At 35.8% G+C, this 72,089-nt stretch overlaps 2 protein-coding genes and 2 pseudogenes across 8 annotated transcripts; 1 reads left to right on the forward strand and 3 right to left on the reverse strand.

Annotated features, from left to right (window-relative positions):
- Window positions 1–12,741: 12,741 nt before the first annotated feature.
- LOC114270266 (putative flavin-containing monooxygenase 1) lies at window positions 12,742–30,755 on the reverse strand (annotated as a pseudogene).
- A 7,741-nt stretch (window positions 30,756–38,496) lies between these two features.
- Window positions 38,497–43,656, reverse strand: LOC114270260 (putative flavin-containing monooxygenase 1). Of its 6 annotated transcripts, none has more exons than XM_028211707.2 (6): window positions 42,239–43,656; window positions 41,162–41,399; window positions 40,619–40,794; window positions 40,162–40,520; window positions 39,028–39,407; window positions 38,497–38,789 (listed from the first exon to the last, which is right to left on the reverse strand). In XM_028211707.2, exons 1-5 carry the CDS (start codon window positions 42,671–42,673, stop codon window positions 39,056–39,058), a joined length of 1,560 nt encoding a protein of 519 aa, XP_028067508.2. In that variant the 5' UTR covers window positions 42,674–43,656; the 3' UTR covers window positions 38,497–38,789; window positions 39,028–39,055. The 6 variants fall into 6 exon arrangements, with proteins under 6 accessions (XP_028067508.2, XP_082723967.1, XP_082723965.1 ...); XM_082867841.1 differs by having other exon boundaries at window positions 41,300–41,399; window positions 42,239–42,673; XM_082867839.1 differs by lacking the exon at window positions 38,497–38,789 and having other exon boundaries at window positions 38,855–39,407; window positions 42,239–43,129; window positions 43,264–43,500.
- Window positions 42,512–50,887, reverse strand: LOC114270262 (putative flavin-containing monooxygenase 1; annotated as a pseudogene). Its single transcript, XR_014328577.1, has 5 exons — window positions 49,345–50,887; window positions 45,426–45,663; window positions 44,917–45,092; window positions 44,450–44,807; window positions 42,512–43,656 (listed from the first exon to the last, which is right to left on the reverse strand). The product of XR_014328577.1 is annotated as a putative flavin-containing monooxygenase 1 (transcript).
- A 3,419-nt stretch (window positions 50,888–54,306) lies between these two features.
- Window positions 54,307–61,526, forward strand: CRR6 (chlororespiratory reduction 6). The gene is made up of 4 exons (XM_028211705.2): window positions 54,307–54,650; window positions 56,524–56,655; window positions 57,358–57,566; window positions 61,043–61,526. Exons 1-4 carry the CDS (start codon window positions 54,404–54,406, stop codon window positions 61,238–61,240), a joined length of 786 nt encoding a protein of 261 aa, XP_028067506.2. The 5' UTR covers window positions 54,307–54,403; the 3' UTR covers window positions 61,241–61,526.
- Window positions 61,527–72,089: the final 10,563 nt, after the last annotated feature.

The following is a 72,089-nucleotide window of genomic DNA, read 5'->3' on the forward strand; positions in this document are numbered from 1 at the left end:
AAAACTGGTATTCTAAACCTACTCCTGTCGATCTCCAATTTGAAGACACTAATATTAGTAATCAATTTTCTGTTTCTGCTAAACGGTTATACGAATGGAATATTGATGGTCTTAGTGAAGATCAAATCCTTCAAAAATTAAATCATTTATCTATGGTCGCCAATAGTTATCTCAGTAATTATCCCCAATACACTCAACCTGAAATTGTTTCCTTACTTACCTCTGGCTTTACTGGTATGCTCAAATCTTGGTGGGAAAAATACCTCACTGAAACAGACCGTGACTCTGTTATTTATGCCAATCAAACTGATGAAAATGGACTCCCTCTGTTTGATGAATCTCTTGGATGTTGTCACCCTGATGGAATTAATCAATTAATTTATACAATAGTTCGCCATTTTATTGGTACCCCTACAAATATATATTCTCGAATCCATGATCAATTAAGTAATCTTAACTGTCCAACCTTAAGTGATTTTAGATGGTATAAAGATGTATTTACCTCTCGTGTCATGTTACGCGAAGACTGTACTAAATCATTTTGGAAAGAAAAATTTATTAATGGATTACCTAGCTTATTTGCCCATAAAATTAGAGATGTTCTTAGTCAACCCACTGGTGTTATTGAATATGATAATCTCACGTATGGTGATATAATTAGTACTATTCAAAAAGAAGGTTTAAAAATGTGTATTGACCTCAAACTTACTCAAAAAGCTAATAAAGATAAACACAAAGCTAAATATGAATTAGGAAATTTCTGTGAACAATATGGTTTACCTCCTGTTGCACCCTCTCGTAGAAAATCACACAAATACTCCAAACATAAATCATCCTATAAACATTCCAATAAACATAAATATCAGAAGAACTATACACCTTCCAAATCCAATGATAAATTTTATACTAAACCTCAAAAGAAATATTATAAATCTAAATCACATCCAAAATCTAAATCCACTAGAGATGTTACTTGTTATAACTGTGGTCAAAAAGGTCATTATTCTAATAAATGTAAAGAAAAACAAAAATTAAAAGATAGAGTCAATCAACTCCAAATTGATGATAACTCCAAAAATCAGTTATATGATATTTTCCAATTAAATCACTCTGTTAGTAATTCTTCCTCTTCTGCTCAACCTGATACGTCATCTGATTACCATTCACCTAGTGATAATTCCGATAATGATATTACAATAGGTTGCAATGACGTTTGTTGTAAACCAGTTAAACAAATTACTGTCCTTACCAAAACTACTCAAGAAGAATCCGCTCTAATCGATCTAATTAGTAAGTTAGATGATCCTAAGTTAAAACAAAAATATACAGATAAATTAAAATCCTTATTAATCCATTCAGATTCCAAACCTAAGTTTGATAAACCTATAATTAGTTTATCCAAAACTTTAGAAAGATTTAAAAATAAACAAAAAGAAGTCACATTACAAGATTTACAACAAGAAATTACGCAAATTAAACAAACAATCAAAGACTTACAACATAAAGATAAAAAATTAGAAGATGAAATTATTACTTTAAAACTTGATAAAAGTTTAGACAATTTCCAAACCAATGAACATGAATCCCCACATGAATCTGAACATGAATCTGATCCTACTAATCCTGATAATTTAATATTCGACAACCGATCACACCACTCTCAATCCAACAATCCTGAAGAAAAACGGTTAAGCCTAATCAACAAACTTTACATTCAAAAATGGTATTCTAAAATCAAAATAATTGTAAATGATTTTGAATTAGAATTAATTGCCTTAATTGATACTGGTGCTGATTTAAATTGTATCCAAGAAGGATTACTTCCTACTACATATTATGAAAAATGTCAAGAAAAATTAACTTCTGCCAATGGTACTAAAATGCATATCAAATATAAGTTACCAAAAGTACATGTTTGCCAAGATAATATATGTTTTAACACCTCTTTTGTTCTAGTCACTAATATGACAGATAAAATTATCTTGGGTTCCCCATTTATATATTTACTATATCCCTTTACTACATCTAGTACCGGAATTACTACACATGTTTTAGGCCAACCAGTTACATTTAAGTTTTTATCTCCTCCTGAATTATTATACTTAAATCAATTAAAAGATTGTTCTATTTCTCATCAAATTAACCGCCTTACTAGGCATTTAAAATTTCTAAAAGAAGAAATCAATCACAAAAGAATTGATCAACAATTAACTAATCCAGTTCTTGTCTCTCAAATCAAGGATTTTCAATTAAAACTCGAATCAACTGTTTGCTCCACTTTACCTACTGCATTTTGGCATAGGAAAAAACATGTAGTTACCTTACCCTATATTAAGAATTTTCATGAATCCCACATTCCTACTAAATCTCGACCTATCCAAATGAATCATGAATTACTTGAAATGTGTAAAAAAGAAATTAAGGAATTATTGAAAAATCATATAATTCGTCCAAGTAAATCACCTTGGTCCTGCCCTGCTTTTTATGTTAATAAAAATGCTGAATTAGAACGAGGTGTCCCTCGCCTTGTTATTAATTACAAACCAATTAAATTCTGTTTTAGAATGGATTCGGTATCCTATTCCTAATAAAAAAGATTTAATTAAACGACTTAGTCAAGCCGTTATTTTCAGCAAATTTGATTTAAAAAGTGGTTTTTGGCAAATTCAAATTCACCCTAAGGACAGGTATAAAACTGCATTCAATACACCCTTTGGTCAATATGAATGGAATGTCATGCCATTTGGTTTAAAAAATGCCCCTAGTGAATTTCAACATATAATGAATGACATATTTAACCCATTTAGTCATTTTTCCATTGTCTACATTGATGACATATTAATCTTCTCGAAATCAATTAGTGAACATTGGAAACATTTAACTGCATTCTTTTACACAATTAAAAGTCATGGTCTTGTTCTTTCTGCTCCTAAAATTAAATTATTCCAAACTAAAGTCAGATTTTTAGGATATGATATTCATCATAATACTATCCTACCTATTAGTCGATCCATTGAATTTGCTTCAAAATTCCCTGATGAAATCCTTGATAAAACTCAATTACAAAGGTTCTTAGGTTCCCTCAATTACATTGCTGAGTTTTACAAAGACCTTAGGAAAACTTGTCAACCTTTATTTGATAGGTTAAAAGATAATCCTCCTCCTTGGTCTTCTGTTCATACTTCTATTGTTAAACAAGTCAAACAATATGTTAAGTCTCTTCCTTGTCTTGGTATTCCCACTGAAAATTCATTCAAAATTATCCAAACTGATGCCTCCGATATTGGTTATGGTGGCATTCTTCTTCAGCAACTTACTCCTCAATCATCTGAACAAATTGTTCGCTATCATTCTGGTGTCTGGAATAAAGCACAATTTAATTATAGTACTATTAAAAAAGAAATTTTATCCACTGTTTTATGTATTCAAAAATTTCAAGATGATGTTTTAAATCAAAAATTCTTACTTCGTGTTGATTGCAAATCTGCTAAATTTATTTTAGAAAAAGATGTTGAAAACCTTGCTAGTAAACAGATTTTTGCCCGTTGGCAAGCTATTTTAAGTATTTTTGATTTTGATATTACCTATATCCCTGGTTGTCAAAATTCCCTCCCTGATTTTCTTACCCGGGAATTTTTACAGGGGGGTAAGAGATGACTGCACCATTTACTGCTTACCATAAATCCCGAATTACCTATTTCAAAACTCTCATTAAACAACTTACCCATCGCATTCACCGCCTCAAATCAGCCAGACCCACTACCAAAAGAGCCCAGTATATCAATTACCAACAGATTCAAGCTCGCCGCAATTTACTTGCTCACAACTACAATTGTTTACATCATCATCAAGATTATCTAGATCTTCTTTCTGGTTGCTAATCATTGTTTATTATTTCACAGATGTCTCGACCAAGGCCTCCTTCAAAGGCTTTGGCCTCCTCTTCCCATCAACCAAATCAACTCATTGTCCCTCCTCCTTTGGAGTCAGTTACCCCCTCTTATTCACTTGACCTCATTAATCGTTACCAAACCCTTGGTACTATTCAACGCCCTGATTATTCATCTGCATTGGCCTCTGATCCTTTTGTATCTAGCCAATCCGTTTCAGTTACTCCATTCCCAGTTAATCCTGTTAAATCATCTCGGTCTGAATATACCAATTCACATGTTACCAACCTGTTCTATAAAGAATCCAGTCACCCACGAAATCAAACCATCAATGACATTGCTAAATTCCATTTTGGCTCTGGATGCCATTTCACTCTTTCCCATCCAGAGAAAACCCTAGCCTATTACAAGGATATTTTAATCAACCATCATTCCATCCTAATCAAGCCAATTCAGGACCGCACCTATGCCTATAAGGTCCTATACCATTCACTTTATATTCACAACATTGTTTCCATGGCTGAATGGGGAAATCCTAATCAGCTTCGTGATCTACCTGGTCATTCTATTTCATACAATTATCATGATTACGTTGATGCTTGGTTCAAGATTTTCTTGTACCAAAATGAAACTTTTAGTCATTCCTGGTTCATCTCATTTGATCAAAAATTCAAATCTGAGTTACCAACTTGGTTTCTGAGATGGTGGTCTCACTATGGCGCCATTTCAGCTATCCTTCCTGATGATCTCAAAAATATAATTCATTATTTCAACTCTGTTTATCCATTTTCTGCTCACCAGAAGCAATTCCCCTTATTACTTATATTCATTGCCAAATACAAGATTCCATGGATATTCAAATGGCATTATGGGATTGATGATAATATTATCATCTGCCAACACACAGTTAAATGGTGGGATAAATTCAATGTTCCCAGAATTCTTGAAATTGTTCCAGCAGAATTTCCACCTGATCAATATGCTCCAACTCCTGCTCTTGCTCAAGCCCAGCAGAACCCAACTGCTGCAATCACTCAAAGAAGCCAGCCCAGTCTTCCTCCAGTCAACCTTGGCAGCCCCTCATCTAGTGGCTCTAAGCCCCAATCAACAAAATCAAAGTCCAAAGCTGTTGCTGCTCAACCAGTCCAATCCAAGCCCAAAGCACAGCCCAAAGTCAAGGCAAAGCCCATTCCACCTCCTGTTCAGCTCAAAGGGAAATCCAAAAGTAAAGCCCAATCATCCAAAGCCGACATGATCCAGTTAGCCCATCAACTGTTGAATCAAGCTAAAGCCCAATCCACCGATTCAGATAATTCAGATGATTCAGCTCAGGTCCATTCCTCTGAAGAATCAACCAATCAATATTCCGGACCAGAGTTTCAAGATGCTCAAGACCCATTTATCTGATCAACATTGGATCCCATATAGATACAAATTAGCTTCAATCAATACTCTTTTGAGAAAAGCTGCCAATTTGTATTTATATTGATTCATCAATCACATGTTCCACCGAAAGTAATGAATAGTAAAAACTACTGTTCACTTTTACTGTTCACCGTCACTATTCAACCAATCAACTTTTGCTAAAGGCTGCTCAGTTGTGTAATCACTCCACCGAAAGCATCCGACAGCATCTGCTTTTCACCTGCTCGGCCAGCTGCTTTCAGAATCCACATGCTCACTGTTTTGCTTTTTATTTCTTTATATTGTAATCAATTGTAAGCATTCAGGCATTCTTCAATTTTCTTCTCCATCTTTGTTGCAAGAAAACTAGAGTGTTTTGAGAGCCTTACAAGCTTCCCCGTTGTACCCAATTAAAGATCCTTACAGTTGCTACAATTGTAAGTTAATCAATGTTTCAATGTTTTAATGTTTTTGTTTTAATGACAATGTTTTAATTAAATATTTTAATGTGTTATTCCAATAGTTTCTGATGTTCTTTTGATTTCGTAATCCATCTCCTTCATATATATGCTTTAATATATATATATATATATATAATAGTTTAAATAAATAAGGTCCAACAGGTTTAACTTTGGTCCAACGGCTTCTTTTCAATTAATCTGGAAAGAATTTGATTCCACGTGCAACGGTCAAAAATCTGTTTAAAACATATTGCATCAGTTCATTTGGCTTTGGAACCTGTTCGGTCAAAATTTTGTGCCTATTTATACCCATCATTCCGGTTGTCTTGTAGGGATAGATTTTTTTTTATCTGAAAAATCAGTCTGATTATTGTCTTTGGCTGTCCTAAATTCTGCATTTTTGTATTATTCTTCATATTAGATTTAGTATAAATTAAAGAGAGTATAGATCACAGGTTTGGTTCGCCGAACAAATTGTTTGAAGTGCTACTACAATTTGTGAAGATCATTGTATCTTGGGAGATAGACGCCACTCAACTATAAGCACCGTAGCGGGGCGAATCTGTCGTAAGGACAGAGTGTCACACACTTGACTTGGTCTTTTAATTTTAATTCGGTTCGATAAATAAATTCGGTATGTTCTTTATATATTTTGTTCAAATTTTTCAAATTATTTTATTTACACAGAAGATTGTTCCAACAATCTTAAGACAGATTCGAATTATTCTGTTTACAGAATTTTTCGTTTGTTTCCCTTTTTCATTCTTCGTAAATAATTTCGGAAGAAAATTATTTTCTGTAGATTTACAAAATAATATTCTGGTTGGAAAAACAAATAGTGATTATATGCTATTTGACAGATAGTAGTAATATACTGTCTCTTTTCTTTGACAACAACTAATAGTACGATACTGGTGTCATTAACAATTCAGAATATATTTTTCTGAAATTTTTTCAGAAATTAATTTTGGGTTTTAGAAATTATTTTCTGAGTTTTCATTAATTAAAATTCGGTTTTCAGTATTTTAATTATTGAAGTGTTACTGAAATTAATTTTCTGTGTGAAATTAATTTGGTTAAATAAAATTTTATTTTATTTCCAAATTAATTGAAAAAGAAAAGTTATTTTCTTATTTCTTTTATTTTACAGAATTTAATTTCTTGTGTGGAATTATTTTGGTTAAATAAAATTTTATTTTATTTCCAAATTAATTGAAAAATAAAAGTTATAGTTTTATTTCTTTTATTTTACAGAATTTAATTTTCTGTGTGGAATTAATTTGTTTAAATAAAATTTTATTTTATTTTCACATTAATTGGAAAAAAAAGTTACATTCTTGTTTCTTTTATTTTTACAGAATTTAATTCTGTGAATTTGGCTTAATTTTCTGTGTAGTGTAAATTCTAATTATAATTTTGTTTTATATATTAGAATTGATGGCTACTGAAACTAATGCCCAAACAAGTACTACTGTGGTGGCTGCAATGACGCCAACCTCCTCTCCTGTGGTGACAGTGCCAATAAATCATGGAGAAAAGCCAGAGAAGCTCTTAGGAACTAACTTTAAAAGATGGCAACAGAAAATGTTGTTCTATCTTACAACTCTGAACCTGGCTTGTTTCCTCCGTGAAGATGCTCCTATCCTGAAAAAGGATGAGACCGACCGGCAAGTGGTTGCTACGGTTGATGCTTGGAAACATGCCGATTTCCTTTGCCGGAATTACGTCTTGAACGGACTTGACAACACATTATACAACGTCTACAGTCCAATCAAGACAGCAAAGGAACTTTGGGAATCGTTGGAGAAAAAGTACAAAACGGAAGATGCCGACTCAAAGAAATTTGTGGTTGACAGATTCCTGAATTTTGTAATGGTTGATTCAAAAACTGTGATTAGCCAAGCTCAAGATTTTCAACTCATTCTGCATGACATTCACGCAGAAGGTATGTCTCTCAGTGAATCATTTCAAGTTGCAGCCTTAATTGAAAAACTACCAAAAGGCTGGAAGGAATTCAAGAACTACCTCAAACACAAGCGCAAAGAAATTTCTATGGACGAGTTAATTGTGCGTTTGAAGATTGAGGAGGACAACTGCAATTCTGAAAAGCGGGCTGGTAAGAATCCTATGGAGTCGAAGGCAAATGTGGTGGAACATGCTTCAAAAACCAAGAAACGAAAGTCTTTTGGAGAAAGTTCATCACAAGGCTCTAAAGAGGAGGAAAATAAAAAGTACAAGTTTAATGGCAAATGTTACATCTGTGACAAAGAGGGACATCGGGCCAAAGATTGCCGTAGCAAAGGCAAAAGCAAAAGAAGAACAAGCAAGAAGCCTGCTCAAGCCCATATGACCGAAGTGGATAATATTTCCAATGGTGTCGATGACATCAATCTTTTTGCAGTTGTTTCCGAGGCAAATCTTGTCAGAAATCCTAAAGAATGGTGAGTGGACACTGGTGCTACTCGTCATATTTGTGCCGACAAAAAGATGTTCACATCTTATTCTTCAGTGGACAATGGTGAACAACTTTTTATGGGCAACTCCTCAACTTCCAAAGTTGAAGGACAAGGAAAGATTGTACTCAAGATGACATCTGGAAAGGAACTCACTCTCAACAATGTGCTGCATGTACCGGATATTCGCAAGAATCTTGTTTCCGGATCTTTGTTGAGTAAAAATGGGTTTAGGCTAGTATTTGAGAGTGATAAATTTGTACTTACAAAGAATGGGATGTATATTGGAAAAGGTTACATGTCTGGTGGCCTTTTCAAGTTAAATGTAAAGACTGTTGTACCCTCAGTTATTAATAATACTACACTTTCTTCTTACTTGCTTGAGTCTTCAAATTTATGGCATGGTAGACTAGGACATGTTAATTATGGATCTTTGCGTAGATTAATTAATATGGAATGTTTACTTAAATTTAACATTGATTCAAATCATAAATGTGAAGTTTGCGTTGAGGCAAAATTATCTAAAACTCCTTTTCATTCAATTGAAAGAAGTACGGAACCACTTGAATTTATTCATAGTGACATTTGTGATTTTAAATCAATTCAAACTAGAGGTGGAAAAAAGTATTTTATCACTTTTATAGATGACTATACTAGATATAGTTATGTTTATTTAATTCGAACCAAGGATGAAGCTTTGGAAACTTTCATTCAATATAAGAATGAAGTTGAAAATCAACTCGGTAAGAAAATCAGAAACTTAGAAGTGATAGAGGTAGTGAATATGAATCACCTTTTGGTGAGTTTTGTAAAGAACATGGAATAATTCATCAAACCACCGCTCCTTACTCACCTCAGCAAAATGGAATTGCTGAAAGGAAAAATAGGACTTTAAAAGAAATGATGAATGCCATGTTATTCAGTTTTAGATTACCTCAGAACTTGTGGGGGGAAGCAATACTTTCTACTAATTATATACTTAATAAAGTACCTCGAAAGAAAGTGAATCAAACACCTTATGAAATGTGGCATGGTAGAGTACCATCCTACAAATATTTAAAAGTGTGGGGGTGTTTGGCTAAAGTGGCTATTCCTAGTCCTAAAAAGACTAAGATAGGTCCTAAGACCATTGATTGCATTTTCATTGGTTATACTAAGAATAGTAGTGCATATCGGTTTTTGATTCATAAATCAGAACATACCGAAATGCATGTAAATACTATCATTGAGTCTCGGAATGCATCATTCTTTGAACATGTATTTCCAAAGAAGACTGGACAAGAGACTAGTACTAATAAAAGATCTTTTGATGCTATTACTAGTCAGGATCAAGAACTTGATCAAGAACAAGAGTTAGATCAAAATGAGGAAGAGGAACCTAGGCGTAGTAAACGTGCTAGAACCTCAAAATCTTTTGGTCCAGATTTCCTAACATTTTTGTTAGAAAATGAGCCTTAACTTTTAAAGGGACTATGTCCAGTCCTGAAGCTCCTTTATGGAAAGAAGCTGTCAACAGTGAAGTTGAATCCATCTTGCAAAATCACACTTGGGAATTAGTGGACTTGCCACCAGGTTGTAAACCTCTTGGGTACAAATGGATTTTCAAAAGAAAATTGAAAGCGGATGGATCAATAGACAAATACAAGGCAAGACTTGTAGTCAAAGGTTTTAGATAGAAAGAAGGTCTAGATTACTTTGACACATACTCACCGGTTACTAGAATAACATCCATTAGAATGCTAATTGCCATTGCATCTCTATATAATCTAGAAATTTATCAAATGGATGTTAAAACTGCTTTCTTAAATGGTGAGTTAAATGAAGAAATTTACATGGAACAACCAGAAGGGTTTTCTGTTCCAGAGAAAGAAAAGAAAGTGTGTAAATTGGTTAAATCATTATATGGCTTAAAACAAGCGCCAAAGCAATGTCATGAGAAATTTGACAAGGCAATGATGTCAAATGGATTTAAAATTAATGAGTGTGACAAATGTGTTTCTATTAAAAACACAGATAAAGGTTACGTCATTGTATGTCTTTATGTAGATGATATGCTCATCATTGGTAGTAATAATGACATGATTAAAACTACCAAGAAAATGTTGAATAAGCATTTTGACATGAAGGACATGGGCATTGCTGATGTAACACTTGGTATGAAAATTACCAAAACATCAGAAGGATATGCTTTGTCACAATCTCATTACATTGAGAAAATACTTGACAAATTCAGCAAAGATGATGATCATCTTGTTAGAACTCCTGTAGATGTTAATTTGTATCTTTCTAAGAATGTACAGGAAAGTATTTCTCAATTAGAGTATGCCCAAATTATTGGAAGCTTAATGTGCTTGATGAACTGCACTCACCCAGATATAGTTTATACAGTAAGTAAATTAAGTAGATATACGAGTAATCCGGGAGTAGAACACTGGAAAGCAATTATAAGGGTTCTAAGATATCTTCGATTTACTCGTAACGTTGGGCTGAATTATACTAGATATCCAGGAGTGCTTGAAGGATACTGTGATGCAAATTGGATATCGGATACTAGAGACTCGAAGTCCACCAGTGGGTATGTCTTTACTCTTGGTGGGGCGGCTGTATCTTGAAAATCTTCCAAACAGACTTGTATTGCTAGGTCTACTATGGAATCTGAATTCATAGCTTTAGACAAAGCTGAGGAAGAGGCAGAATGGCTTCGCCACTTCCTTGAAGATATTCCAATATGGCCAAAACCGGTGCCTGCTATATGCATACATTGCGATAGTCAATCAGCTATAAGTAGAGCACAGAGTCATATGTATAACGGTAAGTCACGACACATTCGTCGTCGACATAACACCGTGAGACAACTACTCTCTAATGGAATAATTTCCATAGAATATGTTAAGTCTAAAGACAACATAGTTGATCCACTAACCAAAGGGTTAGCAAGAGAGTTAGTTGAGAATTCATCGAGGGGAATGGGACTTAAGCCTATTAAATAAGAGTTACCACAACGGCAACCCAACCTAGTTGACTGGAGATCCCAAGATCTAGGTTCAAAGGGACAACCGAGTTGTGAATAACTCAGAAGGATCGCTGGGGAGTCTAACTCCTACCCATTTCTTTGATGAAATAGTGATGTCTGCAGCGTTAAAGGTTAAGTAAAATTTTAATGATTCTTATATCTAGGTAAACCTAGTGGAGTATGGCAGGATACTCTTCATAAGAATCACCTATGTGAGTGTGAACTGGGCCGGTTTTATGAGATTTGTGAATGGTTACAATTCTCTAGAGCACTCATGAAAGACCAGGTTGTTCAGGGCCAAAATGAACACAATAGTGAGAACTAAACTGTGTCTGGGAATATACTGTCTGAGTTCTATTATCTTGGTTTACACAAACGGCTGAACAGTTCAAGACATCATGTTCACTGGTTAGCTAGTAAATCCGATAGTGTCTCACAAGGGAAGGTTCAAAGCCAAAAGCTACCTATCCTTTGCAGAATATTTTCAATTTCTGTACTCTCTGTAATTAGATCATATTGTTGCATTTTCTCTCCGTCAAATTCCATTCATGTGGGGGATTGTTAGAAAAATGGTTTAAATATAGGCATATTTTTTAGCCCAAAATTGAGTGGGCCCCAAACGTTTTTTGGAGTGGGTCCGAAGATGTGAAGTGTTTTGTGCCGCGTGGCAAGTCACACGGTGAAGATGGTACGTCAAAACCATTTATGAGTGAATGGGAAGTTAACGTCGTTTTCGGGTCTAACATTAATTTTTTAAGATTAAATTCATTTGAATTTTTTCAATAAAAATTATTGTGGGAATTTAATTTAATTCTAAATTCAAATTTTTCCTAAGTGGTTTCCTAAAGTTTGTAATTGTGAGAATTTAATTTAATTCTAAATTCAAATTTTAGGTTCTTAAGTGATTTCTTAAAATTTGTACCTCTTCCTTTATTTATTAAACTATTCAAATTGTTTATATATATATATATATATATATATATATATATAATAGTTTAAATAAATAATGTCCAACAGGTTTGACTTTGGTCCAACGGCTTCTTTTCAATTAATCTGGAAAGAATTTGGTTCCACGTGCAACGGTCAAAAATCTGTTTAAAACATATTGCATCAGTTCATTTGGCTTTGGAACCTGTTCAGTCAAAATTTTGTGCCTATTTATACCCATCATTCCGGCAGTCTTGTAGGGATAGATATTTTTTTTATCTGAAAAATCAGTCCGATTATTGTCTTTGGCTGTCCTAAATTCTGCATTTTTGTATTATTCTTCATATTAGATTTAGTATAAATTAAAGAGAGTATAGATCACAGGTTTGGTTCGCCGAACAAATTGTTTGAAGTGCTACTACAATTTGTGAAGATCATTGTATCCTGGGAGATAGACGCCACTCAACCGTAAGCACCGTAGTGGGGCGAATCTGTCTTAAGGACAGAGTGTCACACACTTGACTTGGTCTTTTAATTTTAATTCGGTTCGATAAATAAATTCAGTATGTTATTTATTATTTTGTTTGAATTTTTCAAATTATTTTATTTACACAGAAGATTGTTCCAACACACAATTGATCGTTGTGCCATGTAAGCAAAGCACCAATGCAAGATCTTCCATAAGACCTTCTTCATGTTGTTTTCCCACATCGCCATATCCTTCTCCATTGCTGTTATGCTTGGAAGTTCAAATTTCCCATTGATGTGCTAACCACTTGCACGACATTTCAGAGGCGTGCAGGTTTGAGTAGCTCGACCAATGCCCGATTATAGCAAGTTGTGGCATTCGAGGATGAATAACCTGTCTGCAACAACAATCGGAAGAGTTGATATTATTAATATTAGCAGTGAACAATTGAAAACTGCAACAAGTTATAAATTTTAATCTTAATTTGAGTCGGACAGTTACATGAAGCAGTAAGAAGTTACATGCGTTATGTGAGGACATTTTGAGAAAACCAAAAGCATGATAATCTACACAAACTCAGGTATAGACTTCATATGCATAGATAGATATTTTAGATGTAAGTATGGACTCCATATAATAGTATAGATAGATATTATAGATGTCATTAACAGTGGTGAACCCAACAGAAATTAAGGGGGCCAAGGAATGCACATGAATCATTAGCTGGATTCAAATTTAAATGTATTTGATCAATTTTTTATTGGCTAAAATTTTGTGTTTGGTTTACTTAATTGAAAATATTCCACAGATTTTTAATTTTTTTTTCTCATTATAGATTTGTAAAGAATTGGCCAGCTAAGAAGAATTTATCTACTGCAAATTACCAACAGGTAGTTTGCTCAATCTTGTATTTTCTTGTTTATTTCTAGTTTAGCCTTTCAAACTTTACTCACATTTTAAAATTTTTATGGGAAAATACTATATAAAACATAATTTGTATATAAAAAATCATCCAGAATGATGTTTCATTTATTAGAACAATAATTGCTAGGATAACCATATATTATTATTGTTTACCACCTTACAAGCCAAAATACTATATTAGTTAATAAGCCCCACTACTCGTGCTTATTACTAATGCGGTGTTGACAAATGTGATCGATGGTAAACAAAGAGTGCTGCTATTAGCACCTGTCAAAATTCTTTGGACCCCCCATTTTATAATTTTTTTTATTACAATTATACCCTAAAGTAAAATTACATTAAAAGACATTATGAAATGAAACACCCACCTATCAATAATAACTAATACTCTATAATATTGGACACTCACCCACACCTCTACCCCCACCTCCAACTCCAACTATACGTATTCCATGTTTGTAAACCCTAAACCTATTACTTTTCATAACCAATTAACATAAACCCTAAATCTATTATTTTTCGTAATCATCTTAAATCCTGAATGTGTCATCTTCATCACCATCATCAACGCTATTGAACTTGAAAGTTTTGCTTGAAATATAACGTATACTTCATCACTTATTTCACTGTGTAGAGCAATGGAGGACAAGGACAACATTCTCGGCCATTTATCTGTCTTGTATTAACATTCTCGGTTATTTTCGGTCGTTCTTGTTTCGTTCGAGTTGTTCGGTACTAGTTTGCTGACTGTTACAATTATGTTCGGTAACACAGTCCTGAACATAATCCTTTCGTTTAATACATAGGTTCCGAACATTAATGCAGATAGTCAGTTATGTAATTTTCTTTGTTAAACTAACTTAGAATGGAAAAGAGTGAATTAGAATGGATTTAAGTTATGTATTTTGAATGGATTTAATTCATGTTATTTTAAGTTGTGAATTAGAATGGATTCAAGTTACACAGTGATGAATAAATTTTGTTCGAACATACAGTGCTGACAGGATCATTATTGTTCGACAAAACAGTTCTGAACAAAATACATTTTTTCGACTACACAGTGGTGAACAAATTGGGTGGGTGTGCATTTCATTGTGAAAATATGGAGATTAGTTTTCTATTCTGAAAATATTATGGAAATATTATGGAGATTAGTTTTCCATATATATACATTGTTTTCTATTCCTACAATTCACATCAATCTTCACTTTCTCATCTGAATTTCCTAATCAATGGCAAATTCCAAAGAGACCCACGTCGTCAAAATCCTAATCGACAAAGAACACCAACCCCACAAGTAAATGCATTGTGTTTTTAGGAACCACTTTTTAGATGTGGTTAATGTTGGAGAGAGAAGAGAGAGAAAAAGCTAGGGTTTTGAAGGGGTTTTGAGAGAGAAAGAGAGAAAAGAGAGAGAAAAATCTTCACTTTCTCATATGAACAAAAGGGGTTTTGAGAGAGTGAGAGAAAAGAGAGAGAAGAGACATCACTGATGAGGAAAGAGAGAGAGAGAGAGAGAGAAGAGAGAGAGGCAGAGAGTGGGTGTGGTTGGGGGTGTGAATTGCGTGTATATGTTGGAATGGATTCAGGTGGGTGTGCATTTCATTGTGAATATGGATAGATTTGGTAATAAGTGAGGTGTCCAAAAAAATATTATTAAAATTTAGGGTTTAGGATTGGGGTCCAAAGAATTTTGGTAGGTGCTAATAGCAGCACTCGTAAACAAAATATGATTAGAAAATGTGGTCATCAAGACTTGAATAGGTACCCACCCAAAAAAAAGACTTGAATAGGAAGATTTGATATTATCAATATGATCATAGTTTGTTCATCTACCAAAATTAGAAGTTCAATAAGTTGTGATTGAAAAGACCTGTACAAAGAAACTGTGGAGGTTGGTGATGTAGGACAATCTTCACTGTATTTAAAAAGATTTAATTCTGTTGTGTACAAAACAACAACCAGAATATAAAGAAATAAAGAAAAGGAGAGAATATGTTTGATTACAAAAATCAAACTCGAAATAAAAATAAATAAATAAAAATAAAACAAACAGATTTTATTTTGTTACAAAAACAAAATTAAAATCTGAATAAATGAACAAATAAAAACAACACTGAAAGTAATTAAATAACTTACTTGATTTAATTTCTTCGAATTATTTTTCTGATCAAGTCCAGTGTTTAACACTGTGTCCTTAAGACAGATTCGTCCTCACCACGGTGCTTTCAGAATTCGGACGTCTATCTCCCAGGATGAAATGATCTTCCACAAACAATAGCAGCACTACTAATTGTTTGCCTTACGAACACACTAAGTGTTTACACTCTTTCTTTTGAAAATAAAATGCAGCAAGATGAAGAATAGAAAACAGAAGTGAAATACGAAATTTCTGAATTCACAAAACATCAAATGAGGGTGGTCCTATTTATAGATGTGAAGGTGGCTCTTCATTTTGAATTAAACAGGTATGTAACTCTTGGTTTTGAATTGAACAGGTATCATACCTGTTGGGTTTTGAATTCAAACAGATTTGAATTAATTCAAACAGATAGTAAAACGGGAAGGGCCCTGTTTGGATGTGCATTAATTCCAAAACAGTTTATTTCTGTTTGAAACCGGGAAGGGCCCTGTTTGGATGAACAAAAAATCCAAACTAATTTAATTTGAATTCTGGATTTTATTTTAATAAAAAATAAAATTAAATTCAAATGTTTTTGGCCCAAAAAGATTAGAAGCCCAGCCCGCCCGACCGGACGGACGGAAAATCCAAACTAATTTAATTTGAATTCTGGATTTTATTTTAATAAAAAATAAAATTAAATTCAAATGTTTTTGGCCCAAAAAGATTAGAAGCCCAGCCCGCCCGACCGGACGGACGGCGGCGGCGCGCGTGTGGTGATTTTTGGGTCCAATGGGTCTAGCCTATTTTGCCCATAACCTCTCCCTCTAAAACACTTGGGTTCCCCTTGGGGCACACCCCAAGTATCTCACCCTAAGCCTTATAAACCCTTTCAAAACCTCCCACCAAAACAATGTGGGACAAGCCAATTTACAACCTTAAGGGATTTCCACCAAAACTCCATTTCCATGGAGCACACTTTGGCTTCAATTTCCCATTCACTCGGTAATGGTTTTGAGCAACCAAATATACCACGTGAATCACAATGCGGCATAGAACGCGTTACCACTTTGACCCGAGTAAATTGACACTCGGGGCCCACCTAAAAAATAGACCAAACTTGAGGAAAAAATAACCATTTCCAACAGGTGAACCCTTTATGCAATTTTGAAAGGTTGGAGAATGAAACATGGTTTTGAGCTTCTCATCACTCTTGCATTCGGTGGCAAATATTACAAGGTCAGTTTTTAGAGGCTCTACTTCTCCACCAATAATCAAACCTTCATTGCAGAAACCGAAGCTCTGTGATTTCTTTAAAATGATGCTCCCTTCTTCCACTTTGTCGTAGAAGTTTTCAGGCAACATAAGAATTTGGCAAGATATATCTTGAAGAAAGCTCTGTTCCAGTATCATCTTAAACTTTTTCAGGGAAAGTTTCCGTCTAGGATAGCTCTCTACCCATTTTGAGATCTCCCATCTCTAGAAACACATGCAAACATACACAAAATAATTAATTAATTAAAAATACCAACATGGCTTAAATGCTATGAAGAAATGTTTCACCAAGCTTATGAGCCAATAGCTTACTACAAAAAAAAAAAAATTAAGGTTTTAGAAACTAAAATTTAGAGGTAAAATTATTTTTAGGAACTAAATATTTTTGTTACGAAAAATATCATCATTATATTTTTAGCAACGAAAATTGGACATTAGTAATAAATTATTATCATTTTGGGACCAAATTTTTTATCTAAAAAAATAAACCATTTTGAGACCAAATTATTTTATCCTAAAAGTTTATTTATTAGTAACATTTTTAAAATTTTGTTGCTAAAAATCTTATTTTTGACTTTTCGAGACGATCTTTTAGCGACTATCTTCACGACGATAGAAATTAGTCTCTGAGCCTTCGTTTGGCAATAATTTTTTTAGTTAGCGTTTTAGCTTTTTTGACTTTTTTAATCTGAGACTTTTTTGTTCGTTTGGTATTCTTGATTGGCTTTTTAACTTTGGAATGAAAGATTTTTTTTTTGTCCTTTTGTGATTTTGTCTTTTTGTGATTTTTTTACTTTTTTTTGTCCTTTTGTAATTATTTAGCCTAACTCAAAAACCAAACAATCCCTAAATGTCTTTTGCAACAAATTTTTCACTTTTAGAGACTAAAAAATTTAATCTCTAAAACTCTTATATATTATACTGGCTCTGCGAAGCAATTGAAGTATAAAAATCCCAAATTAACTCCACATATATAGCCAATTAAAAGCATCCAATGAGTAGTTCTTTGAATCATCGTGCATGGATAATTGACTCCTTAATAAAGGAAAAAAGAAGGAAAGCACGATCTGTTGTTTTGCTTCAACGGTGAAATTTGAAAATAAGGCAATTTTGGGAAGCATCCCATGGAAGAATGAGTTTTAACGACTACAAGGATGGTAAATAGTGGTCCATCAGCACTCAAAATTCTTCTTTGAAGTAAAGAGTAACAGGTAAAAAGTTGTATAATTTCTCACTTTCTTATATAAAACTAATAAAGGAAATTAAGGAAATTAGTAATTGGCAGCTTCTCTTTGAAGTTGTCTATAAGGACCCACATTCATATCTTAACCATGCTTGCATACATTTATATAATCCTGTCTTGCTAAGTTTGAATTCATGAATCTTGCCTTGTTTTGCCTAAGTGTGTTGCATGTTTGTTTCCTTTCTTGCTGCCTGAAGCCTAAGTCATGCCAAGCCTAGGTTATGTCTAGCCGAGGTCATGTTACGCCTAGGTCGTTCCTAGCTGAGGTCATCTTCAGTCTAGAATCATCTTGGAAACCCCTTTGTTCGACCTCCACCCTCACCTTGACATATTAGCCGAGATGTCATTATCTAGGCCGAGGTGTTCATCACCAAGGCCGAGATGTGTACCATCTAGGCCGAGATGTTACCTTTGCACCTAAGTGGTCTTGTCCTGGAGTGGTATGACCTAGACCGAGGTGTGGCATATCTAGGCCAAGGTGTGGCACAGCTTAGTCAAGTGTCGTCCTTCCTAGCCGAGGTCATTGTCACCTTAGTTGCCGAAGTCTTGTTGTTAGCCGATATCACCACTTGCCGGAGTGCCATACCGAGTAGCTTGTTAGGTACGCTTTGTCATAGTCTTGTCTTGTCAATCTATCACCTTTTTGAAGAGAACCAATCCGCCGCTGCCACGCGTCCGAGCTGAGAGTTAAGTCAGCCGATAGAGAGAGAAACCCATCATTTGTTCCTAAACTTGTTTGAAGAGAAGAGAGAGAAGCTCTAGAAGAGGGAGAGGAGTTCTTGAGGGAGAGTAGATCCCAAGCTTGATCCCTAGAGATCGAACCATTAGATCCGTATTCTAAGGTTAGATTCTTAATCTGCTCTTGTCATTCTTTATGTTTATGTTGTTGCATTGCATGATTAAATATGATTTGTAAGCAATGCATTGCTTTGAAGCTCGGTTTTAGAAAGAGGAAATAGTATTCATGTGTTCTTCAAGAAAAGTCATGTTTTGATCCAAAAGCTCATGCCTAGATCCATGTTTTTGTGTTTGTTTCCATATGATTTTCAAGTGTGGGTACCCAGGTCCATGTTTTCGAACTCATAGCATGAAAACCCAGATTTTGTAATAAAGAAGTTATGATTTTAGCATTCATGTTCTTCATGATCTTCATGTTCATGTTCTTCACGGGTGGAAACCCAGATCTCTAGACCTCACTTCCTTAAGTGTAGTCGCCGAGATCACTCTTACCTAGACCTCACACTTAGGCCAAGCATCGTATCTCACCTTGGCCTACCTTGCATGATCACTTACACCTTTAGTCTGTCTTGTGCGTACCTCGGCATTCAGCCGCATGCCGAAGCCTAGGTAGCCACCCCTCGGCCAGGAGGTGTGGGACCTCGGCTAAAACCTGGTTGGTACCCAGCATGTCTTCTTGACATGTAAAACAGTGTTTGACTTCCAGTATGTTTTCCCGAGATCATTTGCATGCATGTAAGACTTGTTTTGGGGGAGTATGTTCATTAGACCTTGCCATGTGTTTGTAGGACTTGGACCTTTGCCTTGATCCCGACGTCCCAAGAACTATGTGAGTAGTATTTCCGATAAAGTTATGTTATCAAGTTTTAATAAAGCTTTGCCTTGTTTTGATAAAAGTATTTTGTTAAGCATGAATGATATCCCTATTTTATGTATCAAGTATAAGCTTTGTTTTGGGTGACATTCTTGGAACCGTCCTTTCGTGTTAGGGGACGTTAAGCCTAAGTAACACCGTCCTTTCGTGTTAGGGGACGTTAAGCCTGAGTAACACCGTCCTTTCGTGTTAGGGGACGTTAAGCCTAGGTAACATAGTCCGTACGTGCCAGGGGACTTAAAGTATTTGTGGCACAAGTCCTTCCGTGCTAGGGGACTTTAAGCCTATGTAGCATAGTGTAGACACCCCATTTTTAACCGACCTTGAGACTCAGACGTCACCAATTGAGCACTTGGTGATATTGCATAATGTGCTTGTTCAGAAGTTTCAGAGTCGCGGTCGTGAGCCCCGCCTCCGGACTTCCGAACCCTCTTCTGTGCCTTGCCTCGGTTTGCGAACCAGGCTCGGTTTTCTCTGTTTCTTTTCCTGAGGGGAGGGAGAGGTCCTGTAGACCATCTCTCAGTGGCCGCGGGCTACATTTTGTGGCCGTAGGCCATTTTTCCCATTTCGAAGCCCGGTTTTCGGTTTTTCGGGACCGTTGGCCGTGCGCCTCGGTTCGGGACCGCTTAACCATCTCCGTTTGCTCTAAATTTTGGCATACATCTTATTTTCTCCCTTTCAAGGGACACTGGGGCCTGAGAAACCCACTTCGTGGCCGAACGCCACTTTCGGTGCTTGGCAGCCCATTTTCGGGACCCCGAACTGCGTGTTTTGGCCCCCGAGCATTCGTTTTGCATTGCTTTTCGTTCATTTTTGGCAGGTGCCTCTGTTTCATCACCAGGAAGGTCACTGGAGGGTGGGAGGCCAGCGATTATCTTGGCAACCAGTTATATTCTATTTTCGCCCTCCGACGCCCGTTTTTCGCGCTTCCGAGCCAATGTTGAACACCTTGGAACCATTTTCTTCAAACCCAAACCACATATTTGTGATGTACACACATGGGAGGACCCTAAAAGTTGGTGGCCGGCCACTAATGTTGCTTGACCCTTTTGAACCCCTCCTTCCGAGCCAATATTGAACACCTTGGAGCCATTTTCTTCAACCCCAAACCATATATTTGTGATATACACACATGGGAGGACCCTAAAAGTTGGTGGCCGGCCACTAATGTCACCTGACCCTTTTGACCCCCCTAGAAGTGGCTTGTTCTCTCTCCTGTTTTAGAATTTCCAAATTCGAACCACAGGATTGTGAAGAGGAGACTTGGGAGGCCACCAATATGTGGTGGCCGGCCATTAAAGCAACTTGGCCTTTTTGACCCTTGGCCGGCCGGCTAGGGGAGGTGGCCGGCCGGCCACATGCAAGCCCAAAAATGGGCCGGCCATGATCCTCACCAAACACACTTTACAGCTGTATAGCTGTTTCCCCCAGAAAATATCCCAATCCGGGGGATATTTTGTGGGGGAAAGCTTGCCTACTTTTCCTCCACCTTTTGCCTCCCTTTGCTCCCTCTTTTTTGTTCATATAACCAGCAGGTGGCATTGGGGATAGGGGTTAGAAAATTTACTCCTCAAGCTTGAATACAAAACTCCCTCTCCATCTCCCTCATTTCCTTGAAAACCTTCAAGTTCTACACTACCATTTCTTCTACACCACCAAGCTCTACCACCACCACTCCAATCCAACAGCAAGGGGAGGAATTCCAGCAGCTAAGAGGCAACAAATTTGGTCCAAGAAGCAACAAAAGAATTGGTCTTCAAGGGTGAGTTGTAATTTCCCCTTTTTTGGCCCATTTCTTGTATCTTTTGCAAGCCATACATGCTTATTGTTTTGAGCTCCGACCAAAACTGAAAAGGTCATTTTTTTGAGATCATTTTCATGTCTCATTAAGGTCTCAACCCTGTTTGAGCCCTCCATCTTGCACTTGCTTCAATACCCTCTTTGTATGTCAATATTTTGCATGCTTTTTCTAACCTAAGTGTGATCTATTTTGGAGTTTCTCATGAACTTTAAGTAGGCTTATTTTGATCCCCTCTTCAACATTGAAGAAGGGTTCATCTTTGTTTGGGACCTCCATGTACCACTTGTCTTTATATCCATCTTTGGTCCCCTATTTTTGCATGTTTTGGCAGCCTATCATGCTTCGGTTTTTGGCCTTTTTACAGTACTAAAAATAGTCTTATTTTGGCCCATTATTCATGTTTTATTAAGGGTCTTTGGCTGTTTGGTGAATGCTTTGCATACTTTGTGTTATAGCCACCTTTTGAGCCTCATTTTGCATTGCATTTCTAGCATGTTTGTATACTGTTTTGGAGTTTTTACAGTTCTGTAAATAGTCATATTTTTTGTCCCTCTTCAATGTTGTAGAAGGGAATTTTTCAGTTTGGGCTTTGCATATATCACTTGCCTCTTTGGCCACCTTTTGGCCCTTTTTCTTGCATGGGAGTGCAGCCATACTTGTGTTTGTTTTTGGGGTTTTTACAGTTCTGCAAAACATCATATTTTGGGCCCCTCTTCAACTTTGTTGAAGGGCCCTAACCTGTTTGAGAGCAGCAGCTGTGAGTTGCTTCTTAATCCCATGTTTAGGGCCATTTCTTGCATGCTAGTTTTGCACTGTTTTTGCTTGCTGTTTGGCCATGCTTTGAACTGGAAAAGTGCTTATTTTGGGGCTGCCTTGCTTCTGTATTTTCATTGCATGTCCATATTGTGCATGTTTGGTATAGCTGTAGGCCATTTCGGGTGCCAAAATTCATATTTCGGGACTATTCCCTGCATCGGGTGTGTTTTCGCCTCATTTCGGGGCTGTTTTCCCCCACTTTTCATTGCTGAAAATCCATTAGCATGCTTTCATATCATTTTCCATGCCATTGCATTGCGTATGCCATTGCCTCGGTTTGCGTGCCCGTGTGCACGCATTTCGAGGCACTTCATTTTCATCCTTTGGCCTCTTATGTGAGCGTGGCTGAGGCTCTCTCATGTTAGTGTAAGCCCATATCCTATTTCCATGTCATTTGCATTGCATTCTGTCATTTTCTCGATTTGCGTGCCCGTGTGCACGCATCTCGAGGCATCTCATTTTACAGCATAGTGCATACTAGGTTGTATCTTAGATCGCATTCTGTCATTTTCTCAGTTTGCGTGCCCGTGTGCACGCATTTCGAGACATGTCATTCCATAGCATTGTGCATGCTAGGCTGTATCTTAGTTGCATTCATGCATATCATGCATATTGCATCGTGTTCGGGATAGGAGTTAGCCCGGACACGGGAAACGAGGTGCATTTCGTTCTCCGAGTGACGGAATGTATCTCAATTCCCCAGTCACCGACACTCCGGATCATCCATGATGGAGTTAGGTCTTGTTGTGTTTTCATGTGCATTCATTCTATATTGAATTGTACATTTCGACTCCTCGGCCATCATGCCTCGGTATGCGTGATTGGTGGCACGAGGATCGAGGCATGCATATATCTGTGCAAATACATTGCTATGCCCCTTTCCTGCTCTCTGTTGCAGCAAAATGAAGAATCAGCAACTTTTCGGAGTCTGACGCGCATTTCGAGAAAAGGTGTAAACAGAGGCTAATTGGGGCATCTCAGTGGATTTCCGCGCAAGACAGCCCAGACATGCATCATTCATCAGGAGCAAGGCAGTCCCTGGCTTGCACGCCAGTTTTACAGCTTTCTTAGTTAATTTGTTAATTAATTAGGAATTTGTATATTATTTGGACTGTAATATTTGGACTGTAATATTCTTTTATTCGGGACTGTATATTTATTCGGACCCTCTGCGCGAGGGCACAACTGTAATAAGTGTGCGTGTGTGTGTTGTATGTCTTCCAACCCCACGTCTTTCTCCATTTTATTTATCCGCTTATGATGGTTAGATTAGGGCATATTTTAATTACCATACAGTATGACAGTATGTTTGCATCATTCATCTGTATTGCATGCACCGGGCTCGGCGCATCATACTATCTGCATTGTATTTTCAATTCGAAATTGAATACATGATAGTTGTAGCATTCCATATACCATCTTAGAATAGCCGAGCCTGCTATAGTTTGCATTCTTGCATGTGTTGCATTAGGCATTTCTGTATATTTAGGATTCATGCATGATTTCTAATGTAGTTTCTATTTTGGCTTGGAGTACTCGGTAAGCTTTATGCTTTAGCATCCTTGCATGCGTGTGAGTGCTGCCACGAATAGCATGCTTACCATGAGGCTATATGCTTATGTGATATAACTGTCTGAATGCCTGTGGGTGAAGGTTGGGTTACTTGGATTGGAATAAATCATCAACTGTTTGTTTTAAGCCCACTAGATAGTGGCAAAACCATCTTTTCTAAGCCCACCTGCGGGTGGCAAAATCTACATTTTAAGCCTACTTGCGAGTAGCAAATCATCTTTCAAATAAACAAGCATGAAATATTTTGTTCCAATTCGGGCGACCCAGTCTATACTTATATGCTGTGCGCATCACATAGTAACCTAGGCTAATAACCGGAATAAGAACATACAATGTTTTCAAAAATAGATATCATGGTTAGTAGAGGCCGATCTTTTGATCGGGCGAGCGGGGGTGCTCACGAAGTGACCTTCCCCAATCGTACCCAAGTTCCCGAGCCGAGGCAACTTTGGTGATGACGGACACGTGGCCTTTGGCACCGAGTCAGGGTTTCCTAAATTTCCCATTAAAAAAACATTTAGGTGGCGACTCTGTATCTGGCAAAGCAGTCCATGTTTGGCACTTCTTTTCAAAAATCTGTTTCTCAAAACGATTTGCCGGATTTGGACTCTTTGGTTCAGACTTAGAACCGTGACAAATTCGAGAGTCCTGAACTGTAGTGACCGCAAATATGAACAGAACGGGAACTCGTTCCTCCCGGGGCATTCGGGGACGTCTACACATAGTCCTTCCGTGCTAGGGGACTTTAAGCCTAGGTAGCACCGTCCTTTCGTGCTAGGGGACGTTAAGCCTAGGTAGCACCCTTGTTAAGATATCGGCCACCGACGGACTATGAACGGGTGTGCTCGATGCCGAGGTTATGCTTTTGTTTTGCCTAGAATGTCATCACCCCATGTTTTAAGTCGATGTATGTTAAGTATTCCAAGCAAGTTTTGAAAGACTAAGATTTGATTGATGTTTTGCTACAAGTCAAGCTAAGCTACGTTATGTATGGCTTTGATGATGATATACTATGTATTGTTTTGAAAGGATCTCGGGTATCATTCATTTAACCACTTTATTACTTATACCATTCACTGAGTATCCAAGCTCACACTCCCTATGTATATATGTAGGTAACAAGCAAGAAGTCGGCTTCGCCGAGATGTGTGTTTTGCATGTATGTTATGTCGGCTGTAAGGATGTCGGCAATCCTGAAGATTATGTTTCATGATTTGTGGCTCAAGTGTTTTTGTTTATGTCGGAAATTTTGAAGCTTATGTATTTTGAACATGTCGGCTTGAGAAGCCTTCTTCCAAGATATAATATGTATTTTTGTACTTCAATTTATTTGTATTCAAGTTTTTAAGCTATGTAAAGATGTTTGCCATTCCATTTGACTAATGCGCTGCTCTTATGGACCACTTGTATTTTAAATTATTGCTTCCGTACTTGCGAGCCCCATATATTATACTCTGACTGTGTGTGAATTTTGAAAGTTGGCCTTCGGTAATCTCGGATTACTGGCCATCACGGCACCAAACTACTAGGGGCGGTTTGGGGTCGTGACATTGTCATTGATAGATATACCCTCATGTAAATGACAATATCTTAAATTTCACTATTTTCGTAAATGAACACAATAAAATTTTGACAATTTTGTTTAAGAACTCAGTAAATGCCTGAAGTCAGCGAAATTTCACTATGTTGATAATCTCACTCACTATTTGCATTTGTACATTCTGTGCTATGTCCACTGCAGTTTTCTATGAACCAATGACAGTAACTCTTTTTCCTTTAAATAATTCGACAGCTTTTGCTTTGTCCATTGCAGTATAGTCCATGGAATGCATCACCTTACCAGTGTAAACTTCTAGGCCATGATGTGGATGGAAGTCTGGGATGTTTGGCAAGCATTGAATTGTCCAATGCAAAGAATCACAAACTCAACTTGGTACTCCTAGCACAACGAAACAAGGACCTCTACACCTTTCCAACGTAGATTTCTATAGCTTTTCCTCCGATCCATTTTTTTTCCAAGTATGATGACAATTTACATTATTATCTATTCTATCATAGAAAGTCTACACTTGAGTTGGTGTAGAGAATTTTATGTAACTTTTTTTTACTTTTCCAAAAATGCCTACAACAGTTTGAAAACTGATTTATATACTCAAAATTTCACAGGTGGTTTTTGTTCATCTTCTCTATTGCTAAATTACATACATTTGCACATGCATCGTGTGTGCACTCACGGCTAGTGAGTAAATATTAGAATATGTAATGTAAAAAGGTGAGCAGACCAGACCATGTTGTGATCAAATGATCCACTATCATGAAAAAATAAGTGCAAAACAAAGGTGAAAATGTAACCATATTTTCAAACCTTTTCAAGAAATCGTGACTTTCCATTAAACATGAGTAGGGTGTAAGAGGGAAAAATTAGCTAGTGTACATACCTCTGTGGAGCATTTTCCGGTGTGTTGGACTGTTAAGTGTCATTTCCCTTTGGATCCATATGCTTACCTGTTCTGCCCCATCGATCCCATGACTGCAAATCTACATCAGACTCTCCCACATAGTCTATACTAATGACCTTTGAATTGAACTTGATATAGGATAAGATTCCTAAATGTTGAGTATAGGATTCAATATACTCTAAAACTTGGGTAAACTTCTTTTACATAAGAAGGCCATGGAAAATCAGAAAACTAAAAAACTTCTTTGGTGTTTTGGAGTCTTGTGGACTCTATGGTTTGACCCCAAATTCCTTCAATGCCCCATTCAACTTCAAAGACTATTGCTTGAAAGCATTTCTCCAGAATGTACCTGCATGCCAAAAGGCTGCTTAATCCAGCTCCAATGATCGCTATCCTTTTTTCCATTGCGCTAGTTTTGAAGTTTGTAGAGTGACTAGCAGTTTATGGCAACATGAGATGGGAAATGCAAGTTGACGATGATAACTTAAACTAGACTCTTATTTCAAGTGATGATTCCATTGTCTATAGTTTGAATGTTCAAAAATGGCGCACACAAGAAACTGTCAAAAGCTCTATTAAAACTGATGCGGTGATGATAATAGGACTATGGACTATGGAGATGACCAGATACAGATTCAGACTAGTACACCACAGATGGAACAAACAAAATAAAATAAAACAATAACTTGTCATTAAAAAAATAATGGATGTGAGAATCTAAGAAGCGCAAATACTTTTAAAAAGTGACATGTTCGTATTGGACACCGACACGTGTTGGATACAAGATTGCCTCTGACATTTTTGGGGTTCAAAGTGAACTTTCAATACGAAACCATTCTATTGAGAATCTTAAACTCATTTTCATTGAAACAGATCTGTAGCTTACATGTGGTTTTATACTGTAAACAAAATATCTAAACTATACAAAATATCTAATCTAAACTAATTCTCAACAAACTAACTAGCTCACTAACTTACTGTATAACAAACTAACTAACCACTACAACTAATTCCATTGTAGCATGTCATTGGAATACTAGGCTTACAGATCTGTGATGAAGAAGCTGTAACAGACAGAGGCAGCAGTGATGATGAAAGCTGAGTGCTGAGAGAAGATGTGCTGTGAGAAGATGATGCTATGATAACTTCTTCAGCCCCCCTCAAGCTGATAGGGCAAGGAAACACTAACAGCTTGACATGAAGATAATGAAATCTGAAAGGAGAAAGAGGCTTAGTGAAAATATCAGCCACCTGATCAATTGTAGGAATATATTTAAGTTCAATCTGTTTGGCAACCACTTTTTCTCGAATAAAATGGTAATCGATTTCGATATGTTTTGACCAAGAATGGAAAATAGGATTGGATGCTAAAGCCATTGCAGATAGACTATCACACCAAATAACAGGAGTAGTAGAAGAGGACACAGAAATCTTTAAGCAACTGCTGAATCCAAGTGAGCTCAGCTGTGGCATGGGCTAAAGCTCTATATTCAGCTTTAGTGGATGATCTTGAGACAGTGGCTTGCTTTTTAGCTGACCAGGAAATCAAGTTGGAGCCAAGATAGACACAATAGCCAGATGTTGATTTGCAATCAAGGTGATCACTGGCCCAAATCGAGTCAAAGAAGGCTAAAAGATCAAAAAAACTAGGCATGAAAGAGAGACCATGGGACAAAGTCCCTTTGACATATCGAGGAAGTCTCTTAACTGCTTGAAAATGAGCATTAGTGGGAAGATGCATAAACTGACAAGCCTGATTCACAACATAAGAAAGATCAGGTCTTGTGATAGTCAAATATTGCAGACCACCGACTAAACTTCTATATAGGGAAGGTTGATTAAATGGCAAAGAATCAGTTACAGAACATGTAGACTTAACAACCATAGGAGAAGAACATGGTTTGCAGTCCTCCAAACCTGCTTTATGCAATAAGGCAACAGCATATTTGGCTTGAGATAAGAAGTAACCATGCGCAACAGAAGATTGAACTAAGATGCCCAGAAAATAAGACAGAGAACCAAGTTCTTTCATTAAAAAAGCCTTGTGCATTTGCTAAAAAAGATGAGCAATGAGTGTAGAATCATTACCAGTTAGTAAGATGTCATCAACATAGACCAAGAACAAGGTGAGACTAGCAGAGGTTTTTTTGATAAAAAGAGAAGCATCAGACAAACTGTTGATGAATCCCTGTGAGAGCAAGAAGGAAGAAAATGTGGAGTACCAAGCCCTAGGAGCTTGCTTGAGCCCAGATAAAGCCTTCTTAAGCTTGCAAACATGAGTGGAAGATTGCACAAACCCTGGAGGTTGCAACATATAGACTTCTTCTTGAAGAGTACTATGAAGAAATGCATTTGATATATCAAGTTGTTTGATAGACCACTGAAACTGAAGAGCAATACTTAAGAAAATTTGAATTGTGGGTTATTTAGCCACGGAACTAAAGGTCTCATGAAAATCAATTCATTCTTGTTGCAAAAACCCCTTTGCCACCAATCTAGCTTTATAACGAGCAATTGTTCCATTTGAATCTCTTTTAATGCGAAAAATCCATTTGCACCCAATGGCAATCTTATGAGGAGGAAGGTCAACAAGGTCCCAAGTGCCCTGTTGTTGAAGAGCTTGATATTCTTCCTTCATGGCTTGAAACCACACAGGAGATTTAAGAGCAGCTTAAACAGAGGTAGGTTCAGTTTTAAGAAGAAAAACTGGAGCAGAAAAATAGTGAGGAAGTTTATGTTTAGAATGAGTGATCATGGGATGTGTGTTAGATAAAGAGGAAGAAAGAGAAGGAGGAAGTAAATCAATAGTAATAGAAGTAATAGAAATAGGCTGAGCAATAGGAGTAGGAGTAGGAAAAGAAGAAGAAGGCTCAGAAGTAGCATTAGATGGAACAGACAGCGAAGAAGACTGAGAAGTAGCTGAATTCACAAATGAGTGCACAGATGAGGAAATAAGGGAAGAAGGCCAGAAAAATGAAGTAAGAGCAGATAAATCTGAAGATGAAGGAGAAGAAACTAAGGGATGTTGCTGAGAGAAAGGAAAACATGATTCATTAAAGATGACATGCCTAGAAATGTAGATTTTTCCAGAAAGAGGCTCAAGACATCTATAACCTTTAATAGTAGGATGATATCCTAGAAAAACACAAGAAATAGATTTTGGTGCTAGTTTGTGAGGAGCATAAGGCTTTAACCAAGGGAAGCATTGGCAACCAAACACTTTAAAAAGGGAAAAATCAGTTATGGTATGAAACAACATTTCAAAAGGAGTCTTGTGATGTAAAATGCTAGAAGGCATTCTGTTAATGAGAAATGTAGTTGTGGCAATGGCATCAAACCAAAAATTGATTGGAACAGAGGAGTGATGAAGCAATGTGATAGCAGTTTCAATAATATGTCTGTGTTTACGTTCAGCTATGCCATTTTGAGCCTGAGTATATGGACAACTACTTTGATAAACAATGCCATGAGAAGACAACAAAGTATCAACTCTTTTATTTACAAATTCAGTACCAAAATCAGTCCTAAGTATTTTAAGAGAAGTCTGAAATTGAGTGTCAATATATGTTTTGAATACAAGCAATTTATCATACACCTCACTCTTGTAATTCAAAGGATGCACCTAAGTAAATCTACTGTAATCATCTACAAACAAAACATAGAAACGAAATGGGGCATTATCCACTGTAAAAGGACCCCATACATCACTATGAACTAAGGCAAAAGGACAATTGACAGAAGCATTAGACAAAGTGAAAGGAATTCTATGAGACTTAGACACATTACAATCAAGGCAAGATAAGGCCTTATTCAAAGACAATTTATTTGGTAAGAAACCAGCCATATGCTGAAGCTTTAAAGAAGATGGATGGCCTAATCTTTGACGCCAAAGCATATCAGACACAGGAGCTGTAGTGCTATCAGACACAGGAGCTATACTACTATACTGAAAAACTTGAGGAGAAGAGAATTGCTGAGATGATAGAATGAACCGGTAGAGACCATTAATATTAACACCTCTATGCAGAATCCTGTTCGTGCATTTGTCCTGAATGACAAAAGTGTTAGCATAAAAAATAACAAGACAGTTGTGGTCTTTGGTAAGTTGATGCACAGATAAAAGATTTGAAGAAATGGCAAGAACATGAAGAAAATTTGAGAGCTAAAAAGAATGATATGGAGTAAGCAAGATACCTTTACCAATATGACTGATTTGTAAGGAAGAACCATTACCAATTTGAACCTGCTCCTGACCTTGATAAGGCTGAAATTGTTGAAAATTAGTCAAGTCATTTGTCAGATAATTGGTGGCAGCAGAGTACTGAGACATAGAGGAGTGAGATGAGTTGCTGCCAGTGAAAGGTTGAAAAATAGGATCCAGTCGATGCCAACAGTCAAAAGCATTATGACTCAGACCTCCACAAATCTGACATCCAAAGTTAGAAGAAAAATTTCCTCTGGATCTATTATTATTATACCTATTATTGAATTTGTCTCCTCGAAAATTATTATGTCTACCTCCTCTAAAACCACGATATGAACTTCTGCCTCTTGTAGAGTGAAAACCTCGATTGAAAGCATTTGAAGAATCATAGCTAGTCTGAGAGGAAGATGAAGATCCTCGTGAGGCAAAGTAGGCAACATTAAGATCAGTACCAGTAGACTGTTTAAGTTTTTGTTCAATGTGAATGGACTCTGAACATAACAAAGAACACAAATGTTCCATTTTGACAGGTTCAGATCGAGTACGAATAGAGGTTTTGAAAGCATCATATTCCTCTAGTAAACCATTCAAGGTTAGAAATACCAGATCTTCATCATCAACTTTTGCAGAAGCCAAAGCCAGCTGAGTTGCGAGATCTTTGATTTGAGACAGATATACCTCCATTGAAGATGACTTTTTACAGAGTGTTTGAAGTTTGGTTTTTAGTTGATGAATATGAGAACGTGAAACTGAAGTAAATTGTTTCTTTAAGAATTGCCATACCTGATCACTATGAGTCAGGTGAAGAACAGAGGAATAAATGGATGAAGACAGAGTTGTTGTCAGACAAGTGAGCAAATGTGCATCGATCAATTGCCATTTTGCATAACTCGGATTTGGAATAGTTTTTCCAGAAGCATCAATGATTTCTGAAGATAGACATGGATGAGATCCATTTACATGATCAAGAAATCCAAACACTCTAAGCACATTTGTCATCTGCGATTTCCATATGAGAAAATTGTTTGACTCAAGCTTCACTGTGATAAGAGAATTGAAATTCGAAATTAGATTTGGAGATAACGAAGCATCTGCCATTGAAAGGTTGTGGATCTTGCTCACGAGAGCTTAATGCTTTGATACCATATTAAGAATCTTAAACTCATTTTCATTGAAACAGATATGTAGCTTACATGTGGTTTTATACTGTAAACAAAATATCTAAACTATACAAAATATCTAATCTAAACTAATTCTCAACAAACTAACTAACTCACTAACTTATTGTATAACAAACTAACTAACCACCACAACTAATTCCATTGTAGCATGTCATTGGAATACTAGGCATACAGATTGGAGAAGCTGTAACAGACAGAGGCAGCAGTGATGATGAAAGCTGAGTACTGGGAGAAGATGTGCTGTGAGAAGATGATGCTGTGATAATACACTTAAAAAAAATTAAAATTTTGTGACCAAAAGATTGTGTATTCATTTTTTTAGACAAAGGTTACTTCTATATATAATTATTAAATTTATTTAAATATATAACAAAGTTTATAATAAGAAAAATTATCAAAATAATCCAAACTCAAGTAATAAATAAAAAAAATCAACAAATTGTAACAAAATATCACTTAAATATCATAATTTTTGCTATTTTAATTGCAAAATTGCCAATTAAACTTGTATAATACTTTTCAACAGATAAAATTGTTAATCCATTCAATTTTATTTTATTTTTTTTTATTTTTTTTTTGGGCATAGTTGACCAGAAGTAAACGTTAATCAACTTTAAATTTAAAAAGTATTTTTTTCTTCATAAACAATTATAACTAGTATAATTAATTATATTCTATACACAGTTCATGTAATTGAGAAACTACCATCTTTAATTTTAAACAATTCACCATATAAATCTGCTTTTTTATTTTTATTTTTTAAGTAAAACAATCATCTATTAATTTTAAATAATTCACCACTGCAACCATTTTTTAGTTTTAAATTTTCATCAAACTTTGTTGAGGCCTTTTAAATTTAAATTTTTTTTTTTTTTTTTTTTTTTTTTAACAAACAGAATAGCTAAAACAAATTTGGGTCCCTTTTTCTTTCATCAATTTTTTAGGCCCAAAGCATTTGTTGGCTTTGGTTTGGGACAAAGCCGGCTCTCGTTGGACACTTCTCAACAAATGTCTAACACTTGTCAAAATATATCATTTTTTTATTAAAAAAAAAAATTTAAACTTGAATATTTGAAGAATACACGTGTCCATCACACTTAAACACCCATGCCTATGGTTTAAACATGTATGAAACAAATTATAAGGTAAATTACACTTTCCCTTTATGTATAGTCACTTTTTTACTTTAGCCTTTAAAATTTTGTTGTCCCCGTTAATGTTTTAAATTTTTTCCAATTTTTTCTTAAAACTAATTTCTATTGAAAATTAGAAAAAAATATCATAATAACTATCACATAATATAAAAAATATATTATTATATTTAAAATATAAATAATATATAATAAAATTTTTTTGTATCACGTAACTGTTAATTATCAAATTTAAATCCCACTAAATACTCCCAAACATGCTCACCTGTAATCATAATTTAAAATTTTGACCACTCTAAAATCGTTTTACAACATCTTTCATTCCTTAAACTAAACAAACACTCGAAAGGAAACTCAAAAAGCAATTGAACTCTACAGATCATTAGCACTCACTCATTTTATGGATAAATCACCACAAAATAACACGATCTAATACATTCAACATGCACACACATATAATATGTATACCAATATCTACTGAGAGCTGTTATTAACATCTCATAAATTATTTTAGACTTTTAATTTTTAGTCTTTTTTTTAATTACAATAATAATCTCAAATAAAATTATTAAAAATGATATCATTAATTTTGGAACATTCCATCTCACAATTAAACTTACGCACCCAATTAATTAAGATTTATGAGAGCACTCACCTCCATCACCACTCATCCATCTTCTCCAAATCCCACCTTCAAAACCTACCTACCCTTAAAATCTTGAAAACCCTTTGGCGGTAATATTCTAGCAATAACGATAGCAACCATTTGATTATCAACACTTCTCTGGCAATGAGAATGAGTGAAAGTTTTTCTGGCAATCACAACTCCATAAGACGACAGGAGACAACAATAAAAGCTTGGAGGAGGTTCATAATTTCAATATTGTTCTTAACTCAGAGAATATTGGCCTTGTAAAGATAAGTTTGTTGAAAAAAAAATAGCAAAAATAATAAAATATGTTCGTCATTTTTTTGAGACTGAACTCTTGAATATTTGACTGAAATTCGGGAATACAGGCTCGAATATTGTTTATTTGTTCGGGGACTGGTAGTTGAACATTTATTATTTGTTTGGAAACAGGTAACCGAACATTATTCATAGGTTCAGACTTGTTTTCTTCTTCGTGAGCTTTGTTAGGGTTTTTTTGAAAGTGGGATTTTTTTGGGGTGTAGGGGTGTGGGGAGTGTGCATTCAATAAGTGGAATGTTTTCACAAAGATAATTTTGGTATTGTTTGGAGGAAAAAGAAATTTTAAGGATTTCAAAATTTATAAGTGAGGGTTCAAAAAAATAGGGATCTAAAATAATTCATGGGTCGCTAATAGCACCACTTTATCTACTACTGCAATTGTAGCCATTCACATAACAATTAAGTAGTTATTTGAGATGTGCTATATAAGTGTACTTTTTAACTTTTTGGTTAAAAAAGTAGAGAAAATATGTATGTTTGGTATAACTTTTTGATTTTTTTCAAAAAAATATATAATAAAATATTATAGTGAAATCAAAATAATCATTTTACCTTTTTGACTTTTTAACTTTTGAGTAGTTGAATTCAAAAGGTAAAATAATAATTTTACCTTAATGACTTCTCCCGCAAGCTATCCTTGAATAATATAAACTTTTTAATTTTTAAACTTTTTGAACTTTTTGACTTTTTAATTTTTTTTAATTTATCCCTAACAAGGCCTAAGTTTTAAAGTATACATTGATATGGGCAATATACTGTTGTATCCCCCACAAAAGAAAATAAGGAAGCGAGACTTGGCTTGCTTGGGAATAGTTTTTTAAAGTAATTTTTTAATTTTTTAATTAAAATATGATATAAAAAAAGTTAGTATATTTAGAATGACATTTTAATTTTTTATAAAAAGATGTGCAAAAAATAGAGAGAAAATAAAATCTTTAATTTTTGTAGTATAAGTTACGAACTTTTTTATTTTTTTAATAATTTTTTAACTTTTAAATTAAAAATTAATATTGTCAAGCGAAATCTCAAGTTCGTTATGAGCCTAACCCACCATTTATTTACAAAGTAAAACTCAAATTCATGGATTACAGAGAAAGAAAAATAAAATTTTACATTGATGTTTTAACCTAACAAAAATAGTGGATCAGTGACTCATCTACATGAAGCGGCAGAAAGAAAAATGCTTGGGAGCACTAATTAGTGCTCCCACTAATTAGGTGGCAGTGGGTCCCGCCATTAATGATGTGATGTTTTAGTCTTGGAGTTGTATTTTTTTTTTTTTTTTTTACTTTTTTAATGCATTAGTGCTATTAGTGGTGATGTTTTTAGTGGGATGAATCATTGTTGCGGCAGAAAATACATCGATGTTAGGATAACAAAACGTAATTCAGTTGGTGCGATTGCGAACACAGAAATCTCAACTATTTGGTGTGATTAGGAATAAAGAAATTGAATGAATTAGTATTTTCCTTTGACTGATTCTTTGATGTTGTATTTGGTTGGGTGATTTAGAAAGAGATTTGGAAAGAGAAAGGAAAAGGTAGGTGAAATATGAATAAAATATATCTATATTTTGTAAATTTCACACACACTTTTCTTTTCTTTTTCCAAAGGGTAATGCTAGGGACACCAAATTTTCTACCAAACAAATGACCAAATGTCTCACATGGGTGTGGGGTCCGCAATTTTGTGGGCCCCACACCCATGTGAGACATTTGGTCATTTATTTGGTAAAAAATTTGGGACCTCTAGCATTTTCCTTTTCCAAATCTCTTCCTAAATCTATCACTAAACACATGAATGAAGTTATGGAAGTGGATGTGTGTAAATAATTGTTTAAAATTGCATGGGAATGTGTGTGTTGTTTGTACAAAAATATTTTGAAGCTCTAAAACATGAGCTCTAAATGAGCTCTAGGGGTGAGTTCCATTCCTTTGATGTGATATTTTGATTTTGATTTTTTTTATTTTTATTGCATCATTAAAACTCTTTAGAGTTTAAAATTTAGAATTCCCTATCATTGTTGTTGTTATCTTAATGCACGGTTTTGGAGCTGTGGTTCTGTTTTGTAACTCCATTGCTTTGCCTCAGCCAGTTGCCACTATTTACCATTCAATGCCATTATTTATGTATTTTTTATTCAGTGGTACTATATGTACCAATTAATATATACATTAGTATTCTAACTAATATTATATCATTATTACTAATCTCACCTATTATACAAATTATAAATATCCAAAGCCTCTAAAATTATGTCACATCATCTGTTAGTATATTAGTTAGTACATTAATTGATACATATAATATTATTTATTTTTATTTTCAAAGAGGAGGATGACAATTTAAACTCGGTCCGACGGGACCTAGCCCCTCGATCCCAATTAAAATAGTTTTTTTCTTGAAAATATCCTTGATGGGTTGGAGATAGTATTTGAAAATGAATCATCGACAATTTTCTGGCTAGGGATGGGTGATAGGTTCCCCGGCCCCGTCCCTGTTTTCGCCCCAAACTAAAATTACTATTATACCCCTCTATATATATATTAGTTAACTTAGCTAATAATGTTAATTGTGTATGTCACTTTGCAAAATTCACAAATAGTGTTTTTTTTTAAAGCAAAAAATACGTGTTGTTTGGATTTTTTTTTGTGGTGTGGGTATTGTTTTGTATCTTGTTTGTCATGTTACTGTTGTTTGGATGCTTATGTTTGAACATTGCTGGATTATGCTTTTATATATATTATTTTTATTTGCCTCAAATAATTAAATAAATAAACAAAATGGGATATGCAAAATTCAAAAAAAAAAAAAAAAAAGGTCGTGAATTTTTTGGGGTCGGGAAAACTCGATCCCTGTTAGGGGTAGGGGACGGGGACGGGGATGGGGACGGGGGCGGGGGTGGGGGTGGGGGGGAGTAATGGGTTCATTGTCGATCATTGGGGGCGGGGTCGGAGAATTTTATACCTTCAGAGATCAAGAACGGGGAGTGTAACCATTGTTGGAGTTATGTGGTCCCATTTGTTGTTTATGTTTTTTTTTTAATTTATTTTAATATTTGTGGTTGCAGCAATTGGTGAATTAGTTAATAAGATAAAAAGTCATATCGAACTCATAATCATTTCATTTCTTATCTCATAAATATTACATCTAATTACAAAAAAAAAATCTAACCTACTTTCCAACCACAAATATTTTAACTTATTAAAATAACTAACTTCTCGAGCGAGGTTGCAAGTGTATCAAAAATAAAATGTGCTATAGCAAGGAAGCAAGCATTTGATGAAATTGAGGGGACCATTGCTGAGCAATGTACTAGACCATGGGATTACTCGGGAAGTTATTCGTTGATCTTGGGATACAATCATGTGGAGTTTTACGTGTGTTTTGATTAGTGAAGAGAGTAGAATTTACGATTTTGTATTAAATAATTAAAGAGCATAAAGAGACATGATAATTTATAATTAGTCAGAAATCATAACTATCTAATGTCTCTAAACCAACCAATAATTTTGGGGAATTACTCTGTTGAGTTGACAAGAACCAATCAAAGAAGTCATGTTGACATTAAGTGTGAAGACCTCAAGTGGAGATTTAGCCTAGGTTAATGTATATATGCCTTGTTGCAATGGAAATAAAAAAAAAAAAAAAAATTATTTGATAATCAAGAGACATAACCTAACAATATTTTTCACCAATCACCAAATACTATGTTGTTGTTTCCTATGACCCCACATAAAATTGTAAGCCCACTAACTAATCACAACACTCTGGGTTCGTTTGGCAAGAAGAGTTTGGAATTTTTTTGGCTATTTTAGCCACAAAAGATAAAATAGACTATTTTAACCACAAAAAACAAAACATCACATCCAACCCATAATCATTACACTCTTCTCTCACAAAAAAAGTCAAAAAAGTCAAAAAGTCAAAAAGTCCTTCCCAAACCAAGCTTTTTAGCCCAGGCTAAAATATACAAAAAAGTCAAAAAACTAAAAAACCAACCCACTTCCCAAACGGAGGCTCTAATAGTTAAATGTGAACCAAGTTTATACAGAATTTGGTTGAAGATAATGGACCTATTGAAGAACCTTTTTTTTTTCTTTTTTTTCTTTTTTTGAGAACCAAAACAAACCACAAGATAATATATTAAGGTCTCGTTTGAGAAGTGACTATTTTAGTAAGCTTTTTGATCTTTTAGTTATTTTAGTAGGCTATTTTAATTTGTGTGTTTGGAAAGTTAGATTAAATTTTTGGGTTGATTGTTATATTGAAAAATGTGTTTGAAATGATATTTAAATTGAAATGACAAATTTGCCCCTGACTTTATTTTTTCCAAAATTATTATATAGGGATAATATCATAATTTAACCTGTCTACAGCCTACACTGTTGGTGGCAGTGTAGGCTGCGCTGCTACAGCAGCCGTTGCTTTTTGACTTTTTTTTTTTTCTTTTCCTTTTTTTTTTGAAAATCAATGGTTGGTGAGGCTTTTTAGCTATTTTCCCATTTGAGGCTAAAATAGCCTCTTTCAAGGCTTCCCAAACACCTCCTAAGTAGGAAAATTGTTTATAAATTTGGCCAAGTCATGTGATGGTTTAACATCCTGTCACCGGACCTTACAAATACATAGATAATCAAAAGACCTACTAGCCATCTTTATATCAGCTATAATAGTACTAATAGACCAAGCATCCACTAAAAGCTTGGAATCCGTCCAAATGCAGATTTGCAGAAGATTACACTCTTTTGCCCATTGGATTGCTCGATTACATGCCACAAGTTCCATTGTAAATAGAGAATCAAGATTACGCTCTATTGAAGAACCATTTACCACACTCAATTCCTGCCAAACAACCAGATTTATTTATTGTAAAAATCATTAGAAAAAGCAGAAAAAAGCAAGACATGTACTAAACAAAGTAACCTTTTTGATAACTTATTTTTAACCAATCAGTTAGTTTTTTAGCTAACTTGCCATTTTTTACAATATTCTCTACCACGTATTTGAAAATGCGATAAAAAAATTACTCTAATCTTATTGTTCAAATAAATGACTTTCAGCTAATGTATAACCATGTCACCTTCTGGTTATTTTTTGATCCACTTAGATCACTGAGGTTCGAGTCCTACATAGTCTGTTGGTCCATGCGGTTCAAACAACTCTGCAAACAAACCCTTCTTTCTTCTCAGTCTACATCCAATATCTCTGCACAATTGATCATTGTACCATGTATGTAGAGCACCAATGCAAGATCTTCTGTAAAGCTCGCCTGCATACCGCTTCATGTAGTTTTCCCACATCGTCACTTCTCTCTCCATCGCCGTTATGCTCGGCAATTCAAACGTTCTGTTGAGAAAATGTGCCAACCACTGACATCTAATCTCCGAGGTGTATATATTTGAGAAGCTCTCTGAAAATCCGATTATCGCCAATTGTGGTATCCGTGGATGAATGATTTGTCTGCAACAACAGGAAAAGTTGATATTAAAATGATCTCTAACAGATTGTGCTATTTTAATCATGTCAATGTTATATTTTAGAACATTACAATGTTAAAATGTCATATTTTGTGAGTCGCTCAAACAGTGCATATTCTGTGGGTGTCTGGGGAATGAGTCTTTATGTAAGTTTTTTTTAGTTATAGGGTATTATTGGAGAAATTTTTTTTTGTGTTTGGGATAATAGTTGGATTTTTTTGTGATTAGATGTGATGTTTGTGAGAAAAAAAATAAAATTATTATAGGGTTGGATGTGATATTTTGTTTGGATGTATTTTTTTTTATTTTACAAAAAGTTTGTCTTTTTGTCAAAAAAATCAAAAAAAAACCCAAGTTCAAGACTTCCCAAACGATTCAGTTTGTACCCTATGATGTAATGTATTCGCAGTTTCTTCACAATAAACTTTTAATTAAAATTTTGTAATAAAATAAATAATGTTTATAAAACTACTGTTCATTAGCTTAATTCAAATTTTACATTAGTTAAGATTTTATTGTCAATATTTTACATCACAGTTATTTTAATATCAACAGTTAATAACTTTTTTTCTCTTATAAAAAAATATTGATTTTACTTTATGTTTGAACTTTATAATATATATATATATATATATATATAACATGATGTGTTATTTTTTTGGAGGCAATATAGTAAATTTTAAAAAATGCTAAAATTTGACATCACCAAAATTAGAAGTCCAAGTTGTTGGAAAGACCTGTATAGAGGAACCGTGGAGGTTGGTGACCCCATTATCCAATTTTGAAAGGTTGGAGAATGAAACATATTTTTGAGCTTCTCATCACCTTTGTATCCAGTGGCAAGAATTACAAGGTCGGTTTTTAGAGGCTCAACTTCTTCGTCAATAATCAAACCTTCTCTACAGAAGCCAACACTTTGCGATTTCATTAAAATGATACTCCCTTCTTCCACTTTGCCGTAGAAGTTTTCAGGCAGCATAAGTATTTGACAAGAGGAAACACCTTGAAGAAAGCTGTGTTTCGGTATCATCCCATACTTCTTCAAGGGAAGTTTCCATCTAAGATAGCTCTCTACAAATTTTGAGACGCCCCATCTCTGAAAACACGTGCAAAAATAAAACAAAACAAAACAAATGGTTTACCCTGTTACTGAGAAGGTATGCAAACTATAGGATGAGTGTGTTACCAAATTACCAGAGGTGAAAGTAGACTAGCCAAGATGCTTTGAAGAAATGTTTCACCGGGCTTATGAACCAATAGCTCAGCAAAGCGATTGAAGTATAAGAATGCCAAATTCAATCCCCATATATAGCCAGTGGGAAACATCCACTGGGTACTCCTTTGAATCATCGTGCACGGATAATCAACTCCTAATAAAGGAAAAAGAAAGAAAACATGATTTGTTGCCTTCGCTTCGACAGTGAAATTTGAAAATAAGACCATTTGGGAAGCATCCTGTGGAAGAATTGAGTTTTGATGACTACTAGGATCGTAGCACATTTAACACTCAAAACTTGTAAAAAAATTCTCATATAAAATTAATAAAGGAAATTAGTAGTAGGTAGTTTCTGTTTGAATTTGCCTATGATAGATATCAAACAACAACCCCCCCCCCCCCCCCTCTTTCACTTTCCTTCAAATTTAGTGAACACGGAAAATTGAAATTTTCCTCTATATTCAGTAAAATTTCATCGTCCAAAGTCAGTGAAAGTTCGCTATTTTGATAATCTCACGCACCATTTGCATTTGCACATTCTGCTGCTATGTCCACGGCAGATTTCTGTGAACCAATGATTGCAATTCTCTTTCCTTTAATTAATTCAGCTGCTTTCGCATTGTCCATAGCAGAATAGTCCATGGAATGCATCACCTTACCAGTGTATACTTCTGGGCCATACTGTGGATGGAACTCTGGGATGTTTGGCAGACCGCTGAATCGTCCGATGCAAAGAATCACAAACTCAAATTGGTACTCCTAGTACACAAAATAACGATATCATAACCTTTCCAATGTAGTAAATTCTATGGGAATGAAAAAAAAATCGATAGATTTTCCTCTCACATTATTTGTCCAAGTCTGATATACCAATTTACATTATGAATATGATTAGAATGTGTTAGCAAATAATGCGATACATCATAAATGAGCTTGTGTCATGAAAATTGAGTGCAAACAAAAGTGAAAAGGAAAAGACCTGTTTGGTTGTATTTTCATCTTTTAGAAACAAATAGAAAACTTGTTTGGCGAATTGTTTCTGATAGCTGTTTTCGGGATAATTTTTTGAATACAACCCACTACTTAAGAAACAACAAAAAAAGTTGTTTTTGAATTTTTCAAAACCCTTATTTGCAAAAAAAAAAAAAAAAAAAAAAAAGAAAACGGAGTGGGTATTTACAAAACTTTCATTATTTTTATTGCGAAAACATGAAAAACGGAAACAAGGAAAACAAAAACACGACCAAACAGAAAACAAAATTGAAAAGCAAAGGACTTGTTTGATTGTGTATTCGCTTTCTGTTTTCATTTTCCAAGACACATGAAACTTGTTTGGCGAACTGTTTCTGAAAACTGCTTTTCGAATAATTTTTCAAAAACATCCCACTTTTCAAGAAACACCAAAAAAGTTGTTTTCGAATTTTCAAAGCACATTTTCGAACTTTTCATTGTTTTTTTCCTCAACAACACAAAAAACAAAAACAAGGAAAGCGAAAACATGACCGAACAGGCCCAAATGCCATTTCAAGAGTCATGAGTTTCATTTCATTAAACACAAAAGTAAATATAAAAGCGAAAAGATTAGCTAGTGAACATACCTCAGTGGAGAACTTTTCGGTGTGCTCGACAATCAAGTGCCATTTCCCCTTAGAACCAAATGGCTTCCCTGTTCCACCCCAAAGATCCCATCGCTGTAACTCTTCATCAGACTCACCCACATAGTCTATACTAATGACCTTTGACTTGAATTTGATATAAGGAAAAATTCCAAAATGCTGAGCATAGGATTCAAAATAATCCATAACTTCAGTGTTACTAGGAAAAACTTGTACAGAAGAAGGCCATGGGAAATCAGAAAACTGATAAGCTTCTTTGTCGTTTTGGAGTTTGGTGGACTCAATAGTTTGAGCCCAGAGTCCTCCAATGCCTGCCTGAGCTTCAAAGACCACCGGTTGAAAGCCCTTCTCTAGAGTGTACCTGCAAGCGAGGAGGCCACTCATCCCGGCTCCAACGATTGCCACCCGGTTTTCCATTGCTCAAGTTTTGAAGTTTGGAGAGTGAATGTGGATTTTGTCAATCTTGGGATGTACAAGTTGATGATGATAACCAAGGCACCAATCTTGAATTTGATCAAGTCAAAACCAACCAAAAGTTTCAAAATAGTGCAGCAACCAAGGCACCAATCTTGAATTTGACCGAGTCAAAACCAACCAAAAGTTTCAAAACAATGCAGAAACCAAGGCACCAATCTTGAATTTGATCGAGTCAAAACCAACCAAAAGTTTCAAAACAGTGCAGCAACCAAGGCACCAATCTTGAATTTGACTATACACAGCAACAAACAACACCAATTGAAACCCACCAATTTGAGTTATACACCAAGCACTCTCACCAAAAAGGAATTGCTGTTGCTGCTCCACTCCCGAACACACAAAACAATATATATATATATATATATTGTTAAATCTTGGACTTGCTTTATCAAAACCCTAGTTGTTATCAAGCTGAATTAGGACTCCACAAATTAGATATAATATATAAAAATATATTATAACTAATACTAAACCAAATTAAACTCTTTTAATAAACCAATTGGGTCTCAAACTCCAATAAAGAGACATACCCCAACAATTTTGTCAACTTGCAACAGTTGTTGATCTACATTTATTAGTGCCTAGTGAGTCCAACATAGTCGAAAGGTCCATACGGTTCAAAAAACTCCGCAAAAATACCCTTCTTTCTTCTGGTTTCACATCCCATGTCTCGGCACAACTGATCGTTGTACCATATCAGGATAGCAATACATGATCTCGAATAAGACTTGCTGGCATATCTCTCCATGTAATTTTCCCATTGTTCAATTTCATTTTCCATTGCTCTAATGCTAGGCAATTCAAAGGTTTGACAGAGCAAATGTGTTAGCCATTGACACCGGATTTCAGACCCTTGCAGATTTGAAAGAGTCTCCGGATATCCTACTATTGCCAAACTTGGAATTCGAGGCTGAATGATCTGTCTGCAATAACAAAAAAGACTTTACTTGTGATTGGGAAAAAAAAAAAATGCAATAGTGAGTCTAATGGTTTTGTTATAGATAATATAATTGAGCAACAAAATTTCACTTCCTTTACATCAAAACAGCCTAAATATTTCAGTTTCTTAAGAAATTGAAATGAAACATTAGTCAAATATCAAAATTGTAATGATTCCACTGAAACATAGTGTTTCGGCGAACATACTGAAACAATGAATTGTTTCGGCACCTATTAGGAATACCCAACAATGGCTATTTCTATTTGTCTCTTTTTGTCAAAACAAAATATATGAGAAGAACGCCAAATCTTAAACTTATTATAGGATTTGAGAAGCTAAAAAGGAGAATAGGAGAGATAGAAAGGAGAGGATGAAACGAGCATGATTGAGTCACTTATTCTATTTCTTTGTTACTGCGAAACACTTCTTTTATGTTTTTTCTTTTTTCAATATATAAGACTATTGAAAATTTTCATTTTTCTAATGTTTTTCTTACAATGGCAAACCCCTTCCCTAGTTAGGAATTTATACCTTTGGTTTATATGTTTCTAATATTCATAAATCTAGAACATTATTTAATTATTGAGAATGTATTAACATATATATAGGTTTTAGTTTTTCACCAAACATTTTCTTACATAGCCAAATTCTCTTGTCATTTCTCTTATGATTCTGAAACGCTGTTTCTAAGCTAACCGAAACAAAGTCTTGATACTTGAATATAATGAAGAAAACTTATGGGAAGTAGAAATTGAAATCGATCTCATGGAGAGAACCTGTAGAGAGGAACTTGAGTGGTTGTTGGCCCCTTTATGAATTTTTGAAAGGTTGGAGAAGTGAACATATTTTTGAGCTTCTCATCTCCTTTGAAGCCAGTGGCAAGAATCACAAGGTCTGTTTTTAGAGGCTTGACTTCCCCATCAATAATTAAACCTTCTGAGCAGAAGCTCATGCTTTGAGATTTCTTCAATACGATGCTTCCTTCTTCCACCTTCTGTAGAAGTTATCGGGCAATAATGGGACTTGACACGAAGAAAACTGCTCGAGAAAGCTATGTTTTGGTACCGTTTTGTACTTTTTCGACGGAAGTTCCCAGGTAAGATAGCTCTCAACGAGTTTTGATGTTGCCCATCTCTGAAAAAATGAAATATAAACAAACAAAATAAGCAAAAAATAGAAGAAAAACATTATTTAACTTATTTTCAAATGGCTATGCATGTTTTTAATAGAAGAGGGAGGTTACCAAAGGCGAAAGAAGGGTGGCCAAGAAACTGTGCAGCAATGTTTCGCTAGGCGTATGAACCGTCAATTCTGAGAAGCGGCTTAAGAAGAAGAAATCAATATTGAATTTTGAGGAATAACTGCTTGGGACCATCCAGTAAACAGTCCTTTGAATCATTGTGCAAGGGTGGTCAAGTCCTAATAAGAGTTTCCAATATGAAAAACATCAACAAAAAAGAAAACACAAAAACAATTCACGCTGTTTGGTTTTGTTTTTAGAATCTGTTTTCTGAATTTTTTTTTTTTTAAAAACTAGTCATTAAAATTCAAGGATTCTTGAACAAATTAAAATAATAAAAAAAAAATTCAAGAATCTGTTTTTCAAAAGTTTCTCACAAGTCATTAATAATCTCTAGAATGAGTTAAAGAGTTCTTGAATTTAATTGAAGTAATAGGAGGGTGAAACATTTGCAAAATATTTTAGATTACTAGAATGCATTTGGAAGATAGATACCATTTATGGGACTGTACCATTTACATTTGCACATTCTGCAGCTATGTCCAATGCAGATTTTTGAGAACCGATGATTGCAATTCTCTTTCCTTTAACTAATTCCGACACATTTTCATTGTCCATGGCACAGTAGTCCATCGAATGCACCACCTTGCCCTTGTATACTTGTGGACCATGGTCTGGAGGGAACTCTGGGATGTTTGGCAAACCGCTATATTTTCCAATGCAAAGAATCACAAACTCATATTGGTACTCCTACAACAAAATCATTATCTTAAAAGCTTTCAAAATGAAGTGATTAGTATTCAAAATCAAAATCAAAATACGATGCTTGTTTCTTCATTCCTCTGCCAAATATGGCTTTGTTTCTCTTTCCCTTTTGCATATAAAACAAGAACTGAGGAAACATTCAATCTGGTTGGTTTAAATATATATATATTGTAAGAATTTATGTATTATTGATTGATTTATTGATATCCATTACAATGAATCATGATTCCTATATATAGAAGAGGGTGAGTGTGTAGTAGGTAAGGAGTAGGTGAAGTGGAGGTGGTAGTGGTGTAGTGGGTTAGGTTTAGTGGAGTAGGTGAGGTGATAGTGGTGTAGTGGGTTAGGTTTAGTGGAGTAGGTTTAAGTGGGTGAAGTAGGTGGAGAGTAGGTGGATTTTAACAGCCCCCCGCAAACTCAAGGGGGATAGGAACTAACCAACTTGAGTTTGGAGAGAGTAATAAAACAAGAAAATACAGAAAAATAAAAGAGGATAAGAGACACTGTATGGTCGTGTCAGACCATTGGTGAAGACACTGGATGGTGGTGTCATAACGTTGTAGAGGACACTGTATGGGGGTGTCATAACCATGTAGAGGACACTGTATGGTGGTGTCATAACGGTGTAGAAGACACTGGATGATTGTGTCAGACCAATGTAGAAGACAGTTTATGGGGTCATGTCGGACCGTTGTAGCAGACAATGTTGTGACAGTTGTTGTGACAGTTTACAGAGTCTTGCTGGACCCTTGTAGAAACTAACCGGAATCAATGTCGGGACAGTTTACAGAGTCTTGTCGGACCCATAAAGGAGCTAACCGGAATCAATGTCGGGACAGTTTACAGAGTCTTGTCGGACCCATAAAGGAGCTAACCGGAATTAATGTCGGGACAGTTTACAGAGTCTTGTCGGACCCATAAAGGAGCTAACCGGAATCAATGTCGAGACAGTTTACAGAGTCTTGTCGGACCCATGAAGGAGCTAACCGGAATCAATGTCGGAACAGTTTACAGAGTCTTGTCGGACCCCTAAAAAGTCGCACCCTCAAAAGGTGTGCCCAATCTTTCAAAAAGGCATGCCATCAAAAGGCGTGCCCAATCCATAAAAAGACGTGCCATCAAAAGTTGCGCCCTCAAAAGGCGCGCCCACTTCATCAAAAGTCGTGCCCGACAGAAAGCGTCGAGCCATCAAAAGGTGAGCCGGAGACGCGGCGAGGCACGTGAGCGACAGTGCGCGTGTCGGCCTCTTCGTCATGTTCTATATAAATCAATGCGGAGGCTGAGGCAGAAAACCTGCTAAAAACTTTTGAAAAACTCTTCCTTGCCTGAGAGAGAAACTCTGTAATACTCTGTAACCAACCCGTCTCTGAAACACTCAGCAACATGGCCTCTTCTTCCCGTCCAGCTACCCAAAACATGGTCTCCTCTTCCCGTGGTCTGCTCACGCTCTTTCCAGAACTGAACGAGCCCACAAGAGAAATAACTGGTGCGGTGGCCAGTGAACCTCAACCAAACACCTCTGGTTTTGCTCCGTTGAACTTTCCGATGCGGTCGGTGGAGCAAAAAATGGCGGTGCAAACTGATATTGAGGCCAATCAGTATACTCTGAAGTCATGTGTGGAAACCATGACTGCGGTCACAAACTTGTCGCACCGGCTGCAGAGCAGGACAAATGAGGTGCAACAGTTAAACTCCCAGCTGGCTCTGCTCCAACGCATGTATAAGGATGCGCGAGCAGAGATAAGTGTGCTAAAGACAGAAAACAAGGAGCTGAAGCGGAAGGCCACCGTGATGTTCCGATTTGGAGGTCCACCATATGCTGTAGTGGAGGAGCAGGGAGGAGGCAACTTGCTTGGTGGTCTAGGAAGCACGGAGGCAACACCGGCAAGGACCACCCAGGACGGAGGCAAGAAGAAAAGACCGGCGGCTGAGTAGAGAAGAAAAATCCCACTGTGGGTGTGGTAGTTTTGTTTTTGTTTGTGTGGGCTTTTTTTTTTTTTTTTTTTTTTTTATGTAAAAGTGTGATCGGGGTTGATCCCCTGATATGAATAAAATGACAAGGTTGTGGAATGTTGTTGGTGTTATTTTGTGGTGTTGTTTTGTTTAATAAGAAAAATAAAATAAAAGAAAATAATGGATAAAGAAAATAGAGAAAAATATTTGTGGATGAAATAAATTAAGAGAAAGGAGAGATATGATTAAAGTGGGTTTGAAAGTGGGAAAAGATGAGAGAGAGGGAGATAGAGTGGGTGCATGATGATAATGTTGGGTCCATGGAGAGAGAGAGAGAGGGATGTCCAAGAAGCTTGTGCTTTTGACAGTTACACATTACCCAAGCTGTATGTGAAGATGCATGTTACTGTCTTACACTTCTGCAGGCTTGGTATTCTTTGTGGGGCACTTGCAACACGTGACATTGAAAATTGTATTCGAAAATGATGACATCTCCAACATGAAACGTCTTGGAAGCAGCCCAGGCCTTGTAATCAATATTCCCAATGATGGTTCAACCAGCGGAGTCCCCAACCTTGTACACTGCTGCCATTGAAACCTTCAAGCCAGCAAACATGGCTACCAACAACAGAGCCACAGTTCTACACCCCACACCCAAATCCATGGCTAAGAGAGAGAGAGCAAATCGGGAAAAAAACAGCAGTGACGAGCAGAAAAGCAGCGCCAGAAACGCCAACGACGAGTAAGAGTACAACCACGGATATGTGAGAGGCGAGGTGAACGGCGATAGAGGCTAGACGATGATGCGGGTGCCGCCGCCGACATAGCGGAGGAGGGGTGTAAGAAAATGTTGAAGAAGTCAAGGTATGTGTAGAAAATAAGCGGAATAGGTTGAGGTCCGGCGGGCGGCCAAGGCGAGGTTGCCGCCCGCCGGTGAAGCGAGAAATACTAAGGTCTTAACCTTGCTCTGATACCATGTAAGAATTTATGTATTATTGATTGATTTATTGATATCCATTACAATGATTCATGATTCCTATATATAGAAGAGGGTGAGTGTGTAGTAGGTAAGGAGTAGGTGAAGTGGAGGTGGTAGTGGTGTAGTGGGTTAGGTTTAGTGGAGTAGGTGAGGTGATAGTGGTGTAGTGGGTTAGGTTTAGTGGAGTAGGTTTAAGTGGGTGAAGTAGGTGGAGAGTAGGTGGATTTTAACATATATATATATATATATATATTTAAACAAAAACAATGAAAATTTCAAAAACACCCATCATTTTTATTTGTTAAAAACAGTTTTCAAAAAATATGAAGATTTTTTTGGTGTTTTCCTTAAAAAATTGGTTAAAGAAAAAAATTCTGGACATAGTTTTTAGAAACAAATTTTCTATTTTTTTAGATGAAAAAAAAGGAACATCAAACACCCTAATTGTACTACACTTTGAATTAGGTCTTAACCATGAACATGATTTGATATATTCTCCTTGTATCGAGTGACAATGCACCCACAAAATTACACGATAATGTATAATGAGTTCATTTATGCACATACACACACACAAAAGATCCAATAGAATCAAAAGAAGAAGAAAAATATCTTCATTTTGGATATTAATCATAGGATGCAATATTTCTTCTAGCTATATTTCCTCCATAGACAAAAGTGCTTTCGATATTACAGAAAAATAAAATGTAAATTTCCAATATAATCTTGCTTACCTCTGTGCAGCATCTTATGTTGTCATGGACTTTTAGGTGCCATTTGCCTCTGGAGCTGAAGGGGTTACCCGTCCCGCCCCATAGATCCCATGATTGCATCTCTTCCTCGGAAACTCCAACATAGATCATGCTAATAACTTTGGAATAGAATCTAATATAAGGGAATAAATTGAAGTGTTGAGCATAAGATTCGATATAGTCCATTACTTGGGTGTGGCTAGGATGAAAATCTTGTACCGAAGGAGGCGACAGGAAATCAGAAAATTGGAAAGCATCTCTCGGGTTTTGGAGTTTGGTGGACTCCATGGCTTCACTCCAAACTCCTCCAATCCCAGCATGAGCTTCAAAGACAACCGGTTGAAATCCCGACTCGATAGTGCACTTGCAAGCCAGAAGGCTGCTTATTCCTGCTCCAACGATCCCCACTCGTTTCTCCATTGATCATCAACTCTTGGACTAGTCCTGAAACTAACTACTACTACTAGTACTAGTTGGCATAGGCTTTCAAAAACCTTGAAACCATTTAAGAATTAGGATGTTTTATATTGATTTTTTGGTCTTTCCAGTGACCTCTTATTATATAGTATGTTGATTACATAGAAATAATACAAAAAACATGTGAGTTTTGGCATAGAATCTATTTATCAGATCAGTCAGTTGACTCAATGAGCTGGAATAATAATGAAGTTATAATTCATTATATTAATTAATATTCATATGCTCTATTAAAATGTCAAATAGGCTGCAGAATTACTGTATGCAGAATTATTTTATTTGCCCTATAATTTTTAAAATTTTAATGTTCAAGCAAATAAAATCTGGTTTGAAACATGTGGAAGCTAAAAATTAGCAGAGCATTGTGTGGGTCGCAACTGGTAACAGCCCAATTGGGACAATAACGGTGTCCAATTTTACAGATTCATACAACATATTGATTATGCATAAAGTTAGCAGAAAAACAAAATTAAATAGATAAATCAAGAATGAAAACATTTGAAAGTAAAATTTGATAAAGTTTTTACATCATCAACAAATTTCATATTCATCATACTTGAAACCAAATATTTGAAAAGCTAGTAAAAAATGGATCAAATAATTTTAATCCCAGAAGATATAAGCTGTTGAAATTCAAGAATACATGAAAAAATTGAGCAAATTAGAGGGCTTTCTCTCTCTCTCTCTCTCTCTCTGGTTCAGTCATTTAGATGAAAATTTTGAGGTCCATTTTCCATATCCCACCTCTGGATAAGAGTAATTTAAACACCAAAACCACAAAGAAAAGGACAGAAATTGAATTAAAAAGACAAAACAACGCAGTCTTAGATAGTGTGAGAGTAGAAATATAGACCTCCTCAGTATGTTTCAATGACTATCCATTTGACTCCATGGATGCTCTTCAAAGCCATTACAGATTCTAGGGTTTCTTTTGCAGAAATACACTTGAGCCTACCCATGTGGAAATACACTTTTGCAGAAATACACTTGAGCCTACCCATGTCTCTGTTACATTCAGTGCATCTTGAAAATTTTGAGCTCTCTCTCTCTCTCTCTCTCAATGGTGATATAGGCCACCAAGGATCCTCTAGAGTTTTTTTTTCCTAAAGTTTCCTAAAGTGGTGTGTTGTATGGGTGAGATTTAATGCTAAAAAATTGATGTGACTTGTCATTAAATCTCAACCATACAACACACCACTCTAGAAAACTTTAGGGAAAAAAAACTCTAGAGGATCCTTGCTCGATATAGGCACCGTTTGGAAAGAAGAATACGGGTTTTTTTTTAATTATTTTAGTTACAAAAAACAAAATATATTATTTTAATCATAAAAAATAAAATATCATATCTAATTCATAATTGTTACACTCTTCTCTCACAAAAAAAGTCAAAAAATTAAAAAATTCTTTCCAAACTAAACTTTTTAACCCAACCTAAAATAACCAAAAAAAATCAAAAAACCAAAAAACCTATCCACCCCTAAAATGGCTCACTTGTTTATCCACAATTGTTTTTCATATGGGTTCTTGGATTTCATATAGGCAATTGGACTACATGGATGATGCTATGGGATTATTCCTTTGGAATCAATAGACATCAAGTATAACCATGTAATGACATAATTTGAGAATATTTAGGTGATCCAATTGATTTAATTATTTAATAAAATATATAATTTTATGTTTAGTTAAGAAAATTAGGATTTAAATCCACTACTCGCACAACCAACACAAGAATCTTATAATCTCCTTTTTCCTATAAAATTTAAAATAAAAAAAAAATAGAAATCGAAAAGACAAAAAATCAAAAAGAGTGGCAAACATTAGCAACCTGTAGCAATGTTTTCAAACCCGGATCGGATCGGCCGGTCGGACCGGTTGAATCAGACCTTGTTTAGGTTTGGTCAACCCTTTAAACTCGGAGTAGGAGTAAAATCAGAAAAAATCGGTGACCTAGTGGTCGAACCGGAAAAATCAGTGACCTAGACCAAGTCAAGAGGGTCGGACCCGTTTGTTTTTTCCATTTTTTTTTTTATTTAACAAATTTCTTTCTTTCTTTTTTTATATATTTATATATATATATATATATGTTTCAAAATTTTGACTAAAAATTCTTATTTCAAGAGTCTCCTCTCGCAAGGAATAGTCTCCTTGAAAGCTTGAGGAGATTATGAAAGTTTATTTTTATTTATAGGAAAAGATTTTTCAAAGAGAACTTACAAAATTTTATGTGGAATTCAATCAAATTATTTGAAACATATTGATTGGAGGGAGGGTTGAAAATTTCATTTCCCTCCAAAATTAAATCTAGCATTCAATCAATTTGTTTGGACGGAATGTCTAAAAAATTTAATTTCTTTAAAATAAATGATTTTTTTTTATCAATTATGACTTTATTAAATATTATTAATAAATACTATGCAATAATTTTTATTTTTATTTGATTATTTATATATATTTTTATTTATTTATAATTTATAGTTACATTTTTTAAATTATATAATATTAATTATGACGTCACGGTTCGACCGCTTTGACCCGACGGTTGAACTGGTGACCCGTCTACCCCGGTCCCTTTTCCAGTTCGCTCACTTGTCCGATTTTAAAAACATTGGCCCCATGGATCCCGTAAATGCATTCATCTGTTCCTCCGAGAATTTTATTTTTTTATTTTTTAAAATTATGGAATTCAATCCTAATAATATAATAAATTTTTAATTTTATTAATTTAAATTTTAATATTTTAATTTAAATTATTTTTTATTTTCATTAAATAAAATTAACGAAAAATAATATTTTAATAATTTTAATTAAAGTAAATGTATGAAAATCTCTAAAATATTTATTGAATTTAATAATTAAATATTTTTTTATCAGTTTTACTTAATAAAAATAGACAAATTATTTAGATTAAAAATAAATCAAAATATTATGATTTAAATTGATAAAATTAAAATATAAAATTTATTTTGTTATAAGAATTAAACTTTGAGATTATGTTGTTGGAGTTGTCAATAAATAATTTAACATAAATAAATAAAAGCTTTGAAGTTTAATATTATATATATGTTCTATTTTATAAATGCATCTGTTTTAATTTAAAGGAATTTATACCTTAATATTTATTTAAAATACTAATTGTTCATTGTAATTTTAAAAATTATATCATGCTCCTTAATGACGAAACATTTTAATGATTTTAGTAATATATTTCAATTAATAGTTCTAATAATTTCTCTTTTAGTAAGTGACAAAATTACATTGAACTCTCTTTTTGTAAAATTAAAAAGACTGAAACTAATATAGGTAATCTGAAGATACAAAAATAAACAAAATGGTCAAGTGCTATATATTTGTCTTTAATTTTTATGGCCATGCATTCTGAGATTTTTTTTTTTAATTTATTGAAATATGATATTATTATCAATGAAGCACAATCAAGATCAAATACGACATAAAATAAATACACAATGAATAAGCTCTACACACCATTTTGGGAACATAGCAAAAAATTACGTTTTTTGACAAAATATCCAAAAACGCAAGTGTCAAAAAGCTAGAAAATTGGTTTGGCAAGTGCTAAAAATACAGGTGTAAAATTACAAATTAGGACCTATGAAAAATAAATAAATAAATAAATAAATTTCTTATGTTAGGTGAGGGTATTTTGGTCATTTTAATTTGATTTGACATCATAAATAAATATTAAACGAAAAAGCAGAAAGTTAACTTTTTACTAACTTTTCAAATCACTTTCCAAAAAGCTAAAAAGCTTGATAAAAAATCAAAAATCAATTTTTTACCAACTTCTCAAAACACCTCTAAGTATAGAAATTCAAATCACTGTCTTCCTAAAATGCAACGATTCTAACCTACGGGCTAACCCTGTTGGTTATGGTCTTGAAAAACTTAAAAATTAATAGTAAGAAAAAATTGGCAACCCCATTGATTATGGTTTTGAAAGAATTAAAATTTAATATTAAAAGAAAATGACAACCCCATTGGTTATGGTCTTGAAAGACTTAAAAATTAATATTAAAAAAATTAACATAATTTTTAGGAAAAAAATATTACCTAAAGATAAAAAGGTTTCAAAGAATGTGGCAAAAGTATCAATTTTTTTATGCTGTGTTTGGTTGGGGTTTTTGGGGTGGGATTTGGAAAAGGAATGAGAAATGTAATCCTATTTATGTTTGGTTATAATAAAAAATATATGGGAAAAGAAAGGGGGTGAGAAATAAATAAAGAAATAGGAGACCTTTTAAGGCATCAATTCTATTTTATAACTAACACAACCAAATATAGTTGGGATTTGAAATTCTATTAATTCTTTTTCCTTTTCCTTTCATTTCCATTTCCCTTTCCATTTCTCTTCCCAAATCCCCAATCAAACACAGCGTTAGGCCGAACTTAAAAGATTGAAGATAGATGTGAGGCCTATATATAAACCCCACACTATGGATATGAGACATTTCAAACACAAGGCCACAAAGAAAAGTAGATAAAACTTTCAATAAACAAACCCAAAAAAAAATCTCGACCGTCTTAGCTCTCTCAGACACAGACTATGCACACACATATCTCAGTATATATGGCCACCACAGTCAAACCACTATCTTCTGCAATTACTTCACCATTGAAACAGAGCATTCCTTCTTTGGCTCCATGGACTTCCTGCAAATCCATTGTAGATTCCACTACTTCTTCTATTGCTTCTGCTTCACAATGCTTGAGCCGGCGAGGACACGTCTCGGTATCTGTTGCATTCAATCCATCTGGAAATTTTGATCTCTCTCTCTATGATGATGAAGATAGTAAGCACTTCTCATGCTTTCGATCTTACTCATGAAATCGTATATTTTGTTTTATTTTCTTAAAGTTTGAGTGTACTCATTTCGATGACGGAAAAATACATATTATAAACAAATTTTAGATACGGGTAATCACTAATAGACCGATCTTATTTGGTAGGATTTATTTTTAACTTATTTCAGTTTTTAGTTTAATTTAAACTATTTTGATGTGTTTAATTCAGCTTAACAATACAGCTTATAATTTTTTGTAAATCAAAAATCAACTTATTCTTTGAGTAGGGAAGGAGAAACTTAATTTATAAGTCAAAAATTAACTTATGTTCACAACTATAAGATATAAGCTGTTAGACTATAAATTATAATCACTTTCTCACAACTCTACCAAACGAAACGACTATATGCATTGGATAAGCCTAAGAATTTTTGCTATTCTTAGATTCATCCATTTGGCCTCTTTTTTTATTTTTTTGTGTTCCTAGTAGTTAGAGGCACATTTTGTGGTTGAAGAACATAACTATTATATTGAGATTGCTCTCCCAAGCATCATATTTTAGCCTTTAGCACCATAATATTCACCTTAACTCATTTTATTTATCAAAAAAAAAAAAATATTCACCTTAACTCATTACAATTTGCAAGATACATTTTGCCCCCTTTCCACTCTATCCCTTTTTTTTATTTTTTATTTTTTTGGGTTAATAAAGGTACTGAATTAATTAAAGAAGTCTAGTACAGATAATTTTTTTGACATTAGTGTCAGTTGATTAGAAATATAAGAAGGTGTAATATTAAAAAACTAGATTCCTATATCCATTAGGCTACCTGTGCATTGGTTCGCTTCTCGATAGTAATGATCTACTCGAGATACTCTCTGTCTTACTTAGCATTGTTTGGAAAGTGTGTTTGAGGTTAAAATAGTCATAAAAAATAAAATAAATTATTTTAGTTATAATAAATAAAATATTATATTCAATTTATAATTATTATATTTTTTTCTTACAGAAAAAAAAGTTAAAAAAATTAAAAAATTCTTCTCAAATTAAACTTTTTAACCTAAATTAAAATAATCAAAAAAATCAAAAAATTAAAAAATCAACACACTTTTCAAATGACTACGTACCTGCAATTAAATGATAGTGTCCTTCGATTCAGTGAGGTTGATGATTTGTTGGGCGTCTACTTCCACTCTATCCCTAATCTTACACTAATGTCTCATTTTCCAATTGTAACCATTAACCTCTCTTACACTGGCGACAAAATACTAATACCCTTTTGTATATCCATTTAGCACTTATGTGGAGCTCTCTACAAATGTCATGTGGGCCTTTTTTCTACCAGAAAGATTAATGTTACAATTGACAAATAAGAGATCATTGTAAGATTTAAGATGACTGAAAAAAATGAAAAAAAATAATATTGACAAAAGTGCACATAGGTGAAATAATTTTGAAACAGGTAAAGTAAAATGTGGCTAATAATTGTTGAACACAGTAGAAACTATATCTAGTCTTACAAGCTTGACTTAAAATAGAAAACATTTGAGATGAGCAGAGAATACAATCTAGTTATGACCCTCAGCCTCTGTTTGGAAAGTGGGTTGATTTTTTGACTTTTTAGCTTTTTTAGCTATTTTAGCCTGGCTAAAAAGCTTGGTTTGGGAAGGACTTTTTGACTTTTTGACTTTTTTGACTTTTTTTTGTGAGAGAAGAGTATAATGATTATGGGTTGGATGTGATGTTTTGTTTGTTGTGACTAAAATAGCTTATTTTGTCTTTTGTGGCTAAAATAGTCCTATCAGAAAAAATTAACTAACTCTGAGGAAATTAATTAATTAATTGATTTTTATTTTATTTTATTTTATTTTTTTGGACAGATGCATCAAAAGTGCCACCACCAATGCCACCATCAGAAGGGAGATTTGAAGTAGTAATTGATAATGAGGTTATTCACAGCCTTGATTTAACCCCTTTTCATGCTGCCACTGGAATTACCTCTCCTCTCTCTGGTAAGCGTGTCCAAAATCAAATGAGAGGATTGTAAATTTTTTAAAACATTAACCATGATTCGTTTATTTTTGTTTTTTAATAATAGCTCAACAATCCATATTAATTGTGAATCAGGCAATGAATCGGGTATGAATTAGTACATATCACCATATGATTTTCATTGTTAGCAGTATACTAGGGTGTCTTGTATTGAAAAGTCAAAAACCCAAATTAACACGCATACGGTTCTCAATTCGTGTTGATTCATAGTCGATTTACGAGCCCATTCACAATAGATCTAACCCCATCAGCTGGAATAAATTTTTTTTTTTTTTTTTTTTTTGGCGGATGATAATTTAAAAAAAAAAAAATTACTATACTATAACAAATTAAAATTTTAGAGACAAAAATTTAGGAACATAATCACATTTTAAGGATGAAATATTTTTGCAGCTTATTGTATTTTTAGTGACAAAATTAGACATTTAGTGATAAATAATTATTATATCTCTAAAAATCTATTTATTAGTGACATTTTTTAAATTTTATTACTAAAAGAAAGGAATTCGAACTTGTCCCTAAATATTTTTTTGTAACAAAATGTTCAAAAAAAAAAATGATCCCTAAAATTTTAATTTGTTATGTTAACTGTAATACTCGATTTTCAATACGTATCTGCCGATTACATTATGAGAACTGATAAAGTTATGTGGCTAGGATAGTTGATCCGAAAGAGTATCTGGATCGTATGATTGGATTTACAATAAATTACAAGAGAGAAGATGAGTATGATCCAAGGGAGCTATCAGAAATACCAGAAATAAGGCTATGGTTTGTCAGACTTGATGCGGCTTATCCATGGCTACCTGTTTTGCTGGACTGGCGAGCAGGAGAGCTTGCTCGTTATGCAGCCATGTTGGTTCCTCACCAGGTATATACTAGGTTGGGAATAAATTAGGATAATTCTATTTGCACATTACAAAACTTTTCAATACATATCATTTCTATAATTTTTTTTATTACACTTATATCCCTTTATCAAATTACCATTTTGGACATAATTCTAACCCTAGACTCTTTTGGGCACCACCAGCTACCACCAGTCTCTGTCGTCTACTTTCATTCCTAGCCACCGTCATTGAAACCTAACCATTATCGTAACACCCATAACCTCTCTACCTCGCCAGCGACAACTTTCCTCTCTGCAAACCCTTCTCCCTCCCCCACTAGCAAACAACTCAGCCCCCCACCTCGGCCATGCCTATTTTTCTCCTCGTAGAGAGAGAGAGAGAGAGAAAATCCTACGATTTTCAGATCTAGATCTAGGGTTTGCAAGAGTCCAATTGTGCAAACTAGATTTGAAGCTCCAATTTAGGATTTCAAGCTTTGAATCGAAGCTTCACCACTGCAGTTGCCTTCGACGAGAAACTCCTCTCTGATGGGTTGGGAAAGATCACTGTAGAGGGAGGATTACGGTGGTGGGAGTGGGTTTGGCAGTTTCTAGAGATAGAAAATAATAAGAAGAATGAGGAGATGGGTGGGACGAGAGGTTGCGGCAGGAACAATGGGGAGGTGGTGGAGCCGGTGGTGGAGGGAGGAATGGGGTGGAAAAGGGTTTAGGAGTGAGGTTGGTAATGATGAAGCAGGATGAGTGATAGATAGAAGAGTGAGAAAGAGATTCACCGGAGAAGAAGGAAAAGGAAATGACGGCCCTGCCGATGGCTAGGGTTAGGGTTGGTGGGGTGGTTGAAGAAGATAAGGATATTTTAGGTATATTTGAAAATGAATGGTGTGCATTGAGCAAAAATAATAAAATTAAAATTGTATTTGATGTGCACTGAGTAAGTGGTGTATAGTGAGATTATGTGGGATGTGTAAATAGAATTACCCAACAAATTATAAAATATTTATTAAAAAAAAGGTAAATTACAAATATACTCTTGAGATTTACTTAAAATACAGATAGCCTTTTGTGATTTAAAAAAATACAAATATCTCATTGTCAGAAATTTTTATTTGATAGAATTAAAATTATATGAATTAGTAATTGAAATATATTTATGATATTATGAAAAACTATTACTTGAATAGATGATTTATTGATAAAATAGGTCATTTATTATAAAATAAAAAATCTCATAGAGTGGTATGTAATTTTTAGAACCACAAGAGATAATTTGTATTTTAAGTAAATTTCAAGGGGTGTATTTTTAATTTATCCTAAAAAAATTAATAGTAAAAAGTTTACTAATTTTTAGTTTTATTTTTTTATTGAGTTTTTGGGTTAAAAAAAAAATAATGATTTGGTTTTTAGATACAAGAAAATTAAAAACGTTTAACAAAAATTTTAAAAATTCATTAAAGATTATAAAAATAAAAATAAAAAACTGTTGCCAAACATAGAACAAGGGTGAATAGACAAATCACACTTTATACCTCTTATGGTGTCTTGAAACTTTTGTTTCTTATACTACTATGTGTCTACTTTTTTATTTGAAAGTGAACACCTCTTATGGTGTCTTGAAGACTTTGTTTCTTATGCTGCCATGTGTCTATTTTTTTATTTGAAATAAAAAAAAAAAAATTAGATAGATGAGAGAAGTAGATTTGAACCTTAGACTTATGTCAAATGAGTAAGACTTTTACCACTTAACTAGCACACGATATATGATAAATGTTTTATTTTATTTTTATTTATTTGAATTGCACACGTATCGCGTGTGGCAACTGCTAGTACTATTATAAAGTGAACACCTGTTATGGTGTCTTGAAACTTTTATTTCTTATGCTGTCATGTGTCTATTTTTTTATTTGAAAAAAAAAAATTAAATAGATGAGAGGATTTAAACCTTAGACTTATGTCAAATGAGCAAGACTTTTACCACTTAACTAGCACATAATATATGATAAACATTTTATTTTATTTTTATTTATTTGAATTGCATATACATCGCGTGTGGCAACCGCTGGTACTATTATAAAGTGAACACCTCCTATGGTGTCCTGAAGCTTTGTTTCTTATGCTGCCAAGTGTTCACTTTTTTTTGTTTAAAATTAAAAAAAAAAAAATTAGATAGATGAGTGGAGGGGATTTGAACCTTAGACTTATATAAAATGAATAAAACTCTTATCACTTGACTTGTTTCTTATGTCGCCAAGTGTTCACTTTTTTTGTTTAAAATTAAAAAAAAAAATTAGATAGATGAGTGGAAGGGATTTGAACCTTAGACTTATATAAAATGAATAAGACTCTTATCATTTGACTTGTTTCTTATGTTGCCAAGTGTTCACTTTTTTTGTTTAAAATTAAAAAAAAAAAAATTAGATAGATAAGTGGAGGGGATTTGAACCTTAGACTTATATAAAATGAACAAGACTTTTATCACTTGACTTACACACAATATATAATAAATTTTTTATTTTTTTTTTATTTATTTAAATAATACACACATCGCGTGTAGCAATCGCTAATATATATATATATATATATCTCCAAACTGATAAAACTCAATTTTAGAAATTGTATAAAAAAGGGAGCAGCACTCAAAATTTCAGATTATACAGAAGAAGAAATAAAAGAAAGGGAAAAAAGGAAAAGGACAAAAAAGAAGAGAACAAAAGAAAAGAGAAAGCGCAGATAGAAGCAGCAAAGCCTGTGATACCATTCTATTTGCTCAAGTAATAAGAGGTTGCCATGTTAATAACTCAATCAATTGTTAGAAAATTTATTATATTACCGTCATTGATAGCTAAAATCAAGCACTAGATAGAAACACATTCAGCAGGTCTAGGATGCCAGAAAAAAAATTTGAAAACTAACTAAAATTTGGAATGAAAGGCTAAAATTTATTTATGATTTGGTTCCACAATAAGATCTCTGGATAAATTCATGGCTGGCTAGGTTAGATTATTTTTCAAAAAACAATTGTCTTATTCAGAGTTTTCTTTTTTCAAATTTAATAAAATTTTATTTTAATTTTTCAGTTTCTCTAATCATGAGGAACCTAAAAATAAAATAAAATAAATTTGAAAATAGTCCTAACAAAACAAAAATAAGAAAATTGGAAAAAAAATAAGAAAATTGGCTTTTTTCATTTCATTAGAATTTTTTTTTTTCTTGGTGAAATTTGCAAAGCATAAAAGAGTAAGTTGCCTAACCCCGTTTCAACAAAAAAGTTCCACGAAACAATTATACAACTTGGTTTTAAAAATATAATAAAATTAAACTAAATAAATCTAAAAGCTAACTTTTTAAAGTATTTTGAAACAGGTTCCATGATCAATGCAATGTCAGAATTGCATTCCGGATATTTTTCTGAACAAATTTTTATATAAGTAGCATTGCTATATACAATCATTTGATTTGAGGTCCTAACTTTCATCTTTTTGTTTTTTTTTTTTGGATAGATGAGTATGAGAATGGGTATAGTGTTCAATCCAGAGGCACTAGAATTGTTCATCATGAAGAAAGTGTTCATAGTCTATTCTTGGTTCAAGCAACATAACATTCCAAAGCCTAGATTGAAGGCAAGTGACATGGCCAGGATGCTTGGGTTTGGGATTGGAGATGACCTATTCAACTTGATTGATCAACATCCATCATAAATAATTGAAGAATATCCTCTATAACTACTTATTTATTACACAACACAAGGATTGCAAATCAGGTCAATATTATCACTAGAGCTCAAATTAATTTGGCGCAGGATTTTGTGTCTAAATTTTTCTATTCGTCTATTTCAATGTACTTTCAATTGCATGATTATGTATCTTGATTTTCTTGTCGTGAGATTTCTACCTCATCATGTAATTGAGAGTATATTGAGACATGGAGATCTTTTATATGTAAAATTTTCTGTCATATTGTTTTAATGCATTTTGAGTCACACAATCTTGAGATTTTTTAGTCTCAAAATTTTTACCGCATCATACGATGGAAAGTGTACTGAGACAAAGGGATAGAGAATCTTTGACGCATTGATTTATGGAAATCAACATCCAAAGAAGCTTTAACCTAATGATAGAGATTTGGCAAAGCATACATACAGGGATTGTGTTATGAAGTTTTTGTTTAATACATTTTGAGTCACACGAATAGTGGGATTTTCTTGTCTCAAAATTCCTACCGTATCATATGATTGAAAGTACATTGACACACAGGAATAGAAAATCTTTGACACATTGATTTATAGAAATCAACATCCAAATAAGCTTTCAACCTAATAATAGAGATTTGGCAAAGCATACGTACAGGGATTGTGTTATAAAGAGATGGGTTTAGTGATTAAACCATTGAGCTTCAACATAATGTAATATGTTCTGAAGATTTTATTTTTGTCTTTTATTACAATGTTCATTATTTTGCAGATTATGGAAGAAATTATTCAATCCTCAACAGATTTAACTTCCTCTCCCACATTTGAAGTTTTAACTCTAGGTCAAGTTCTTTATGAATTTGTTGAAATGTATTATGGGAAGCAAGGGCAGACTTTTGTATCACTATTGATGTGTTTGGTTGACGGATTTGAGAAGTGATTTGAAAAGATAATTGAAAAATGTAGGTGAAATATGAATAAAATATACTTATATTTTACTTAATTTCATACATATTTTTCTCTTCATTTCTAAATTTTCCAACCCAAAACAGCGTATGTGAAATCAATATCAAAGTGTGGGGATATATTTTCTGAGTACCAACACGTGGCAAGGTGACGCCGACGTTTCAGCTGAGGTGCCACGTGTCCTGGTCGTGGTGTCGAGGTGATTTCAACAAGGCCGAGGTTATCTCCGAAGATATCGGAATCCGAGATAAGAGGATAAAAGATAAGGGATAAGAGTCCTAGAATGAAGAAGAGACTTAGTCAAAATGAAGATAAAGCTCTTAGGGAATTTATCTTTATCTCTTAAAGAATCCAAAGTAAGTACTAAATTGGAGTCCATAGAAATCAGGCTTCTAGTGGGACTAGGATTAAGTAAACTATAAAAGAGAGGCACTCCCGTGGGTCTAAGGTACGTAATTTATGCTTTGAGTAGTGAGTTTAGCACTTGATTATCTTTGAGAGATATACTGACTTGATCGTCGGAGTGCCCCCGGGCAGAAGAGCCACCGCTGGAGCCTTTTCTTTCTGTTATAGGTTAGCTGAAGCCATCTATTCTGCCGGTGCTCTCTAGCTAATTACTAAACGGGCAGTGTGGTCAGAAAATCACACACACAATTTGGCGCCATCTGTGGGAACGAAAGGAGAATAGATGGCCAACGATGGACAGAAGGAAAAGATTGGGGACGACACTCCTGCTGGGAGTGGCAGACCTATCGACCTTGATATTGAAGGAGACAACAACAATGCAGAAACTCGTGATCAGGGCCACAGTGAGAAAGACGTCGACCAGGAGGGCGACACTTCGAAGAAGACAGACCAAAACAAGTACTATAACGAAGATAACCTCTAGGTATGGAGGGATAGGTGCCTGCGGAGGGATGAAGAAGTAAAAGAATTGGCAAACAAATTTGCAGACCTGTAGTCGATCGTCAACTTCATGATGCAAAACAATGTCATGCAGCCACCGTACCCGCCGCACGACACGCCGATTCCAGCAACTAATACCCAGAAGAGAGGAAGAAAAACAATCTCCGAAGCCCTTCAGCACACCAGGAGTGGAAGGCACTCTCACCGACCTTCCAGGGAAGTCAGACGAAAGGAGCCGAGACGAGAGGAGTCCCGAATAACGTATCACACGAAGGACCCAGAGCCCAAAGAACATTGGCATGTTCAAGGGCAGGCGCTCTGCTTTGACACAACCCATGGAGAAAGATCAAAACGGGCCCACCACGAGGCCAAAAATAGTGTGCCGAAAAGATTGAAGTCTAAAGATAGCCGAGCTCCAGGGAGGAGTAAAGAAGACTTGAGAGATTACCTCAAGAGGAAGCAACAGAATGCTGAAGCCGAGGTAACTTCCCCAGTTAAGCCGAAGACACCATTCTCGGTGGAACTAGACAAATTTGAAGCACCAAAGAGATTCAGTATGCCGAGGTTCCAAATATATGATGGTAAGTCAGATCCCAACTTTCACGTTGGACTATACCTAAATTCAATGGCATTATATAGTAGGAACGAGCCGTTGCTCTGCAAAGTATTCCCCTCATCCTTCGAGGAGATTGCATCAGATTAGTTCCATAAACTATCGAAGGGAAGCGTAAAGACTAGGAAAGGCCTGGCCGAGATGTTTGTGGCCAGGTTTGTGACAAACAAACTACAGCCCTTGAGGGTCGACGCACTGATGGCTTTAAAAATCACCAAGGATGAAGGCCTTAGGGCCTACGCAAAAAGGTACTACGAGGTATTCAATCGAATACTTGAATGCAACCAAGAGGTGACACTCGTGTCTTTCAAGAACGACCTGAAAGATGACTGCCCACTACGGAAGTCTTTGGCAAAGACATTGTCAAAAAGCATGGAAGAACTCATGGCGAGAATCGAGAAGTACGCCAAAGCCGAGGAGGATGCGTTGAGAAACAAAGAGACAAAGCAGAAAAAAGAAAACGGCTCGCCGAAGCGAAGCCGAGGTAACAATGGATCGATCAAATAAGAAACGGAATTAAGGGCTAAACAGGCAGTGACGACTGTGTTCCGAATCCCGGTCCACAAAGTCCTGGATCAAACGAAACAAACCCTATTTCAGAGCACCGACAAGAACACCAAGGAAATTTATGGGAAGAAACGTCGGTAGGTGTTATGCTTACCATAATGAAGAAGGGCACCTAACTCAGGGTTGCAGAGCCCTAAAAGCACACTTAGAAGATTTGGTGAGGCAAGGCCATCTGAGGGACCTTGTCAATGAAGCCAGGACAAGGGAAGGACAGGCAAGATTGCCTCAAGCACCAGCAGCTCCGCCTCCCCCACCATAGCAACCATAGGTAAGAGGACCACGGGTGGTTAATGTAATTCACTCAAAAGCGAACGAAAACGACATACGAGGGGAGACCCAGAAGGTAAAACACCTACAGCACGTGAACCAGGTCAGACATAAAAGACCTCGACCTGAAGAATGCCAGGGACCGACGATAGCTTTTACTGAAGCCGACCTAGAGATGGTCCAGCATCCACATAATGATGCCTTGGTAGTATCTCTCCAGGTTGGGGAGTGCCAAGTGAAATGCATCCTGATTGATCAAGGCAGCTCTTGCGACATCATGTATGTTAGATGTTACAAGGAGCTGGGCCTTCATCTTGATGACTTGAAGCAATCCAATGGCCCGATGGTTGGCTTCAATGGAACGCCGACGTGGCCACTGGGCGCAACAAGCTTAGAAGTACAAGCCGACACTAAGAAGGTCAGGACAGAATTCATAGTGATTGACACGCCTTCGCCATACAACATCATCTTGGGAAGGCCATTGTTGCATGCAATGGAGGCAGTTCCCTCAACATTGCATCAACTACTGCAATTCCCAACAGAGCATGGGATAGAGGAAGTTAGAGGCGATCAGCTACAGGCGAAGAGTTGCTCCATGGCAGCAATGAAATCTACCTGCAGCGTGCGAGAGCCAAAGAAGGCAAAAATTGAAGATGAGGACTTGGAAGTCCTAGAAGACGTCGACAAAGAACCAACCGAGAAGAGTGAAGAGGCGCTAAAGAAAATCCTCATCCAGGATGGGGATGAAGAACGCTTCTTTCTTCTCGGCTCGGGCTTAGTCGAAGAAGAGGAAAAAGACCTGGAGACTTTTTTAAGAGCAAATATTGAGGTGTTCGCTTGGACACCTTACGAAATGACTGGCATTAACCCCGAGGTCACTTGCCACAAACTGAATGTTGACAGGTCGGCCAAACCTGTAATTCAGCGAGCCAGAAGACCGACGTTGATACACGTCGAAGCAGTAGAAGAAGAAGTAGACAGACTTCTGGAGGCCAGGGCCATTAGAGAAGTACACTACCCAACATGGCTATCAAATACAGTGGTGGTAAAGAAGAAGAACGGAAAAATGGAGGGTCTGCGTAGACTTTATCAGCCTCAATAAAGCCTGTCCCAAAGACAGCTTTCCCCTGCCCAAAATTAACTAGCTAGTAGATGCCACTTCAGGGCATGGAAGAATGAGTTTTCTAGACGCCTACAGGGGGTACCACCAGATCACCATGTACCCTCCAGATGAAGAAAAAACTGCATTCATCACCCCAAAAGGCCTGTACTATTACAGGGTAATGCCTTTCAGGTTAAAAAACGCAGGAGCAACTTACTAAAGACTGGTAACCAAAATGTTCAAACACCTGATTGGCCGAACAGTAGAAGTCTACATCAATGACATGGTCGTGAAGACCAAGGAACCTAAGGGTCATCTTGCCGACCTAAAAGAGATCTTTGATATACTCTAAACATACCGGCTCCGACTCAACGAATCGAAGTACGCGTTTGGAGTTTGATCAAGTAAGTTTCTGGGGTACCTGGTAATAAGAAAGGACATTAAGGCCAGCCTAGATCAAATCAAGGCCATCCTAGAGTTTAAGAGCCCAACATCGGCAAAACAGGTGCAGATGCTAACTGGAAGGGCCGTAGCCCTAAACAGGTTCATCAGCAAAAGCTCAGACATATGTAAACCCTTATTCAACCTGGTGAAGAAGGCCACGGACTTCCTATGGACTGAGGAATGTGAGGCCGCTTTGTCCAACCTAAAGAAATATCTGACCACGGCTCCAGTCCTCTCAACACCTGAACCTGGGGAAGAACTGTTTTTGTATTTAGCAGTTTTAGAACACGCAGTAAGTGCAATACTAATTCGAGAGGAAAAAGGGGAGCAAAAGGCTGTTTATTATGTAAGCAAAACCTTGGCCGATGCAGAAACAAGGTACCTACCACTATAGAAATTTATGCTAGCCTTAATAATGGATTCAAAGAAGCTGAATCATTACTTTTAAGCGCACAAGATTATAGTGCTAACAGAGCACCCACTGAAGTCCTTGTTACAACAAGAGGACTTAACTGGAAGAATAGCAAGATGGGCAGTGGCCTTGGGCCAGTATGACCTGGAGTTCAGGCCGAGAACAGCAATTAAGGGACAAGTTTTGGCCGACTTCGTGGCCGAATTCACGCCAGAATCCATCGAACATCGGGCTCCGTTGAACCAAGATGAACGATGTCCAAGCAAACAAGGAGAAGCCCAACCAAAGGCAAAAGAATAAGGAAAGGAAAAACTCAAACCCTGCAACATTTACATCGGCGACTCCTTTCTCCTGTTTGTCGATAGGAGTTCAAACCGGCAAGGAGCGGGGGCAGGAGTAGTGTTAATATCTCCTGATGGGGAAATATTGAAACAGTCTATTCGATTAGGGTTCAAGGCCTCGAACAATGAGACAGAATACGAAGCATTGATTGCAGGACTAAAGCTGGCAGTGGCAGCAGAGGCAGATGAGGTAATAATTTTTTGCGATTCACATCTTATAGTGAATCAGACAACAGGAGAGTTCGCAACCCGAGACGAGAGGATGTCAGCATACGCAAAGGAAGTCATTAGGTTGGCAGCCTTGTTTCGCAACTGTTGACTTCTTCAAGTCAGCCGAGATGATAACAACCACGCTGATGCATTGGCCAACTTGGCAAGTTCAATACAAACTGGAAAAATAAGGACAATAATGATTGACTATCTGTCAAGCCCGAGCATAGAACAACCGATCACAGAACAAGAAGTAATGTGTGTGTACTTGGGACCAAGCTGGATGGATGCAATTGTTGTATTCCTAAAAGAGGGAAAGCTCCCAGAAGACCATAAGGAAGCATACAAGGTCAGATTGAAGTCGGCAAGATTCAATCTGACAACTGACGGACATCTCTACAGAAGGTCCTTCACTGGACCCCTTTTAAGGTGCGTACACCCTTTGCAGGTTGAAGATTTTCTATATGAAATTCATGAAGGGATTTATGGAAGCCACGTTGGGGGCAGATCACTAGCTCACATGGCCATTACCCAGGGCTATTGGTGGCCCTACATGCAAAAAGATGCAAAAGCTTACGTGAAGAAGTGTGAACAATGCCAAAGATTCGCACCTTTGATACACCAGCCAGCTGCTGACTTGAACCCTGTATCCAATCCATGGCCATTTGCCCAATGAGGCATGGATCTCATTGGGCAGTTGCCCCAAGCAACTGGGCAAAGGAAGTACTTGCTGGTAGCAACAGATTACTTCACGAAGTGGATAGAAGCAGAACCTCTTACCAAAATCTGAGATGTGGACGTCAAGAACTTCATATGAAGAAACATCATCACCAGATTTGGCATTCCAAGAGCAATAGTTGCCGACAACAGAACGCAGTTTGACAGCAAACTCATCAAGAACTTCTGTGCGAAATTCAAAATAAAGAATTACTTTTCAACACCAAGTTTTTCCCAAAGCAATGGGCAAGCAGAAGTATCCAACAAAGTAATTTTGGATGGGATAAAGAAGAGACTGCAGGCAGCAAAAGGAAAGTGGGTAGACGAGTTGCCCAATGTACTCTGGGCATATCGGACTATGCCGAAAAGATTAGCAGGGGAAACCCCCTTTGCCATGGCCTACGGCACAGAAGTAGTCATTCCACTGGAGATCGGCATGCCAGGGATCAGAACCCAGGGAGTAGAGAATTGGACTAATGACATACTTCTAGCCCAAGATTTGGATCTCTTAGAAGAAATAAGGGAGAAAGCTGCAATTCAGCTCGCAGCGTACCAGCAACAGCTTGCTAGAGCTTACAATAAGAAGGTCAATCCAAGGGATTTTTAGGTCGGCGACCTAGACCTGAGAAAAGTTGTTGGCAACAAGAAGAACCCTAGAGAGGGCAAGCTTGGCCCAAACTGGGAAGGACCCTACAGAATCACTTCGGTATTGGGCAATGGAGCATACGAGCTTGAAGATAATGAGGGCAAAGCATTGCCAAGACCCTAAAACACTTGTAATTTGAAAATTTTCTATCATTAGATATTCCTTGTTATTTTTTACCAACGTCATCAATAAAATTTTAGCAGAGTTCTCCAAAGACTTGTGAATGGATAAAAGATGCATAATGTTGTTTCTGAATAATGAGAACCCAAGTGGAACTCAGGTTCACATTGGGGGCAGAGAGAAGACAAATATGCTTAACGCTTGTTGAAATTTGTAGCAATTTACAAGTTGAAGTTAAGCCGAGATAATTGTTTATCTTCACTTGTTGAAATTTGTAGCAATTTACAAGTTGAAGTTAAACCGAAGTAATGTTTAACGCTTGTTGAAATTTGTAGCAATTTACAAGTTGAAGTTAAGCCGAGATAATTGTTTATCTTCACTTGTTGAAATTTATAGCAATTTACAAGTTGAAGTTAAACCGAAGTAATGCTTAACGCTTGTTAAAATTTATAGCAATTTACAAGTTGAAGTTAAGCCGAGATAATTGTTTATCTTCACTTGTTGAAATTTGTAGCAATTTACAAGGTGAAGTTAAGCCGAGATAATTGTTTATCTTCACTTATTGAAATTTGTAGCAATTTACAAGTTGAAGTTAAACCAGAGTAATGCTTAACACTTGTTGAAATTTGTAGCAATTTACAAGTTGAAGTTAAGCCGACATATATTATTTAACACTTGTGGAAATTTGTAGCAATTTATAAGTAGATCACTGTTTGGCACTTGTTATAACTTAAGAAAAGTTTACAAAGTTAAGATTAAACTAGTATATGTTTATCCTTATTGAAATTTATAAACAATTTACAGGACAAGTACTTGTCGAAGTAAATCGTCAGGTGGCATAACCGAGGTGTGTCACCCCGAGAAGATTGCACAAAGAAGGAAGAGTACATAAGACATGCAAAATATTCTAAGTATATAATCATGCAAGAGCAGTTAGAAGAAGACAAAGATACAAGCATTCACTGAAGGAAAGCTATGTTAAGCATTCAGTTGAAACAAGGGCACATCGGCCATATGAAAAAGCTTACATTGTCTAAAGAAACAAAACAGTACAAAAGACAAGACAGGAAAAACATGAAAATTAAGCTTCATCAGCATCAACAGCAACTTGGGTTTAGACCTCGGAAGGATCTAAAAGAGCTACCTCGGCTACCTTCTCCTCCGCGATCTCGGCATCAATCTGGGCAAGGGTTTCATTAATACTTTTTTCGGCTACAGGAACATCGGAGGATGCCTGCTCCAGGGTAGTTTCCTTGACAACTCCATCACCCTCTTCATCTTGAGTCAAGTCCAGGACTTGCTTAGTTAAAGGAAGGGACTTGGACGTAGTAGCCTCTTTCTTCCCTTTTCTCACCAAGGCATCGTCCCCTTCCTCATCACCATCTTGAGACTTAAATTCGCCGATGTCTTGACTTGAAGATTGAGTTGGAGGGAATGGAAGAGGGATGGCATCGGCTTTCCTCAATGGTGAGTCTTCAGGAACATTGAGTTTTTTCAGAAGAGACATCCAACCAAGGGTGAAACCCTTGTTACATGCCTGCTTCACTTGAAGTTCATAGGCCTCAGTAACGTCGGCCATGCCTTGAGTATACGCCTTTTCATCAGCTTCTTTTATTTCGGCGTCCTTAGTGGCCAGGGCCTCCTGAAGCTCCTTTTCGGCCTGGGTCATTCTTTCCTCGGCTTCTCTCTTCTGAGATTCAGCCACTTTTCTGATAGCCTCAGCAGCCTCAGCCTTCTCTTCAGCATTGTTCTGAGCTTTGATTGCAGCCTCGGCATGGTTCTCCAATTTTTTCATCTTTGATTGTAAGCCTTTGTTAGTCTTTTTGAGGGAAGAGAACTCCTCTTCATCTCGACAAGCCTTTCCCGATTCTCAAAAGACTGCATTGAGAAAGAGTGGGCATATTGAATAGCCTGAAAGAAAACAGAGGTATTAGAGAATATTCAAAGTATGAAATAAAGAGAAAGAAAGAAGAAAATTACCAAAAGGAAGACATTTACCTGAACGGAGTGCTGAAGCATTAGAGCATAATTCTCGTACTCACTATACTAGGCGTTTCGCTCCAGGTCGCTTGAAAGAAGCAGAGCGGTACTGAGTGCGACGCCGACGTTTATATCATCAGCACTATCACTTACCATGACAAGCTTGTCTTCCAAAGTAATTGTGGGGGCCCAGGGGGCATCGGGCTTTTTTAATCCCGAAGTTGTTGCAGAAGAAGACCTTGGCTTTTTTGGTTGTTGGGATTCTGGTGGTTGAGACTCAGAGCGCCTCTTCCCAGCGGAAGGCTGAGATTTATCACTCTCAGCCAACTTTGAAATAGGCAGAGTGTCTTCAGACTCAACCTGAGCTACCTTGGCCTTTGGTTGAGCCTTTTTTATTCTTTTTGGCTTCTGTGGAGGAAGGGTTTGTGCAGGTTAATCGTCAACAGATGATGGAATGCCGGCCAGAAGATCTTTTGCAACTGGTTTTGGGTGGCCCATCTCGACAGTAAGGACAAGTATGGAGCCGAGGTTAATGGCTGATCAGCTGGATCAGATGTTGATCCTTGGTCTGTTCGTGATGTGGATATAGTCAATAGAGTTGTAGCAGAGGGTGGAGAAAGGCTTTTCTTCTTCCTTTTGGGAACGTCGGGCAAAGTTGACTTGTATGATGGAATAAAATTGAGAAGCACAGGCGCTTTCCTTTTATGGACTGGAAAGACTAAAAGTTTCTTCAAGTCCTTGCTAGGGACAAAGGATTGTCGAAAATTTTTCGGTGGCTGACGAACAGCTGCAAGAAGAACAGACATCAGAAACAGACAAAGTATTTAAGACTTCGAAAGAAAACAGGCAAAGATGAATACTGGGCTCTTACCCTTGCCCTCTAAAACTGATCGGGGAAGAGGGTAGAGATGGATGTCCTCGTTTGAAGCAAACTCCCAATTTCCCGAGGTAATGAGATAGTCATCTCCAGCCCCCTTGTTGGAGTCTAGGAGGTCAGCTACGATTTTGAATTCTGTAGACCTCGACTTAAGGTAATAAATGTAGCATTTTTCTTTCAAATTAAGGGCACACATGGTATAACAATACTGGATATCGGCTAGGGTGATCCTAGCGTTTTCCTGTTTAGCTAAGACTATGACACCAAAGATCACTCGATAGGAATTGATTGCCGGTTGCATGGGGTTCAACTTATAATAGTGAAGAATCTCGCGAAAAAGGATGTTGAGTGGGAGTCGGAGTCCGCACTCAGTAAAAGCTACAATGGGAAAGGGCATGGAGTTTTCTGTAGGCATGATGGAGTCATCATCCCCAGCCAGCCTTAGGTAGACATCGGCAGGGATGGAGAACTCTTGCCTAAAGTACTCAAGTTTGGTCGGGGTATCTACCCTATGTCTCCGCATACCCATGATATCGGCCTGAATTAGAAGGGTTGGAATTCAGAAAGAAGATATTTCTTATTGATGGGACCTCGACAAAAACCTAGGTTTGGGCTGGTACAGAAATTTGTAAGGAATGTTTCAGTTTTGCCCTAAATCGTGGGTTCTACAAACAAATCCCAAACCTAAAAC

This window comes from Camellia sinensis, chromosome 5, assembly GCF_055761805.1.
Source record: "Camellia sinensis isolate YWXY chromosome 5, ASM5576180v1, whole genome shotgun sequence".
NCBI classification, from domain to species: domain Eukaryota; kingdom Viridiplantae; phylum Streptophyta; class Magnoliopsida; order Ericales; family Theaceae; genus Camellia; species Camellia sinensis.

What these genes read in the sequence shown, in the direction of transcription:
- LOC114270260 (XM_028211707.2), bottom strand. Translation starts at nt 42,673, where the DNA reads ATGGAAAACCGGGTGGCAATCGTTGGAGCCGGGATGAGTGGCCTCCTC. An exon ending in CCGAAAAGTTCTCCACTGAG is followed by an intron (nt 41,400 to 42,238) that starts GTATGTTCACTA and finishes TTTGTGTACTAG; the next exon opens with GAGTACCAATTTGAGTTTGT. An exon ending in CTAGTCTACTTTCACCTCTG is followed by an intron (nt 40,521 to 40,618) that starts GTAATTTGGTAA and finishes ACGTGTTTTCAG; the next exon opens with AGATGGGGCGTCTCAAAATT.
- CRR6 (XM_028211705.2), top strand. Translation starts at nt 54,404, where the DNA reads ATGCACACACATATCTCAGTATATATGGCCACCACAGTCAAACCACTA. An exon ending in AATTACCTCTCCTCTCTCTG is followed by an intron (nt 56,656 to 57,357) that starts GTAAGCGTGTCC and finishes TGGCTAGGATAG; the next exon opens with TTGATCCGAAAGAGTATCTG. An exon ending in CCATGTTGGTTCCTCACCAG is followed by an intron (nt 57,567 to 61,042) that starts GTATATACTAGG and finishes TTTTTTGGATAG; the next exon opens with ATGAGTATGAGAATGGGTAT.